Here is a 62722-nt window from a genome sequence, read left to right as displayed (position 1 = left end):
CCAAAGCTGGGCTAGATTTCAGTACATCAACCGCATAAACCAAAAATCCTTCTGAACCTCTCTGTAGCAAACGAGTCATAGATAACACTGAAATCAAAGAAATTCTAGATCGAGAACCCTTACCAAAGAATTTCCACACATCTGCCATTTCAGGTCTGAACCTGACAACTTTCAGAAAACAATCGAATGTTGCCCTGTACTTGGTTAAAGCATCTATACTGATAATACAATCAAAATCTGACAGTCCAAGTACAATACAGTCGAATTATAACAAATTTCCTTCAAAACACAGTTTACAGTTCCTGACTAATCTGACAGAAACAATTCCTCCACCCAAAGGTGAAGTAACAGCTACTACTGTAGGCAACAACTCAGTAGGAAAAGCATGCAATAACACAAATTTCTCAGAGATAAAGGAATGGGAAGCACCTGTATCTATCAAAACATGAGCAGAATGACCAAAAATCGAACAGTTACATGCTATAACATCATCAGGTGCCGCCTGAGCCTGATCCTCTGTCAAGGCGAAAACTCGTGCCTGCTGTCTCGGGGGCTGGTTTGCAGTAGTGTTACCTCCCTGTCTGTTCTGCTGCTGGGGCTGGAAAGAGTGAACTGCAGAAGACTGCCTCTCAGGCTGAGCTGCAGGTCTAGATGAACTCCCACTCTGAGCTCTATCTCTGTTACGCTGAGGGCACACCTTAGAGAAGTGTCCCGGTTGCTGACAGGTGTTACAATTACGAAAGACTCCCACACACTGATCCGATGAGTGTCTTCCCCCACACTTGCTGCAGTACATGGATGATGACCCAGAACTCGGTCCTGAACCAAATTGCTTCGAACCACTAGAACTAGAAGAACTGTTCCCCTGCCTCTTAAACTGTTTACCTCTTGCTTTGTACTGGTCCTTTTTGTTTCCTCCACTGTTTCCACCTTCATACCTCTGCTGCTGGTATTGATGCTGAGGTGGCTGGTTCTGATACTAAAATGGTTGGTTCTGATACTGCCTCTGCTGCTGAGGTGCCACCTGATTACCTCTCTGCCTCCACAAGCCTGCTTCTACTCCCTTTGCGTGATTCATGGCATCCGCAAAGTTGTTAGGCCTGTTGGTGTTTACCAACATGAAGACGTCGGGGTTCAAACCATTGATGAACTGATCTGCCTTAGCTTCTTCATCTCCGGCAATTAGTGGTGCAAAACGCAACAGACTATCAAACATAGCCACGTACTCTTCAATGTTAAGATTTCCTTGCCTCAGATTGGCAAACTCTGCTCCCTTATCTTTGCGATACGAGATAGGGAAAAACCGCTTATAAAACTCAGATTTAAAAATAGTCCAAGTAACTTCCGTACCTCTACTCTCAAATGCTTTCTTTGTCATGATCCACCAGCTCTTAGCAACCCCACGTAGCTGATGAATGACTAACCTGATTCTGCGGTCATCTGTGTAATCAATGGAATCGAATAGCTGATCAATATCATCCAACCAACTCTCACAGCCAACTGGATTTTCTGAACCCATCAACAACGGCGGATTGAACGACTGAAACCTCTTCAGCAAGGTTTCCATAGGTGTCGCTGTAGCATCCATCTCAACCGTTTCAGTACTAGCTTGCTCAGTTGTAGGGATAACTGGCGGTGCGTTTCTGTTTATCACTCGACGAGGACCCATCTGATAATCAAAGGTTAGGACACGAGATATCTCAATTGCTACAATCAGTGCCCTTACAACCGCTTGGAATACCGGATACCAGTCGATAACAGAAACAATTATATCTCAAGTAGATCATGCCTTATAAATTAAATCACACAACCATGTAATTCAATAACTCTCAATAATAAAGCATGCTCGCATGGAATTAAGTACACAGTTAAATAATTCAAACACATGCGAGGAGCCAATACACGCAGACTCGATCTACCCCGCTTACTCTAGTTCAACCAAGAATCTTAACTCTCTGATACCACTTAATGTGAGACCTCGGTTCCAAACAACTAATCTCGGGATTAAACAATAATAAGGCATACAATAACCAAAGGTTAAAAGCAATAAAGATTTTTTTTTTTTGAAATAGTGTCTCGCTCGATCGGTAAGATCTTACCGATCGAGCGAGCCAAAAACTTAAAAGGTTCTACCCGAGAAAACCACCCCTCGCTCGATCCGCAAGATCTTGCGGATCGAGAGAGCCACAAAATTTCAAAATAGAAACTGCATCAAAATGCCCTCGCTCGATCCGCAACATATTGTCGATCGAGCGGCGACAGAAACAGAGCCAAAAACAGCAGAATTTCATGTTAGAAACTTGAGTCTGATATCAACAAAATATAATCATGCATTACAATCCCAAACTCTCCAATTAATGCATGAAGTACTGGATTTATACAACCGCTCCAAATATAGAATATGTGATGATAACATGTCGACAAGGCTCGCATAATCAATACAACATAAAAACGAAGTTCGATAACTAAACATGTTCTAACATATACTAGGTAGACATGCTGACACGACTTCTAAACCGAGTCTCACTACTAGCTCCCCCTCTTGATGTTAACCAGGCCTTCGCTGACTTGGTCCTGCCCCACCTGTTGCCAAGTACACATACAAAACAAAGCAACAGCCGGATAACCGGTGAGAATGATAATCCCAGTAAAAGCAACATAACAAGTAATACAACAATAAACATGCTTTCAAGACAACGACGAAATCAATAACAACGTAATGAGATGCATGTCTTTAAACCGGGATATCAAATCTGATAAACGAGGGATTGCTGCTGTGCTTTTGGGATCCCGAGGATGAGATCACGTAACGACTCACCGACTCTCCCAATCGAGGTGGTGCCACGTATCCCACTCCTCTAGACTTTGAGCAACTATAATGAGTATGCTAGCACCAGGCAAAACGACTATGACCTAGGCCACTCAATCATAGTTCCCAAACGTCTAAACAAAAAGGGGCGGTTCTGCCCGCTAGAAACAAGATTGGCTCAAGATGAATGCATATCAAAACATAAACATAAGCCACATAAACAACCAAAATACAAGTTCCACATGCTAGAACAAGTATTGATGCAATATGTGATTTGAAAGGGAAACTCGAGAACCAACAGTCCCGAGTATGCTATCCCGCTACGATGACTACTTTTATCTTTCAAGGCAAGTAGTTCCAATCTCTGGAAAGCTACAACAAAAGATTGTATCAACATCTATACAACCTAAACAACAAACGACGACTCAAGGAAAACTCTTTACCGATCTTCGTCCAACTCTTGACGAACAATGCTGCTAACACGGGGCTCAAAAAACTCCAACGAATCTGTATGAAGACAAGAGTTGATCAACAACTATGATCACTCACAATCCAAAGCTTCAATCAATACAAAAACGGTTCGAAATCTCCAAAACTCAAACCGACAGCATAACGGCTATAACTGAACAAACCGACAACGCAGACAGCAGTTCAATAGCGATAACAACTCATAACAATGCTAATACAACCTTAACAAGGAAATCCCAACAAATCCCAAAATCATTATTTTCGAAAATGGCTTCCAAAAATCACAACAAATCCGAACGTTGCTCTAATTCAAAACCGACAGATAATAAACGATCAGAACTCTGCCAAGAACAACATACTAGAATCTAGATCGATTCTAACAACCTCCGAAAAACAAAACATATCCGATCGGAGAAATACTTACGGTATAACGGAGCTCTCACTGCAGTGATCACTAATCTGCCTTCAGAAATAATTTCCAACGACTGGATCGAGCTCGGACTGAAATCTAGAAGCTTGGAAAAGGCTTTGGGGCGCCTTTAATGGTGGTACACGGTTGGGAGAGATGAAGGGAGGTGAAGAAGACTACTTCCAAGCCAATCAAGTTGTAGATAATATATTAAAATCAATAATTGCGTTTTAGTCCCTGAAATTTCCAAATTTTGCAAAAAGGACCCTGATCAAAATCAAATCGGCTCGAGAACTCTGTAATCTCCGATTAACTCAAATAAACTCATTTAAGATAAAAACGGGGCGTTACAGCATCCGAGTTTCGTCTCCCCTGCCCCCCTCATCCTCCTCAAAAACTCGTGATAATGAGTCCGCAGCTGAGTTTTCACGCCCCGGTTTGTACTCAATTGTGAAATGGTAACCAATCAATTTCTGTAGATAACGTTGCTATTCAGGAGTTTGAATGGTTTGGGATAGAAGTTCCTTCAAACTCTTGTGATCCGTCCTAATCACAAACGTCTAGCCGAGCAAGTACTGTCTCCATTTTGCCACAGCTTCGGTTACAGCATACAACTCTTGTACATACGTTGATGTGGATTGCATTTTTGGGTTCAAATTCTTGCTGAAATAATACAGAGGATGCCCTTCCTGCATCAGTACCCCGCCAACCCCCACTTTTGAGGCATCATTTTCTATGACAAAATGTTTAGAGAAATCCGGTAAATGCAAGACTGGAGCATTTGTCATCTTCTCTTTGAGTTGTGCGAAGGCCAGTGCCTCTTTATGAGACCAGTAGAAAGAGTTTTTCTTAAGTAAATCAGTGAGTGGGGCTGCAATTGTAGCATAATGCTGAATAAATCTGCGGTAATAGCCCGCAATACCAAGGAATCCTCGGAGTTGCTTGAGGTTCTTGGGTTGTGGCCATTGGACCATGGCCTCTATCTTCTTTGGGTCTGCCTTTACCACCTGATCAGTGACCACATGTCCCAGATAATCCACACTGGTTTGGAAGAATTGACATTTGCTAAGTTTAGCAAAGATCTGTTGTTGCCGTAAGCACCCAAGCACTATGCGCAAGTGACCCACATGCTCTTCTTGTGTTGGACTATAAACAAGGATATCATCAAAAAAACCTATTACAAAATTTCTCAAATAAGGCCGAAAAACCTGGTTCATTGCAGACTGAAAGGTTGATGGCGCATTTGAAAGGCCAAAGGTCATGACCATGAATTCATAATGCCCGTCATGCGTTCGAAATGCCGTCTTATGCACATCACGACGATCCATTTGAATTTGATGGTACCCATCCCTGAGATCCAGCTTAGAAAAAATTCGAGCACCTCCCAGCTCATCGAGCAGCTCGTCAATAGTTGGGATGGGGAAACGATCCTTAATGGTGATGGCATTGAGTGCACGATAATCCACACAAAAACTCCAAGACCCATCCTTCTTTTTTACTAACAACATCGGCGATGGATATGGATTGTTGCTTGGTTGGATATAACCGTAATCAAGTAATTCCTGCACAATTTTCTCCATGGCATCTTTCTGACATTAGGGGTATCGATAAGGTCGTATGTTAACTGGTGATGACCCAGAAATAATATGAATTTTTTTATCTATGGGCCGAACAGGAGGCAGCGTCTGTGGCTCCATAAACACTTCCTTGTATTCTTCAAGGAGATGCTTCCCCAACTCACAATCACCCTCGACTACAGCACTCAACTCGAGCCCCAGGAACTCATTTCTCACAAGCCCCCCCCCCCCCCCGTCCGAGTCTCGATGAGCGCATAAACTATACTTACAACACCTTTGTTGACCATAGCGCACAACCGGTTATAAGGCAAGGACATGGGCTTCCTTGGCTTATCACCTACCAAGCAAACTTGCTGCCCTTCCCAAGAAAATTCCATGGTGAGAGCTTCATGTTCATGCAAGCATGGTCCCAAAGTTCTTAACCACTGCATGCCCAACACTATATCTAACCCCCAAATAGGCAGAACATACATATCAATGGCGAATTCATGACCCTGCAGGATGATTGGCACTTGAGGACACATTCGATCACACCAGAGATACTGACCATTTCCCATGTACACCCGAAAACGTCTAGATGTTGTGCAAGTAATCCCTAGCCTCTCCGCCAATCACTCTTGTATGAAATTGTTGTGACTCCCTGTATCTATTAATACCTCAATATGAGCCTTCTGAAATGTTGCTGTAATTCGAAAGATCCGAGGGTTAGTAGCACTAGTAAGAGTGTGAAAACTAACCTCGAGCTCATCATGATGACACCCGAGCTTCCCCTCTGGCTCATAACATTCGTCCTCCTCATCGCCCAAAAGGATCATCACCCTATTTTTGCACAGATGATTGAAATGGTACTTTTCATCACAATTGAAACACATTCCTTTCTAACGCCTCTCCTTCATTTCGTTGATCGTTAATCTCCGTATCGATGGCTTTGGGGGGTGAACTGGGGCTCTCCCGGGAGGTACAGTTGCCAGAGTTTTGGCTGGCACAGCTGAAAGAGTGGATGCCCCGCTAGCCAACTTGTGGCTAAGGGCTTTGAGAGTCTCTTTTTGTAAACAATCTTTGTTTAATATAATATACGTTCTTTAAATGGCGTTCATTTTATCTTATTATTATATAATGATATACTATTGCTATTTTGATAAAGAACTTGAATATACTAAAGTAAGATGTGGTACCACATGGGGATGGCTATCATGAAACACATCTTATAGTCACTGTATATTCTAAACAGTTCCTAGTCAATTGAGCCGTCCACAAATAAGTATAAGGATCGCTCGAGATTGAGACTAGCAATTGCGATGCCGAGTAGATATAGTCCGCGGTTTTGGTTGTACACCATTAGTCCTTATTACTTGAAACATCATTGAGACTCTATATGCTAGTACTGTGCTTTGACTCGTTTACCGACTCTATTGGGGTCATCAGGTGTCGGGATTGGGTACAGTTACGACACATATAGGAGTCGATGCTTTGTTGTCAAGGATTCACCGCACACTTGCGAGTGTGGATATCCTATGCAATCTGAGGAGATATTAGTGTGACGAATCTCTGGCCAGAGTACATGATGTGTTTTAGGTTACTTGGTTTCCTAGTAGCACATGCGATGTCACTATTTGATCTTCAAGATGCATTGCATAGTTATCGAATCTCGAACGACTCTCGATTTACCAATGGTTGTTGATTCGATCGGGATATATTGATGAAGGGACCGTACTGTACGCTAACCAAAATCTATTGGTTCTTGCAGGCACTATCAGTGATACCTAGGGAATCATGGGGCGATGTTGCTAGGCGCTCTTACCATGATTCGTTGGGTAAGTCGGAAATTGTTGTTCCGAGTCACAAGGAGTTGTGAGCCCACGGCTAGCTGTATCCCTGAACCATTGAGGGTCACACAAGTAATGGATTTTTAATCCCCGTTGAGATAATTAAATTTAAAGAGTTAAATTTAGTGAATAAAGAAGTGGGACTTCTTATTTAAGAGTAGAGGGAGTAAGATTTCCTAAAATGACATAGTAATGGACATTTTTGGAAATCACTAAATTCGGATTCAGAAAATTTATCTTGACTTTAAAAGATGCAGAAATGGTTTCTGTACACATTGGTGAAATTGGTTTATCAATCTGAGTCACGATGAATTTTATATTAATTTCTGAACATGCGGGCTTTTCTTGTCAGGCTTGAACTTATGACTAATGGGCCCTAAGCTGTTAGCAGCCCACATTATAAATAAGTTATTGCAGTACAGAAATTACACACAACACAGGCATAATTTTCGAAAACCTAGAGCCTCCTCTCTTAGGGTTTTCGGCCGCCCCCCTCCCCTACTGTGTTCGAGAATTTCAGTCTGCAAATTTCGAATTTGCAGTCTGAATTAGCAGATCAAATCTGTTATTTCTCTTCGTAGAAACTTCTGATAGACTTTTTAGTGCAGTCTATCAGAGGGATTAAACTTCTGTTCGTGTACCTGATTGAAGAAACGTTCGTTCATCAGTTCCTGGGATATACAACAAGAGCAGTTTAATCTGTTGGTGTCCATAATCTCGCTTTGAGATTTTAAGGTAAAATTTACATTGTTTAAATTTTATGTTATCAATTTTAATCATAGGAATTTGATACCCATATGGAATCGTTCCATATAAAAAAAAATTTTAAAACTTCCACTGCACCGGGTATCACTTTCTTTATCGATCCGGAGAACGACCGTGTTCCAACAGTGGTATCAAAGCCAGGTTGTTCTCGAATTTTACGATTAAAATTTATTCGATTGTACCGGCCTCGTTTTTTTCAGAAAAATAAAACGAAAATTTTAAATTAAATTCCAAGGCAATTGGGCAGCGAGTGTCGCTGCTGCCCGGGGCAGCGATTTGATCGCTGCCCAGGGCAGCGATTGGCTGCCCACCTCCATGTGGGCAGCCCTGTCCCACGTGGAGGCCGGGCTGCCCGGGATTGTCCCGGGCAGTCCGAAAATTTTAAAATTAATTTTTTGATTTTTTTGAAATTTTTAAAATTTCAGTTTATGGTTCGATTGAAAATTGTTTTGATTGGTCCACGAGGCATCGGATCAAATTGTTTGAGTCCGAAATTTTAAAAATTGATTTTTGGATAAATTTGAATTTTTGGAAAATTTATAAATTTTATCCATTAAATTAGATTTTATAAAATTAATAATTTTGGTACAATTGATAATAAAATATGATTTTATGTATAAAATTGGATTTTATATGTAAAATATGATTTTATGGATAAACTAGATAAAATATGATTTTATATATAAAATAAGATTTTATGTATGAAATATGATTTTATCTATTTATATTTATTGCCATTGCATGATATCCAATAAATTAATTTTTAAATTAAATATTATTGGATAAGGATGATCGATTGCCATGACCAATATTATAGATGTATGTTAGGTTGTTTACATTTGGTTTTAATTATTGTTGTTGGATTTATTAATGGGCCTGATTTATGGCCCAATATGAATTGTCATATGTAATAAAAGTGGGTCTGGTTTATGGCCCGTTCCCACCCCTTAAATATGTATCCCCTGCTTGTCATCGAAATTTATTGTAAATTTTAGACTTAGTGGGAGATGAAGATTTAAAGACAAAGGTGGGCCCAGCAGACAATAAAGACCGAAAAAATGTAAATTGGAAGCTCAATGTAATATGATTGCATTGCATACTTGCATATTACCTAGGATTGGACTTAGACTCGTGATTGGCAACCACGGGTCGATTAGTAATGGAATCGATCATCCTAAAATAATATATGATATTATTGTTGTATGCATGTTTAGACTAAATTGTATGAATCCCGCAAGCATACAAATTTTAAATGATGAGACAAATTTTCAAAATTAAAATCTCTCATTTTAAATATGATTTAAAATTGATATCAAGATAAACAAAAGGGCATTTAAATATTGTTTAAATGTTCCTACCTTCCATCAACGATCAATGTATGAGATGCTACCCGCGGATACGGTCTGGCTCATATTATTGGGGGGCCCGTTCGTCGGAAAGCTGTACATTGGATCGACACATGTTTTAAGTTGGATGGAACTCCCATGGGATTGGCTCATATTATTGGGGATCCACATGGCGATCGTCCATCACAACTTAATATTGATAGGTCATCTTGACGTGTCACAATAAACGGCGTCATATTATTGGGCCCTTATTGGACATGAGGTAAAAACATGGAGGTTGCTTTGGAAGCAATTGGGCTCTACCATTTGAAAATTATGGTTGGCTGATATTATTCGGGACTATAGTTTGTCAATTGGACTCCATGTTCCCACTAAAGAAAATGTTTCTCGTTTTCACTAGAGGGTAGTGAAATCGTTAAAATAGTGGGAGTGAGATTCATAAAATAAATTTCGCCTTATTTTATGTCTTAGTAAATTAATTAAACAATCACTGATTATTGTCTGTTTCTTTTCAGTATTTCATTAAGATGAATTCGCGCAATCCACTATTCTCTATTCTCGAGCAAAACAAACTGACTGGCGCAAACTATACGGAATGGTTCCGTAAGTTGAAGATTGTCTTGACCTCGGAGAAGATGTTCTACGTGTTAGAAAAATCTCCTCCGAAGGAAGCACCAGCTGATATATGTCCGGAAGAATTGGCCAAACTTGATAAATGATGGGACCATGATATCAAGGCCAAATGCTATATGCAAGCTTCGATGTCTGATGAACTCCAGAGGCAATTTGAGGATACCGTGAATGCTGCTGACATTCACGTACAACTCAAGGAACTTTTTGGGGCTCAATCGAGAGCTGAAAGGTTCGCTACTGTAAAAGAGTTAATGATGTGTCGCATGCGTGAAGGGACTTCGGTCCGTGATCATGGGGTACGCGTGATTTGGCTCATTCAGAAGTTGGTAAAGCTTGAATTGGTATTGGAGCATGAACTCAATGTGGACTTATTACTTCTCTCTCTTCCTTCATCGTTTGACGGTTTTGTGGTGAATTTCAATATAAACAAGATAGAGGCCTCCCTTGAAGAGATGGTCAATATGCTTGTAACTTATGAAGCCACTTTAAAGAAGGATAAACCGGTTCTCTTGGTGGGTTCCTCTTCTTCTGCTAAGAAGGGGCCAAGTACAAAGGGTAAGAAACATTCTGCCCCATCCAAGAGAACCGGACCCGAGAAGAAAAACAAGACAAAGGCTTCAAACGTGGAAAAATCCAAGGATGTTTGCCATCACTGCAAGAAACCCGGTCATTAGAAACGTAACTGCAAGGAATATCTCGAGCAGTTGTGAACTGCGAAGGGTATGTTTTATATTGAAATAAATGTTTCACTTAATACTACTTCTTGGGTATTGGATACCGGATGTGGATCTCATATTTGCAATGATTTGCAGGTGATGACAAGAAGTCGCAAGTTTAGGATGGGTGAGACCCAGCTGAGGCTCGGAAATGGTTCTCGAGTTGAAGCCAAAGCTGTGGGAGACATTTGTTTAATTTTGCAGAATGATTTTAAGTTATTTTTGAGAGATGTTTTATATGTGCCAGATTTGGTTAAAAACATTATTTCTATTTCTATGCTTGATAGAGATGGTTTTTCTTGCAATTTTTTGAATGGAATTTGCAATATTTACAAGAATGAATGTTTAATTGGATGTGGACAACTTGAAAACGATCAGTATAACTTAAAATTAAAAGACGTTCCAATTAATTATGTTGATAAACCGGTAACAACAAATAAAAGGAAAATTGATAATCAAAACCCGGCAAACTTTTGGCATGCTAGGCTAGGTCATATTTCTTCAAGGAGGATGAACAAGCTAGTGGGAGAGGGCATGTTTGATATGTCTGATATTAACTCTCTACCTTGTGAGTCCTGCCTCAAAGGAAAAATGACTAAATCTCCTTTCAAAGGGAAGCAAGAGCGTAGTCAAAATCTATTGGATTTGATCCATACAGATGTTTGCGGACCATTTAGTATTGGTACAAAATTTGGTCACACCTACTTCATTACCTTTACTGATGATTATTCTAGGTATGGGTACTTATATTTGATGAAATATAAGTCTGAATCATTTGAAAAGTTCAAAGAATTCAAGGCTGAAGTAGAAAACAAACTAGGTAAGAGTATTAAAGCACTTCGATCAGATCGAGGTGGAGAATACTTAAGTATCGAGTTCTTGGATTATCTAAAAGAGAATGGGATTCTCTCTCAGTAGACTCCTCCTATGACACCTCAGCTGAATGGTGTTTCGGAGCGTCGCAATCGAACCTTGTTGGACATGGTTCGATCTATGATGAGCTTCACTGAGCTCCCACCTTCGTTTTGGGGCTATGCTCTTGAAACGGCGGTATTGTTGTTGAACAGCGTCCACACTAAAGCAGTGGACAAAACACCATACGAGTTATGGAATGGCAAAGCTCCTAAGTATTCGTACTTAAAGATTTTGGGATGTCCTGCTTACGTGAAGCAGACAGTGGGAGATAAGTTGGATAGTCGATCCACCTTATGTTATTTTGTAGGGTATCCGAAGAATTCAATCGGATATTATTTCTATCATCCTACTGAAACAAAAGTGTTTGTTTCAAGGAATGCCACCTTCTTGGAGAAGGAGTTCTTATTAGATAAGAAAGGCAAGATGATGGAACTCGAAGAAATTCGAGAAGAACCCGAGATACAAAATAACAATCCTATACCTCAAGAATCATCACAAGACACGCCTATTACTAGAAGATTCGAGAGGACTTCTAGGCCTCCTATTAGATATGGTCTTCTTCTTGAAGGGGATCAAAGTGAACCCGACATTGGATGTGATCCGAGAAACTTCAAGGAAGCAATTTCTGATGCTGATTCGAACTTATGGCTTGAAGCTATGCAGTCGGAAATAGACTCGATGCATGCAAACCAAGTTTGGTCTTTAGTAGATCCTCCCGATGGAATAGTTCCAATAGGGTGTAAATGGATCTACAAGAGAAAGCTTGGGCCTGATGGTAAGGTACTGACCTATAAGGCACGATTGGTTGCAAAAAGTTACACTCAAAGACAAGGTGTTGACTATGATGAAACTTTTTCACCAGTCGCAATGTTCAAGTCCATAAGAATCCTTATTGCCATTGCTGCATGGTATGACTATGAGATATGGCAAATGGATGTGAAGACTACATTCCTGAATGGAAACATTAAGGAAGAGATCTATATGATGCAGCCCGAGGGATTCACATCCATGGAAAGCGAGCATAAGGTATGTAAGCTTCAGAGATCGATCTATGGTCTCAAACAGGCATCAAGAAGTTGGAACCAGAAATTTGATGAAACAATAAAGGACTTTGATTTCATCAAGAACCCGGAGGAACCGTGCGTGTACAAGAAAGTAGTTAAGGATGCTGTGACATTCTTAGTACTTTATGTTGATGACATCTTACTCATTGGGAATGATGTAGGGATGTTGCAGTCAACAAAGATATGGTTTTCAGGTAGATTCTCGATGAAGGATTTGGGTGAGGCGTCCTATATTCTAGGGATACAGATCTATAGAGATAGATCTAAGAGAATGATAGAACTTACTCAAGCTACCTACATCGACACTATATTGAAAAGGTTTTCAATGGATGAGTGAGATGACATCTACCTATGTGTCATGGAGTCTCTCTATCCAAGTCTATGTGTCCCAAGACTGACGAAGAGATAGAGAAAATTACACACATACCATATGCGTCAGCCATAGGGAGTATCATGTATGGGATGATATCTACCTGACCGGATGTGGCATTTGCTCTGAGTGTCACGAGCAGATATCAAGCCAATCCCGCTCAAATGCATTGGAAAGCCGTGAAGGATATTCTTAAGTACTTGAGAAGAACTAAGAATGTATTCATGGTTTATGGAGGAAGAAATCTGAAATTGAAAGGCTATACCGACTCTAGCTTCCAAAGTGACGTGGATGACTCGAAGTCAACCTCTGGATTTGTGTTCATTCTCAATGGCGGTGCTGTCTCTTGGAAGAGTTCCAAGCAGGACACCACAGCGGATTCCACCACTGAGGCAGAATACATTGCGGCATCAGCTGCTGCTAAAGAGGCCGTTTGGATGAGGAATTTCGTCCAAGAGTTGGGCGTTATTCCTGAATCTGTTGGTCCAGTTCCGGTGTACTGTGACAACACGGGTGCCGTTTCTCAAGCAAAGGAACCAAGGTCTCATCAAAGATCCAAACACGTACTGAGGAAATACCACATCATCCGGGAGATCGTGGAAAGAGGAGACATCACTGTCGAGAGAGTGGCCTCTGCAGACAATATCGCTGATCCACTTACTAAGCCCTTTCCAGGACCATTATTTGACAAACATCGCGAAGCAATGGGACTGCGTAGTATGACTAATTGGCTTTAGGGCAAGTGGGAGATTGAAAGAGTTGATGCCCCGCTAGCCAACTTGTGGCTAAGGGCTTTGAGAGTCTCTTTTTGTAAACAATCTTTGTTTAATATAATATACGTTCTTTAAATGGCGTTCACTTTATCTTATTATTATATAATGATATACTATTGCTATTTTGATAAAGACCTTGAATATACTAAAGTAAGATGTAGTAGCACATGGGGATGGCTATCATGAAACACATCTTATAGTCACTGTATATTCTAAACAGTTCCTAGTCAATTGAGCCGTCCACAAATAAGGATAAGGATCGCTCGAGATTGAGACTAGCAATTGTGATGCCGAGTACCACGTTTCATTGGTATGGAACATAGAGATGTTTGAAGCATGCAAATGGATATTCATATGATGAATGATCGAACTACCCTATTCAGACTTTCCAAGTGGTTATCACTTATCGAGTGGATATAGTCCGCGGTTTTGGTTGTACACCATTAGTCCTTATTACTTGAAACATCATTGAGACTCTATATGCTAGTACTGTGCTTTGACTCGTTTACTGACTCTATTGGGGTCATCAGGTGTCGGGATTGGGTACAGTTATGACACATATAGGAGTCGATGCTTTGTTGTCAAGGATTCACCGCACACTTGCGAGTGTGGATATCCTATGCAATCTGAGGAGATATTAGTGTGACGAATCTCTGGCCAGAGTACATGATGTGTTTTAGGTTACTTGGTTTCCTAGTAGCACATGCGATGTCATTATTTGATCTTCAAGATGCATTGCATAGTTATCGAATCTCGAACGACTCTCGATTTACCAATGGTTGTTGATTCGATCGGGATATATGGATGAAGGGACCGTACTGTACGCTAACCAAAATCTATTGGTTCTTGCAGGCACTATCAGTGATACCTAGGAAATCATGGGGCGATGTTGCTAGGCGCTCTTACCATGATTCGTTGGGTAAGTCGGAAATTGTTGTTCCGAGTCACAAGGAGTTGTGAGCCCACGGCTAGCTGTATCCCTGAACCATTGAGGGTCACACAAGTAATGGATTTTTAATTCCCGTTGAGATAATTAAATTTAAAGAGTTAAATTTAGTGAATAAAAAAGTGGGACTTCTTATTTAAGAGTAGAGGGAGTAAGATTTCCTAAAATGACATAGTGATGGACATTTTTGGAAATCACTGAATTCGGATTCAGAAAATTTATCTTGACTTTAAAAGATGCAGAAATGGTTTCTGTACACATTGGTGAAATTGGTTTATCAATCTGAGTCACGATGAATTTTATATTAATTTCTGAACATGCGGGCTTTGCTTGTCAGGCTTGAACTTATGACTAATGGGCCCTAAGCTGTTAGCAGCCCACATTATAAATAAGTTATTGCAGTACAGAAATTACACACAACACAGGCATAATTTTTGAAAACCTAGAGCCTCCTCTCTTAGGGTTTTCGGCCGCCCCCCTCCCCTACTGTGTTCGAGAATTTCAGTCTGCAAATTTTGAATTTGCAGTCTGAATTAGCAGATCAAATTTGTTATTTTTCTTCGTAGAAACTTCTGATAGACTTTCTAGTGCAGTCTATCAGAGGGATTAAACTTCTGTTCGTGGACCTGATTGAAGAAATGTTCGTTCATCAGTTCCTGGGATATACAACAAGAACAGTTTAATCTGTTGGTGTCCATAATCTCGCTTCGAGATTTTAAGGTAAAATTTACGTTGTTTAAATTTTATGTTATCAATTTTAATCGTAGGAATTTGATACCCATATGGAATCGTTCCATATAAAAAAAAAATTTTAAAACTTCCGCTGCACCGGATATCACTTTCTTTATCGATCCGGAGAACGACCGTGTTCCAACAACAGCCATGGGGGACATGGATGTCACAAGAAGTGTCGCGGCAGCCATGGATGGGAACACCCCGCGGTGTATGATCCCACCTAAATCATCGTTCCGTTCTTCAAATAGTTGTGCCTTGATCATAGATTCCATGAGACTTTTAGGAGGGGTGATTAAGAGTTCCCGACGAATTTCTGGTTTTAACCCCCATATAAAAAAAAATTGAGGAACATTGACTCAGTAACTCCCGTGATTCTATTCATCAACCCTTCAAACTCTGCTCGATACACTGCAACCCGATCAATTTGCATTAATTTAGCTATCTTTCCCAATAGATCTTCATAAACAGAATATCCGAACCTTGCTTTTAGCTCATCCAAGAAACGCTCCCAATTTCTCAAGGCCCCGTTCTTGTCCATTCATTGATACCAAGACGTCGATTCCCCCTCCATGTGGAAGGCCACCATCTGTAGCCGAACTTCGGGTGGAACCGCATATAGAGTAAAATACTTCTCCACCTTGTAGATCCAGGTGTGCACATCCTCTCCTTTAAACTTCGGTAATTCGAACTTACATCCTTTGATATGCATATTCAGGTCACCAGTCGTTCCCCCAATCTTCGAGCTGCTCCCACCTTCTGAATTGAGTAATTTCACCGGCACTTCCCTGACTGTCGAGACCTCCTGGATTTTCTGATCCATTTGGCCAAAACGTAGGTCCATTGCAGTCACCTCCAGCAATTTGGTATAACTTGCCAATTGGGTCTCCGAGTGGAGCTTGAAATTCGTCTCCAGTTGCCGTATGCTTTCTGCTATGTCTTCATTCCTCAAGTTTTCTGAGATCCTGGAAAAGAAATCCTCTCAACGAGAGCACCAAAATGATATGAACACACTCACGCACACTTCGAGTCTGTGCCAAACTCCCTGAAAATATTTGTATTGATAAAATTTCTGATGATCCTTACAAATTCTTCTCCTTTCTTTTTTATACTACCACATGACGTCATAAAGCAAAACAGAATTCTTAACAAAAAATTGACAGTAAAAAGGGTGCACAAAATGTTTATTCCCCTCACATGACGTAATCCTTCATCCACACGGGTTTGTTCTTCCTTCTCGATCCTTTTGGTGCGGTGTCTTCCCTTGTTTCTTTCCCTTTTCTCTCGATAATCTTTGTGGGCTCTTTATCCTGTTGTCGTTGGGCCATATCTTCTCCTGTTATAAGACCTTTCAAAGCCCAATCTTTGAGTTGTTGGGTCATGGTCTCGGCACTTATGTTAATAGCTATTGGTCTAATAACAGTTGGACTATCACTTACCCCATACATTCATCATCGCGGTCGTTCCACTATGTACAGCTGCAATAGTGGTTGTAAAAATGATTAAATTTAAACATAATAAAGAAAATGTTGGAGGTATATTGACACATATAAATGAGTGAAATCATAATTGGAAAAAATGAAAGTGTTATCACAACAAAATGGAACAAGACAAACACAGCAATGCAACATTCCAAGATTAAGCCAAGGAAGCAAATAAAAATTGATGACTCAAAAAGGTCCAACAATTTAGAACCGCCAAATCTGTTGTAAACAGGAAATCAAACACCTTGAAATAAAAATAAATTGACATCTGAAGGCTTTGGAATTAGGGATGTAAATGAATCAAACTGTTCACGAGCTATTCGGAGTTCGGCTCGTGAAAAAGCTCGTTCGGGCATGTTCGGTAAGCTTATCGAGCCGAGCCCGAGCTTAATTTTGAGCTCAAAAATTTTCACGAACCGAGCTTGAGCTTAAGGATATTTGGCTCGTTAGCTCGCAAACATGTTCGTTAATAAGCTCGAGTGGCTCGTTAGCTCGGGCTTGGGATCAGCTTGTTTAGTGGCTCGTTTAGTGTCTCGCCAGCTCGGGCTCGGGCTCTAGTCTATGTACTTATCAAGAGGTTGGAGTATAAAGATTGATTGAGTTCGAGAGTCAAATGATTGTCATGATGTTATATTGTTATTGTGTATCGTAGTATTGGACTGTTGGTATTTGACATATATTTGATAATTAATTTTACATTTTATTTTAGTTGTGTTGCGACTACTCAGATTTTGGATAATATATTTTATGTTGATGTTATTTTATATGGTATTTGGAAGCTTGATATAATATTTTGGAGACTTTTTTTTTAATTATGTTTGTCATTTTTTTTATTTAAGAAAAATTTAATTTTAGTTTATAATTAATTTATAGAAATGTATATTTTGTATTTAGGCTTCACGAGCTCGAAAACGAGCATGAGCCCACTTAACGAGCCAGGATACAATCCTGCTAAACAAGCCTGAAAACGAGCTCGTTTAACGAGTCAAACTCGAGTCAGGTCGTTTAATACGATAAATGAGCTGAGTCCAAGCCGAGCCTAAGAATACATATGTAGTAAGCGAGTCGAGCCGAGCTTTATGATAAAAGCTCGGTTCGAGCTCGAGCTGAGCCCGAGCCTGATACTGTTCGGATCGGCTCGTTTACATCCCTATTTGGAATCGAGAAATATGCCACATCCAATATTAGAAGCCCTAAATTCAAGGTGTAACATTGCAAAAAGAAAGAGTTTATTTGGATAATATTTGCAACATATAAAAATAGGTTATTATAGATTTTTCTTAACAATCACTTATTTTTAGATAGTGTTTGGGAGAGTTTTTGGGAAGCACTTTCCAACTTTTATTTCACAAAAGTTTGAAATTTTTTGGAATTTTGTAAAAGAAAAACTGAAAAGTGCTTTCTATGTAACTTTACACTATATCAATTTCGATTTTAAAAAAAGGAAAAAGAAAAACTTGCATTCAAGAAATCTAGTAATTAATGAAATTATAATGAGGATGATGATGATGATTAAATTAAGATGAAAAACGTGGAAGCAAATTAGAGAATGCAAATGTCTTTCTAGTTTCTACCCTTCGATACGAAGGAAGAAATCAAAAAAAAAATAAAAAAATAAAAAAAGCAAGAAAAACGTGAGAGTGAAGAACAACATGAAAAAATTTTATTTAGAGGGTATTTGGTTAAACTTGTAAAAACAACTTATAAGTTCCTAGCGCTTAAAAACTGAGTTAGAAGTTTATGAGTTGTCAGGTCTTATTTTAAAACTAAGATGTTAAATGTTTGGATGAACTTTTTTTAACAACTTAAAGATGTTGATGTGTTTGGTATTATAAAATATTTTTATTGTCAAAATTATCAAAAAAAAAGTATAATATTATGAAATTAATATAAATAGTTATATATATGTAAATAGTTTTAGAATTTTATAATAAATTTTAAACATATATTAAAAAATAAAACTATTTTATATTTTAATTTTAACAAAAATTGATAAATTATGTAAAATGATGTGTATGAGGCATGGTGAGTATTTAATAAAATATATAAGGATAATATGGAAAAATAAAGTACTATAAAATCTTTTCTAAAAAGGTAGGGTTGATTTTATTTTTTTAAAAAAACAGAGCTGTCAAACAACATAATTTAACAGCTTATAATATGTTAGTTAAATTCTTACCAAACAGATTTAAAGAGCTTATAAGCTCTACAAAACAGTAGCATTTAAATTTTTGTTATTTTGGTCCTATTTTAACCAAAGTATCAAGTTTCAGTCGAAAAAACGTTTATCGTCCCGTTTTCTGAATTTGCTCTCTTTTTAAAGGAAAATTTTATAATTTCGTTTTATTTCATGGAAATTTAGATAGCATTTGACTGAAATTATTCCTCACCAAATTTAAAATCCTAAAAATCGTTGCCTCATCGTATTTACAGTTTAATCAATAATTTTCAGTTAAAATTAGAGACTACGACAATAAAAATAAATAAATAAGAAAAGAACAAAATAGCCAACAGGTCAAAATTAAAGGACACATACCCAAATTTGATTAGTTGCAGAATTAAAAGAGAAAACAGGTAAAGTCAGAGGACCCGTTTCTCATTAGCGTTTTTAAGTGATTTAAAAAATAATAATTAATGAATTGAATCCATATTTGATTTAAAAATATTAATTGACACGAACCTGAAGGTCAGAATTTCCAAGTTTACTTTTATATTTTTATGGTGTAATTTTAATTAAATAATGCAAGCAAAATGAAACGAATTTTAAACTAAAATAAATAAAATTAAAGGCTCATAGTATTTGATACCCTGAGAAATTATTCTAACCCGAACTCGTTCATTATGGGTTTATGAGGGTTGGCTCAATTATGAGATTATTATTATTAAAGTCCAGCCCAGTTTTCTACTTGTTAGGTCTTGTCATGACCTGAGCTGCTGTTAATGGGCTGACCCGAGCTGGGGCCCAATGGGTTGGGCATACATTTCTAGTTCAAGTAGGACTCGGATGCCTTGAAGATAAGCTTGATCATTTTACATATATTCATGAGATAGGGATAAACTCAAGATGGTCCAATGAATGAAAAGTTCTACTACAGGACATGTTATAGTCCGACTAGGTAACTTACTCTATTAATCCCTATAAATACAGGTACTGTTATCACTACAAAAAAATTGGCTATTTAGCCACGGTTTTTTTTAAACCGTAGTTAATTTACCCACGGTTTTATCAAAATCGTGGTTAAATAGCCACGGTATGAAAAAACTGTGGTTAATTAGCCACGATTTTTGAAAACCGTGGTTAAACAACCACGGTTTTTTTAAACCGTGGCTAATTTAACCACGATTTGAAAAAATCGTGGTTAGTTGTAGCCACAGTTTAAAACACCGTGGCTAAGTTTTGCCACGGTTTTTTAAAACCGTGGTTAGTTAACTACGATTTTTTTAAAAATCGTGGTTAAATATAAAAACCGTGGTTATATATTTAACCACTGTTTTTAAAAAACCGTGGTGATTTTATTTAACCACGGTTTTATAAAAAACCGTGGTTAAATTTAACAACGGTTTTAATAAAATCGTGGTTAATCAATTACGGTTTTAATAAAATCGTGGTTAAATTATCAACGATTTTTTAAAACCGTGGTTAAAAAACAAGTCGTTCAAAAAAAATACTGATCGAATATATTATTTTTTATTGAGTAATTATTTTATATAATTATTGCCAAAATTATTATTACAAACATTAAATTATTATTATTGTTATTCCAAATAATTAAATAATACTTTAAAACATGTATTTGTTATTTCTTTCCGTTATATATTAAAAAGTGATTTGATTAAAAATTTTATTTGTACATAATATTATTATATTAGATAGATTAAATAGATTATATATTTCAACGAGAAGGATTAGATAAATTATATTATATTAAGTCCTAAAAATATCTAAATAATTGTAAATAAATAAATTGATACGATAAAAAATAAATAAATATTTTTTAAGATAAAATTTTGATTTTTTTATATTTAGTTTTCTTGATAATATTTTGAAAAAAAATATTAAATAAATATTGAATGTTATAAAATATTTTTTCATTATTTTAATTTTAACTATGTAAAAATTTATTGAATATTATTTTGATAAAAATATTACTTAAGTTCTACTAATATTTAATTTGAAATTATTTTATTAGAAAAACTCATCAAAACACCCATTAAAATCCGCCATAACGAGATATTTGTTTTTTAATAAACAAATAAAAAATCGAAAGTTTAATTAGCCACAGTTTATTCAAAACCGTGGTTGAATAGCCATGATTTTTATTAACCGTGCCTAATTAACCACGGTTTTTTTAAACCGTGGTTAAACTAGCCACGATTTTTAAAAACCGTGATTGAATAACCACGATTTTATTTAACTGTGGCTAAAAATAAGACGGAAATTACAAAACTGTGGCTAAAAGTAACCATAGTTTTTCATTTTGTTCTAATTAACATGAATATTTTCCATATATTATACGTAAGAATTAATTAAATATTTATTCACATGTACTTCTCGTATCCTCCCCCATTTATTATTATGTTTTTGACATTTTTTGTTTCTTTTGTAATAAATTGGTCTACATAATTTTCCCTAATATAGGTTTATATACGATATTAAAATATTTATTTGATTTCTAGAGCACGTAGGAGTTGAAATGACTTAAATCAGGTCAAATTTTAACCACAAATAAATATTTTGAATACACACATTTAATTATAATAATATTATTATATTTATATTATGATAAAATATAAATATATATCTATATATCTTGTCTCTCCACAAAACCCATCACTTCCACCGCCTCACACGCTCGATCTCCCTTCCATCTTCTTTTTTTTCTTCTTCAAACATTTTCCGTCGATTTAAATCACCATATTTTCGCCGTCGGTTATCGATTTTCCAAAGGGATCATAGCGAGACACATGTTTTTTAATAAACAAATCAAAAATTGAAAGTGTATTTAAACATAATAATTTTATAAGAGAATATGACTAATAAAAAATTTAAAGTTGTTTTTGGTTTTTTAACGGACAAAAATGATGAAACTGGTTTTGAAACTAAAATAATATTATTGTTTTAATTAATTTGTATTATCAGAAGACCATTATATCATTTTCTTCATCATAATTTGATTAAAATCAAGTGGACATGTACCAATTAAACCATTAACAAAAGTTCATATATCAATTTGACATTTAACTAATAATTTAAATACCAAATTAATTTTTACTCATTAAAATAATTAAGCCAAATTATTAATTGATGTTTTAAAAATATATATTAAAAAAAATCGATATATAGATGTTATTAAAATATATATTTAATTTTTTTTATGACACATAAAAATTGAAATAATATTGATCTGATCAAATTTTAAACCTAAATATACAAAGATACACAAAATACACACACGTACATACAAAATCATTTTCTATTTCCTCCCCATCCATTTCACGTGACTTTCTTCTTCTCTCCTTCTCCCATTCATTTTCGTTTCTTCAATTACCCATAACTTCTATGTCGGTGATCGAAATTTAAATCCGAGAGTAGTTCCAGAATTGTTGCGACGAGAGCTAGCTAGTGATACCTGTTTTGTTTGGTTTCCACGCAGCCTGTTCGGACCCATTTCCGACAGTCGCGCCGCCGTTCGCCGCCCCTCGCTGTCTTCGATTGCCGCATACGCTAGGAAAAAGGTGATTTAGGTATTTTGAAGCTCTATTTCGTAGCTTTGAGCCATATTTCGAAAGTTAGGGTTTTTGAATTTGGGAATTTTTGGTTAATTCGAATTTCAATGATTGTATGTTGGTTGTAGGTGCTATATTTGAGCCGATTGGAGGTAACGATCGAATTTTATATTTTTCAGGAATTTATTTCGAATTTCAGATTATTTATATTAGGATTTTTTGAATTATTGCGTTGAATTATAGGATATTTGGGTCTTGGAATGCCTTAGAAATTGTTTATAAATTCTGGAAATTTTGAGCATTTATCGGAATTTTCAGAATTAAGATTTTAGTATTTTTCGACCCTAGGATTGAATATTTGAATCGTTTGGAAGTTGATATATATGTTATGATTGATGTGAATGATAATTGCCACATGTTTGGAATAATTAGGATTACACCGAGTTTGTAAAAATTATTGTGGTAATTATTTGACAATTAAGGTATGGATTGATGCCCTACACAATAAAGTCTTGCATGTGCCATTCAATAACATTGGAAACAACTCATCATTGGAATAATTGGAGGCATGTCAGAGCAAAAGAATCGGACATTTCATTCGCTAATCATTTAGCATTTTCCAATCTTCTACAACTCACTTTTCTTGAGGCATTTGGAAGACAAACCCACGGCCTAGCTTGGATCACCTCCATCACAACTTGGTTCCCTCTATTCTTAGCTCATTCAAGTGTACTCCATGGGTAGAGTGTTCGGCCATGACCTAGGTGAGCTTATTCCTTTTGTTGTTGTTTCTTGAACCAAGCATAGGTGGTAGAGGCTTGAGCTTGATTCTATTATAGCTTTGATTTGAAGGAAGTTAAATCTAGAAATATCGTGTCAAGCTATGCTTTACAAGGCTTGAAACCAAAGGAAAGCTTGAGCATAAGCTTGAAGTGGCTAGACTTTGATCAAAGTGGAAGTTCATCACTTGGAGTGAGATAAGAATGGCACGGCCACTACATCCTAAGCACTTGGTATGATGTCTTATCTCTATATATTCCGTTAAAAGAAATTAAAAATATATACGGGTCTTTCTTTAGTTAATTAGTAGCTAGCTAGTTTGTTAGAATTAAGTAGTATTATATACTATAATTGACTATCGGGTTTCTTTTAATTGAAAGTTTGTTCATGGATATGTAAGTAGTGGGTGCGCTCCAATTTTTGTGTGTTGGCCATTTTGCGTCATGTTAAGTTAGTAGAATCTATGGTGGGTGCGCTCTAGTGTTATAGATAATTTTGCTTTTCTTTTCTTTTGGTTTCAGGATATCTGCCAGAGTTCAGCTTCATCTTTCAAGGTTCTTGATTTTAATTCATTTGAAATGTAAATTATATTTTGATTTCTTATTAGTTGCAGGTATTATATTGAAGTCGATATATTGAAGGTATTTGATATTTTTTCAAAATTTGTTGGAGCGTAATTTTAAATTTAAAAAATATTTCAAATAATGGTCTTCAATTATTCATTTCTATTTTTTTATTCTTTAAAACCGTGGCGGTTCATCAACAATTTGTGCCACGGTTTTTTAAAAAACCTTGGCAATTTTAGCCACGGTTTTTTAAAAAACCGTGGCTAAAATTACCACGGTTTTGTATAAAACCGTGGCTAACATAGCCACGGTTTTTTAAAATTCGTGGCTAAAATAACCACGGTTTTGCATAAAACCGTGGCTATGTTAGCCACAGTTTTACATAAAACCGTGGTTAAATTTAGCTTAACCACGGTTTCAAAAACCGTGGCTAAAACCGTGGCTAAATTAATTTAACCACGGTTTTAACTACGGTTTTGGCCGCGGCAAAATAGCTTGTTTTTTTGTAGTGTATGGTTGTATTCATTCATCAACACTCACTCTCATTTTACATTCACGCACTCATATTCTCTTGTTTTCGCATTCATCATACTTTCTACCTTCAAGACGCTGACTTAGGCATCGGAGGAGTCACGCCGAAAACACCTTTGGTGCCCCCCTGACCTAGCTGTTGCTTGTGCAGAGTTCATTGATACCCGACCCGACCTGCTTCATAAAGGAGTTGGAGGATCCATTCTACCAGACCGAACCCGAGGTAAAAAATCGATATCATCACTATTGAGAGACGATCAATTTTTTTTAAGATTATATTTGTAATATATTAAAATTATTACAGTAAGATAAAATTTATGTCTATTGTATTAATTAATCGTTGAGATTTATTTTCTTTCGCAAATTTTAATATTCGTTCCTAATATTTTCAATTGTCAAATTTATTTGAAATGAATAATTAATATAAAATACTGCTGAAAAATAACTTTTTTGTCCAAAAACATACCTGATATTGTTGATTTTTCAAAATTTCAGATAAATGCGTTAATATTTTAAAAAACAGTCATCGCGTATATTTATTTAAAAGGGATGGACTCCTCCAAAAGTTGGTCATTAACGTTATCAAAAGATAAAAAAATTCATGTTTCGATCGTTCTAATTCTACATAGTAGTGATAATTGTTACAACCCAGCAATCTAAATTTCAATAATTGTACTATCGAAAAGCAGTGAAAATCAAACTCGTGACATAGTGATACAAATTGTAGGATTGAGCTTTTGTAGTTTTACCAAAAAATATAGTCAATGATAATAGTGCAAATAAAATCTTTTAAATTGTACGACTACTCAAGCATCACGTTTCAATTACTCTACATATCAGTGATAATTATTGCATTCAATACTTTTTTTGGAAAAAAAAAATTAATACTTAGAAAAATATATACTTTTCTAAGGGTATTTACTAAATTTTCCCATCTTGTTCAGGATCATGAATAATTCGTAATATGACATGATTATTTTATTCGTAAAAGGGTTGACTCTGAAGGAGACTCAATCACATATGAGTCAGAGGCTCATTGACATGCCATGATGGTTTTATTATTTAAATAAGTCTGAGTCTTTGTAAGATGGGCTCATAGATCAATATTCGTGAGACGGGTTGATCAAATCTATTTTTTTAATGAAATATAATATTTTTTGTATAAAAAATAATAATTTTTCATGAGTCGGATTGAGTCAGAGATTGTCCACTATTTGTTGAATTTGTCTTTTTCCCAATAATTTTCATAATTGATTTGAACACAAATGGGTCACACATATGGGATGAAAAGAGTGAAAAATATGACAAAAGCTCAAGGCTTGTATATTTTTTTAAAGTTCATTGCTTGTGTTGAATATTTTTCAATTGGGTTTTAATAATCAACTAGTATCATTCGTACGTCTTGCATGCATATATGTAAATTATTTTTGTTAATTAATTATCGTGTTATTTTTTAAATGTTACGATGAATTGAATATTTAAAATTTTAGATAAACATAAAAGAATATTTAATTTAAAAATTTATTAAATTGTTACTTTAAGAAGTTAGTGCATAAGATGCATAATCATTTGCAAAAAATATGTGAAATACGAGATCAAAATACCGGCGAAACAAATGTTGTTGGAATCGATCTGTGCTTTTACAAAATGAGTCATTTGGTCGAGAATATGTCCGAGAGAGAAAAGAGATGCATAAGCCGTCATAGTTCGTCACAATTGTGTCTATGCTACTTCCATTTGAAACATCTCGCTTGCATAAAAAAAATAAATTGTTGGATCTGACATATGGATACTAACCATATACCGGCTTCGACATACTCTTTGGTCACACATTGCTTGTGTTGAAACTTGAAACTATTCAATTGGGTTATTTAATATTCAACTAGCGTCATTTGTTGGTCATATATATAAATTTTGTATGTTAATTAATTATTATCATCTTATTTTCAAAATATTACATTGAATTAAATATTTAAAATTTTAGATACAAATAAAATAATATTTAATAATTTAACAAATTTTAAAAGTTATTTACAATATAATGTGATTATAGATAAATTATAAATACGTTATTACTCTAAAACCCGTAACATTTTTATAATATTATATATATTATATGTATAGATGATGACATAATTTTCATTTAAATTTTACTATTAGGTTACTTTAATACATAGTATAGATATTTACATTTGTTCATCATAAAATTTTAATAATGAAAGTTAAGCAATATCTTGTTGTTAATAAGAGTGAAATAATATCCAAGTGATAAAAAAAAATTATAATAATGAATTGATTCCATATTTGATATCAAAATATTAAGCGACACCAACCAGAAGGTCAGAATTTCCAAGGTTTTGTTGGTCCTCTTGTATCTTCGTTGCAGAAGAATTGAGTGATTCATTACATAGCACAACTGAAATTGATCGAAGTGTTGGTATTTCTACAATACCTTGTGGGATTTCCTTCAAATGATAAAGACATGCAAGAATAAGTTTCTCAAGGCGTGGGAAGTGAGAGCTGTCTGCTGTCCACTCCTCAACATCTGTATCATTGATTCTCAAGCACTTCAATTCAAGGAATTGTCCTTCCACGGGATTCCATTCACGCCCTTTGAATGCTCCATCCATCAAAGTGAGAACTTCAAGATGAGGCAGTGATCCGACCGCCGTCAGATCTTCCCAACACAATCCACCCCTTTGCAAAGTCAACTTCTTGAGCGATGGTGGAAAGCACACATTTTGCAGCACATTCTTCTCATTACCCTCTAAGAAAAGTGATTCCAGATTGCATAAACGGGCGAGATTGCAAACTTTGTAGTGATCCCATCCAAAGCAATTGCGGAATCGCCTGTTGTAAGTAATTCCCAGTTTTTTTAAGTTTGGGATTCTATCAACCACCTCATCCGTGCACCTGAAATTCCTTATGTTATGCAGTGTTTGCAGGTTTTTCAGAACAATAATGTCTCCCCTGCCATTTTTTATGTTGGTGCTCGGTGGATCAGGCAAATGAAAGACTCCTTCATCCCTTTTTATATGCCTGAGTTGTGGCATTTCCCATATTTCAGCCGGTAGATTTATTGTAGGCTGCTTAAGACTCCAAGCTCCTCCAGCAATGGTGATAGTCTGCAGATTCCATAGTAGGGATACAGATTCTAAGGTATTCAACAAATTCTTTAACATTGTAAGCCTGAAATCAATGTATCTAAAGTTAACTAATCGCACAATTTCTTCATCAGAGCAAACGTAACCCATTTTTAGTACTTCTCGCAATATATGCAGCTTTGCAAACGATGATTTTATTTTCTCTTCCTCGGAGCTTCGCTGAGTAATGAGCCTGCTGATTCTGCTACCCTTCATAGTTACACCGAGAAAATTCTCCTTCAGAGCTTCTCTGATTGATAGGTCTCTTAAGAGATCATGGATGGTGCAAGTCTTCATTTTGTTGCTAAACCCGTAATAATGAATCATGATGAGATTTCTATCTATCAGATCTTTTAAATTTTCCTCAGCAATTTCCTCCAAACTTCTTGATCTTATCGGTTTAAGAATCCCCTCCGCTACCCATAATTTAACGAGCCTTGTAATTCTGATCTTACTGTCTTCCGGAAACGTGGCCATATAAAGAAAACATGGTTTTAGATGAACTGGTAAGTGCTTGTAACTTAAATATAATATCTCAAAACAGAGCCCATCACCTCCCATATTCAATGCTTTATATGTATCATTTGCAACATACTCCCAATATTCAACCGTTCGATTACACTTTGCGAGAAGTCCACTGATAACAACGATGGCTAGAGGTAGTGCTCCACAATTTCTCACAATTGTCTTTCCTACTTCCTCTAACTCAGGAGGGCAACTTTCTGGTCCAAACACCTTGTCACAAAACAAAGCCCAACTTTGGTCCTCGTCTAGAAGACGTAGTTGATGAGGGGCACACGAGCGAAAATCATCGGCCACATTTGTTAGTCTCGTAGTTACCATGACTCGACTGCCATTGTTATTCTCCGGAAAAAACCTCTTTGTGGCATCCCAAACTTCGATACTCCACATGTCATCCATTACAATGAAATATCTTCTATCAAACAAACTTTTATGCAGACGTAATCCTAATTCATCTTGAGTGATTTCTTCACCTCCCCCTACAAGAACTCCAATATATTCTAATAGGCCTAAAAGAATTTCGTGGACACTGTATTGTTGAGATATGGTAACCCAAGCACGACGATCAAAGTGCTGCACAATTAATGGATTGTCGAAAACATTTTTGGCGAGGGTCGTCTTACCAATGCCACCCATCCCGACAATGGAAAGAATATGGAGATTTGATTCGTCTCCGGTGAGTGTCTCCATTATTTGAATCAAATCCTCATCAAATCCCACCATAGTATTCTTGCTATGGGAAGCACCTAGTATGAAAGAACCAGCAGTGGCAGCTTTTCTTGGCTGCTCCATGATTTTGATCCCTTCAGTTTCCTTGATCTTCATCACATCTTTCTTCAAAGAACTGATTTCTTCTATTACTTTCTGCAAATTTTGACTGAACGGAATGAAGCTCTTTAATTCATTAGAGAGGGTTCCTTTTTTCCCAAGAAGTTTGACAAAGTCCAAGCAACGAAATATCCCGACCCATCTCCTTTTGGCTTTAGAATTTTGAAGAATTTGAACCGCCACAAAACTTTCAATCACATCTTTTGCTGCATTCGCTGAGCTTACAATTTTTTCCTCCAATCCCTGAATCTCGTCCCTCCTCATCAGCGAAAAATCTTCAAGAAACTTTTGCAAGAAAGTGATATTTTCAAGGAGAGAATCGATCTGGGCTTTGTCAAGAACAGCCATTTGGCGCGGTATCAAGTGTTGCAACAAATGATCGATAATATGTCCGAGAGAGAGAAGAGATGCATAAGCCGCCATTGTTGATTTCTGATTTCTCAGTGCCCAAAAAACTCAAACAATCTGTGATTTCTTTCTTTGTATCAGCGTTGTTTCTACTTGGCTATCCACTTTGAGTGATCATTGTTAGCCCAATAAGGGTTACGCTACATGTACGCCAGAATATACGTTGGATTACTAATTCTTGTATTATTTCGATATTAAATATGTTCTAATATTTTAAATAATTACATATTAAATAAAGATATTTCATGGTCAAATTTTTTTACCACAGTTTGAACTCAATGAAGCTCTAGTTCGAGCGAAAATTTAATGCAGTAAAATTTAATGCTCGAAATAATCGAATTGAAGTTAAAGCTCAATTCGTAACATGTAATTATGGCATTATCTCAATTACTCGTGCTTCTTGCAACAACCAATTTTAACTTTGGATAATTTGGTTTTATTTGTCTGACTATTAATTGGTTTGTAAATTTGTTAGCTTTCTTTTAATATTCCCCTTTGGCTAATCTTTGAAATGTCGAATTGTATTTGAAAATTTAAAACATATATATGTGTTTCCTATTATTATAATACAATCTAATTTAGTGTGCTTATGTTTCGATATAAAATTCAATTAAAAAGCGTGACTATTACTTTTTATTTCTCTATAAACCTTTTAATGATAGGGATGATGCAAGAAAATTTGTTAATGTCTCAAATGGAAACTGATTACATTACTCACTCAAATGCGAGTAAAAAATTTAATTTAATGGAAGATATAAATATAAATGATAGAATATACAATTAGATGATGATCTATCAATAATTACATTACTCACTAATATGTCGCCAAGAGTTCCAAAAACAAGTCTACCGAATATATCTTTCCAACGCCAATTAGCTTCAACCTGTGTCCTATCCTATTTCCAATTTACCAACCGCACACCCTCCATCTCATACAGCATATAGATAGTGTGGCAACGATGAAATGGCGAAAAGGAATGAGCAGAATGTGCAACAGTTTGAACCATTTTGTCCATTTTGATAGCTCATCAACAACATAATCCCCCAGTGTTCTTGTGCCAAGATCCAACAAAAGCCACCTAGTTTCGAGTAACTTGGTAGAATAGACAACTGATTACTTGTGGAAAATTACCATGATATTTGTTGTTACTTGAAGAATATGTGCTACCCCATGCATCTTTGTGATCTTTAATGCATCCATCTTCCCATTTTCAAGGACATGATTTTCCTTCTCTTATTGTTCCGATGCTTGGCCGCGATTCTGAGTTTCCTCTTGGCATTTCGTTCTGGATTGACCACAGCCATGATCTTCTCGTCTTGTTTCCTCTTGTCCCTTTTTCCTTTGAGATTTTTCCTTACTAGGTTGTAAACATGAATGAAATGGTTCCCCGTGATTACTCTGATGCTTTCGCGAACCTCGTGTGCTAACTGTTTCAGATCATCTGGCATGATAAAAAGAAAAAGGTCAGCCAAGACATCAAAATGATGGAAAGTAACTAAACAAAGAGGGCACTGATCACTGGAACAACTCTGATAACAATATTGATACAACATAAATCGCTCTAAGCAGTCATCTAGCATCCAGAGTGTTTCTACTATCTATAGTCGAAGCATAAATTCGCCAGTATATTTAGAAACAAGCGGCATTTATCGGCTAATGAAAACTTTCTAGGTATTATTCACCTCACGCTACAATAATTTTATGATCAGAGGCTTCTTACTGGAAGCAAGGAAATTATTTGCATGCTCTGATATATACCGAAGCTTCCATCCAGATATAGCTATCCACGATTGTCCAAGTTAATAATTCCAAAACTCGTGTGTAACAAATCAAACTTTTTTTTTTAATAAGAAACGATAATATATTATATACGAGAAGAAAATTTTACAAAAGTCGGACAAGAGATCCGCTATTTCCAAAAGAAAATACTACACCCTAGTCATATCAATAGTAAACAAAAGACCAATCTCTTAATAAATCCGAAATTGCAACACTCTGTAAATCTCTAACGGATCTACTCCACATAGCAATCCTTATCTTAATCTTCTCCCAGCACTCTTCCACCGTATCTTCCATGTTCTCAAACTTGAGAAGACTGGGTATAAGTTTTTTAGAAAAAGCAAAATTGGAGAAACAACAGTTACCTGAAATAACTTTTCCGGTATACCCTTCACAAACTTTGTACAAAGGCAACAACATTTGATAGGCATAACTAGCAGAACCGTCATATACAATAAGTGAATCCTTGCCATAATGACCAAGAAGTTCTGGCGAAATTGATTTGAACAAGTTGAAGACAATTTTCATCTGCAACAAAGGTTTTTTCTATATGATCAGTTTAGCTAGTAACTGCTTATACAAATGTAGAAGAATAAAAAAACTTGTTTTACTTGGAACAAGAAATTTTAAAGTTAGATATACACTCCCAATAGAAATAAAAATGGAGTCCCATTGAATTTATTTGCATGATTTAAAATGTTAAATTTATTGTTGTGTTCTAGCAAGCATACCTGAGTAGCATCCATTTGAAATGATATTTTTCCCAATTTCTGAAGCAAATAGGAAATAAATGGATGCTCATTTTGATCATGCTGAACGCAGACATCAGAAGTAAAAGAAAAAAGCATCCTCCTTCCTTTTAAAGGATCAAGCACGGTAAAAGCTTTGTTAAACTGGTCCTGGGCCGAATTTTCAAGGCTGGACCAGAACCTAGAAGCATCCATGCAAGCATTCTTTCCCAAAATAGAGTGCAGATGACAAATTGAAAACACAAGGTTTTGCCAGATAATAGTGCAAGCTGCATCATCTGCCAATGGAGCCATCAGTTGGGAACAAAAAGATGCAGCTACCAGGAAAAGTCTACTTGGTTTCATCAAAAAGAACGTTTCCATTGGCACTTTATGATTTTCTGCATGTGCATCAATTAATGTGAAGTACAAAGACAAAATCCTGTTCGATATGTTGCGTAACCACAAATGAGGATGCAACAGGAACTGACAGATGATTTCCCACATATCCTGTCAGAAACCAGTAAATGAACAGCAGAATTAGATAAAGAGAGACTGTTATACTGCAAATAACTTCATTGTTATTTTGAAATGCCATTTCAGGAATATTTCATCCGTTCAGATCAGCACAAGCGTATAAATCTTCAAATGAGTGCAACAATTTTTCAAACAAAATACAAAAATGTCAACACGGTTATTCATATATTTTTTTTGATAAGAAACACATATTATTAATAAAATAAGGAGAGTAAATACAAGAGGTGGACCAGTGGTCCACAAAGTACTCTAAAATATGTCACACGGTTATTAAGTGAACGCGCAGCACATAGCCCTCCAAAATTATAGTCTAAACGCTAAAATAGAATGCATTAAAATTGCTTCGAGTATAAAAGATAACCTTCAACAACCCTATCCACGGACATGACTCAAATTTGGAGATTGATTGAAGGAACAACCAGTAACATATAATATGAAATGTACCTCAAGATCACTATCAAAGCACAAGTCATGGAATTGATGAAGGATCTTCTCAAATAAAACCAATGAATAATACGCCTCCTTCCAAAAGGGAGCAACTGGCTCGTCTGACATGTTAAGTTCTCCATGTGCAAGAGCACTGAGTGCAGACTGCAAAATGCTTCTCGTAACAGGAAGTACAATACCGATGTTTTCCTTGAAACCTCCTCCCATTACTTCCACTAGCAAACCCAGAACCTATTTTACAGATTGGGAAGTTGATCATCACAAGGAAACATAAAACACAGGGTAAAACACAAATACAAATTGTGACCTCAATGTTTCCAAGCTTCCTAGCTTCTTTCTGTTATAGAGAATTACAATCAATATAGAAGCTCATATTATCATCCCTAGTAATAAAAGAAAAAGGAACCATTCTGGACTTCTCAATGACCGGCTCAGGGTATTAAGCTGGCCAATAAAGCAAAAGCTGTAAGCAAAGCTTGGTTTAAAACAGTCATAATCAAGATGTCAATTTTTTTTATCAGAAAAAATGTTATATTATAATTTTTTTTTTAAATAAAAAAGATGATTACAAAAGGCGAACCAGAGTCCACGCATAAAAGTTCAAAACCGGAGTTAAATCAACCAAAAATTAAACTTCAATCCCTATACAAGTATGTGATTGCAAAAGACTGGATAACCATGATGTCAATTGAACCTCTAAAACATGAAAAGGGCCCGGATCGAGAAGAACTGACCCGATGAGGACAAGACCAATTCACTGGATTTGCTTTTCCTGGCGTTACAAAATATTCCCCGAAGGTCAGTCTGGATTACAGGGTTCCATTTAAAAACCTGAGCTCAAACATGATCAACCCGATTTTATTTGTTTCATTGTCAGTTCTCTTCTCTGGTGACTTTTTTGGCGATTTGATTAATTGTATGTCGTCTTTAAATGGTAAATGAAAACTATACATGTGAAATAGCTTTGCCAAAGTTTTCATTTATAAATGAATTCCGTATTAGTCTGTACAATGGAGGATTGATTTTGCCTAACAAAATGTTGACTGTCTTTTCTGAATTTTATTGATAGTTTTAGTCAAGAATGAAAAGGCATTGCTTCAATTCCAGGCAAAAAAAAAGAAGTATAACTTCCCCCGCTAACCGGGTGCTAAGCAGGGTTCTCCTGAGCTGGGTTGATTGATGCACAGATGGCTGGGGATTTACGAGCCCGGACCAATTTGACTCCTTTCCAATTCGTCATCCCATTCACTTAATCGGTAGCATGAGAGAAGACTGGTTTGAATACTACCGTAATGTGCCACAGTAGATGAACTTAATAAATTGCAGCAATATTTTAAAAAAGATAAATCTACAATCCAAAACCCACTTATTTGTCTTGTAGTGCAGAAACTTTTTAGTGAAGAAACTCTTGAGAGAAACCAACCGTAAGTCAAACAGCTCATAGAAACTTTTTAGTGAATAAACACTAACAGAAACCAATAAATTTACGGTTCCTTTTTGGATTTTGAAGACGAGTGAGTTCGTAGATATATCAGTATCAGATTTGTACAGGGATTGGAGTTTTATATCATGCTAGTTGACTCCGGGTTTTCTCTCTTTTTGTGTGGACCTCTGGACTACTTTTTGTAATTATTATTACCTTTTATCTAATGAATATATCTCATTTCCTATATTAAAAAAAACTATAATTTAAAGAGCTGGATATGATAACTTGAGCATTTCAATCCAGATTCTGAACAGATATAGTAAGCAGGCAATTGAAGAGCAAGAGAGGATAAGATGCTACGGGTATGAATGAAGATATATTTACATAAAACACACATTAAGCACGGAATGTTGAATCCTAATCCGATAATCAGCAGTTAAACAGGCATGAGTGGCATCCAACCAAAGAGACACGAATTTAAGAGAAGAGGAGAGATATACTTGTGCACAACAAAGTAACAAAGTAACACAGAATTGTCAGTTACCACGACCACAAATGACCATATTTAAGAAGACAACACCACCATCAAAATAAGAAGGGAATTATCAGGAGAATAACCAGTAAACACTGCTTTTTTACTCCTGACCGCATATAGTGGAAACACAAAATTAGTCATAAGGAGGCAATAGAAAGTGAGTGAAAATAATTATTTACATGGAAAGCAAATCAGAACAATAACCATTGCTTAATCTTACCTGCGCTGCTGCACCACACAGATTCTGTTCACGACCAAGGTACCAAGACTTGCTGAACTGAAGAATGGAGTCACGAGACTTTGGACTCACACGCCCAATAAGACATTTTATCGCAGCCGCAGTCATAGAACGAACTTTGCTATCTTTATCATTGGCCAATGAACAAACCAAATGAAATAAAATTGTATGAGATTGTTCATCTACTTTCTCAGGAACTTTTTTTATGATAACATGGAGCATCTCAAGGACAGCTTCTCTTCCACTAGGATGTTCATACCTGAAAAGAAATATATATTACCCAAAAGTTGAAGGAACAATAAACACACAAGCACACACAGAAAGTACCATGTAACTTCTTTTACCTCAGATTATCAATTAAGAAATCAAGATGCTGTAGCAATCGCTTTTTAGAAACTTCGTATCCACGCAAAAATTGAAGAAAAATCTGACCACACTTCTTACGAATATGTTCCTGTTGGCTTTGTACCATCAATTCTGCGACAATCTGGACAACATCATATATCTCAGGAACTACGAGTTTTCGGTGTACGATAGCCTTCAACAGTGAAAGGGCAAAAAATGTCGGATTCTTTGCAAGATCAACAAACAAGGGAAATTGGGTCAGCATATATAATTGACGAGCTGATAAAGTAACTCTAGTGCTTCGCAGAAGTGTTGTCAACAACTTAATACATGACTCGGACAGCGGACTGCTAGCATTTACGGAGCCTTGTACAATGACCATCAAGGAATTCTTTATTTTGTCTGCATGACATTGAAGGGATGGCAAAGGTAACCTCACTAGCGGAGACAAGCACCTAACTGCAGTAGTTGTGACATTTGCATGTTTAGAGCTCAAACACTGGCCCAATAAACTGATAAAAGGATCTAACAGAGACAGTAATTTTTCATCCTCTTTGTCAAGCTTCAGGTTCTTCATGTAATTCTGCAGCAACCCAAGTGCGAATACCGCTATCAAATGAGACTGGCGTCGATCAATATTTACTAATAGTTCAGAATGATATGCTCGGACACCATCATTATCTTTGTCTACTTTATTATTTTCATGTTCATCACCTTCATCCTTGATACAGTCTTCAATGAGGCCATATGTAAATACAAAAAATTCAGTCTGATCCACAGATGGATTGCATTCAATACCAGCAGCTATATTGCTTAATATGTTCTCCAACTTTGATTTAACTTTCTGGGTGAGCTGCTTATGAAGATGAATTGTAAAAGGTGAAAGAAGCTTCAATGCATGAGTTTTGAAGGTGATACTTTGGGCAATCAATTTGAGAGTCTCATAAGACTTTTGCTTTCTCGTCTCTTTCATTCTGGAAGCAATCTTTTCAACCTCCTTCTCCTCAGAAACATCCCCAAGTATATCATTTTCTATGACAGAAAGAAGATCTTCTAAACAATAGTCCAACTTTCCGCAAATTGGATTCATGAGAAATTTGGACAACATGAAATTGAGAGTATATCCAAGAACATGCAATTCATATCCTCTCTTCAATGTGCCTTTCAAGACTTGGATAATAAATTGTAAGTATTCCAAACCTAGCTCCTTTAAACAAGCAGCCAATGCAGATCTAGCTTCATCACGTACACTTTCCAAACGATTTTTCAGAAAGTTGGCAATGCGATGAATAATACTTGGAAGTTGCAACTCCATGGTTTCTACAGGAAGCAATTTTAGGAGTTTTAGTGCAACTAGGTTAATGGTCACATTGACTTTATCAGAGTCAGAGGTTAAAAATTTTTGAATCTTGGGGAATAAATTCTTGTGCAAGGACATCTGTATAACTGGAAGTTGGGTAGAGCGTGAACATTTTCTCAACGATGAAGAAGTCATGCTAGCAGCATATGGATCAAGAATATCACAAGTGGCAACTTTAGATTCATGGGCCCAAGGCATATCTGAGAAATGGAAGTGATCAAGTATAGAGCTGACCAGACGCAACAAAGGACTTTTCTTGTCTGGTTTTAGCTGTATATATCGGAAGCATCTGATTAGCAACGCATAATATTGCTTCCACTTCATGGAACTGGAAACTGACGCAAGCGCATCCAAACAGGCATGTCTGACATGCTCATCCTTTCCATCTTGCAAATTTAACAACATGCCAAAGAATAGCGGAACCAACACTTTATTTGTGATCACCTGGAAAAATCATAACAGCATTGCAGAAGATGAGTGAAGCAGAGAAATATTTTTGTGATTCCAGAAAGACTAAAGAGATTACCTCTGAAAGCTTTTCTGATGTGAAAATGTTTCTAAAACGAGACAAAGCCTTAGCTCTCCTGTGTTTCTGCATGAAACATAAAATTTCCAAGAATCAAACATCTGCTCTTTAGTTTAATTTATTCAATCTGAACATCCAAAGGCCAGCTAGAAGAGGGTTTACCTGTAAGTGAACTATGTTGTTGAAGAAATCTTGTTCTGCATCATCACTGCACAAAGCCCTATAGGAATCAAGGCTTGCAACCTTGGGAAGTTTCAACACCATTTCTCGAAGTAAATCAATCCATACCTAAGAACAACCGTGCCAATAAATGACAAGTGTGAAACCTTGTATCGATAATTACAAGTTTACAACATCTTACCTCCAGTGGCAGTGGAACATTCAGAGGTCACAAAATCATAATGTTGAAACTTCGAGAGGGGGGGAAAGAAGCAAGCAAAAGTAGAAAAACAAGCACAGTAATACCCCACAGAAGTCCCAATTTCGAATATATCTTCAACTAATAAACATGATCACCCATTCTATATACTTTCAGACTCAGATATAGAAGGGACACCCAAGTGGAAGTGAATACCCGTCTGACACATAATCCAAACTCTCGAATACAAGAGTAATGGTACCACCTCCACAATATCTAAGTTGAGAAAGATATTTCTAAAAAAAAAAAATTGAGACATGCCACAGATATGTCACATGTAATATGGGTCCACGTACAAGTAATAATTATAACCACCAAAAATATGAACCAGTATCATATCTCAAGGGGTGGATTTCTTTTATGAAATGTGTCCATTTTATCTATCTGTAGATGCATAGCAGCATAGGATTATGCACCCATTTAATACTAAAAGCAGTTATAGAAATCCTTGGAAGTACGTATCTTGAACTTGCCCGGCTTTTCACCAATTAGTGAGCACAGTGGCCAGAGGGGGTACAAGGGTTAGGTACAAGGGTTAGGTTTGGTTTTGGGATGATAGGTGGTGGGGGGTTTCGTCATTTCAGAATTTATTTCCTTCCTTGAATCAGATTTCAACTGGTCATGATATGCCGATTTCTCACTTCGCTCAATTAGTTGTTTTGTTCGCTTCATCTTTATCATGGAATTTGTATTTACGCAGGCCAACAAGGGATGTAGAAGTGGATGAGTTGAGTGTTTTCTTGGGGGTTTTAGAGAGGGTCAGGTTGAGTGAAGGACGGGATGATGTCAGAGTGTGGAGTGGGGATTCGTCTAGTATATTCTCAGTTAAATCTTTTTACGAATCTTTCTTTCCGATTGGTAGGTTTCCTTTGTTTCCGCTTTTCCATTCTATTTGGAAAGTCCGGATTCCACCAAAGATTCAAGTATTCTCCTTGGGTAAGTTACTGACTTGCAATTCCGTGCAAAAGAGGTGGTCTTCTTGTGCTCTCTCCCCGCACTGGTGTGTACTTTGCCGGAAAGAGATGGAAACTCAGAATCAAGTGTTTCTTTTTTTGCCCTTATATGACTTCTTTTTGGGCCAAAGCTCTGGGGAAAATGGGATTAGTGTGGGTAGTACCAAGATCCACGAAAGATCTCGCTTCGGATCTTGGTCGTCTTGTGGGAAAGAGGGTGAGAATTCTGTGGACAGTAGCAGTGCATTGTATTTGTTGGACATTGTGGTTGGAACGTAATAGGAGAATCATCGAAGACATAGAAGAGTCGGTCAATGAGTGTTGAGACAAGATCAAGATTCGTTGTTCTACTTGGATAGGGAAGAGCTTAGAGTTTAGAAACTTTTCGATCTTGGATATGTTGAGGGATTGGAGGTTTATTTGTTGTTGATGTGATAGGGTTTTTGTTCATCCTTTTGTCTACGGCGGACTTCTTGCCCGCTTTTTGTAACTACTAGTTCTCAATATTAATATATCACCGTTTCTAATTTAAGAAAAGAAAGAAAATAGAAAATGATAGCTGACACATTTAATACCTTTTGAGCAGGACCCTCCTTGCCCATTGCGTTCCCCATGTGCTTCAAGATGAACTTGTTTGCTAAGTGCTGAATACCAGCTACAGACCATACTTCATCAGAATTTAGCGACCCATTAAGGATCTTGCCACAAAATTCGATAAAGTTGAGCAATAATCTGAAAGCACTTTGCCTTAAGATCAATTCTTCAGACGACATGTCTTGTATAGAGTGTGCCAAGATTACCAATGCATGCTCCTCTTGAATGGTGTAAAAAAATTCCACCGTAATCTTATCATAAGCACAGATTACTTTGTCATAATCAAGACCACCGATCTCCATTTCAGAGGATGCATTCAGTTCACGGAGAATTCTTGCCTGAAGATAAAATATAGGTATAAGAAATCATATTTCCTAACAGCTCGAGCTCATGAACCAACCAATACTTTCATATTTTAATACCACCGGTATGTTTAAGACGAGAATAAGCCTGGAATTAACGTCCACATATATGTGCAAATTGGTTGGGGTACTAGCAAAAGTCACGTAAAATCAATTTAATGAATGTAGGGGTTTTCCGTGCATCAGAGATTATAATGGTTTGACACCTAATTTTAACATCATGTTGAATCCAAACTTTCCAAAAGCTCACTCTCATTAGAGGTGGCCCATACCCAAAATATTAGCACTTAAAATTAAACCAGTAGACTTTGTATTTATGGAAAAACTTCAAACAGTTCACATTACCAGAGTAAGCACTGAAGAATCTTTCACAGCAATAGCATCAAGAACATCACATATAGCAGTCCGGACAACCAGCCCAGCTGTCATAAGCAGGGAGGTGATTGAAGGTAGAATTTTTTTACTAGTTCCACTCTCCAGCACTTTTACCACTTGTTGAACAATTTGCAATACTTGAATACAAGTATCTACAAAAAGAACAGTTCTTTCTTGTGAAAACTGAATAAAACTATTGAATATTACTTAAAAAATTTATCAGGAGGGTCTAACCAAAATCCTGTTGTCTCATTGTCAGAAGAGGGAGCAATATATCCAGGAATGTTTCAGCAACTGACGGTTCCTTTACATATTTTGATATCAAACTAAAAACAGTAAATTCCCTCTTGCCCAGGAACTGGACCAACTTCCTGTAGAAATACATGGAATATCAATAAGGGATATAAGTGAGTTTCCTGGAAACCTAAATGCCAGGCAACCGAGAAAGAAGATATCTCATTTTTATTGAACAAATGATGGCATCACCGGAAGAACCCTAACTAGGGATAAGAGTTAAGAACCAAGCAAAAGCACAGAGATTAGTAAGGTGAACAGTTTGTCCGAATACTACGAAAAAATTGACACAAAAAAAGTTGAAACACAGGAAATAAAAGAATAAAGAAGATTACAGTAGGTAAAGCAAGAAAAAAAGTAACTTCGGAATAAATAATCGATGATCGTCACTTATTCTCGCATTCTCGTCCATCGCAGACACATGGAAGGAATCAACTGGAGTATGAATATACTATCAATTTCTCTTCTCAGTTTTGAATGTGGCCCCGGATACATTCTGTGACCCGAGTGGGATAGACTTGTCGACAAAGTGATATATTAAACAAAGAATTTCAAATGATATGAGCATTTCCAAGTCTTTGTTCATAAAATTCAACTCAAGTGGTCACCATAACATTAATAAATACTTAATACATCTTAGATAGCAACCAAGTGCTTACGGATCCAAACAGTTCAGCAATAACACATAAGAAACACCTTTTCCAACATTGCAAACTAATCCACACAAGCCGAAGCATTTTTACTATGGAAATAAATAAATCTTAATTAGTGGATATTGCCAGTGTGTAAAAGAAACAAAAAGAAAAGTGCTACCTCTTAGTAATATTTTCATTTGTGAAAAAGCTCCGCAAGCTTTGTATAAGAAGATCAAGGTGAGGAAGCAATATTTTCTTGACAATATTTTCTTCACTGTTCAGTTCACTATCAAGCTCCAATAAGTTCATAGTAAATTCGAAAACACAAGACAAAATTTCTTCAGAAGCCGAAGGGAGAGTAAGCATGGAAATAATATCTGGTACAAGATTCCCATTCTTCTGTAGCAGGGGCACGAGTTTGTTGCTTTTACTCATAGCAAGAAAGCAATAAAATAGTGAACTCGGTTCCTTGCTACTGGCGCCTTCTTGCGCAAAATTGGCAATTAATGGTTTAACTGATGTCATGAACAGGTCCCAAAAGGAACTCTCGAAATCATGATCCTCGTATTTGCTAAGAAACTTGTGAACAATTTTTAGGCACAAGGATCTCAAGTCCTTCAAATGCTTCACAGCTGCCCTCGCCTGAACATGAATAAAACTACAGATCAGAATGATCTAAACACACTTGTGCCAAACAGATAGCAAAACTATTAGGTCTCCATGAAACAGTAAAGGTTGTGAGGATAAAATGTAGTTCAAATACATCAAAACAAACATGACTTCATCCGGATGAATACAGAATTCTAAGGGATTTGAGGAAGTTACAAAAACGTAGAACTAATTATCTTAAAGCCGAAAAATATTAAAATGACAGCTAGAATGCAAACAATACCATATATGTTCTCGCATATGACTAAAAAACTGCTGTCTGGTTCATGTTAATCATATCATAAGCAATAAAATTTTGAATCTTACTTTAAGATCCACTCATATTCACATGCTCAAAAGATTATAGACCCATCAAAAAAAACTATACCAGTATAACAATTAAGTACCAACTAAATAACGAGCATTTATTTACTATCAACCAACTCCAAGAGAAGATTGTTCTTTCTACAGCCGCTCAAATAAACTGTGCAAGAACCCTTCAAATGATTTTACAAAACAGTTATGCAAGTACGAGTGTTTGAAAATGATGGACACTTGTAGATGGAGATCTTTTGCATGAGCAACAGCATGGTATAGTAAACATTTCGTTGGAATGGGATAGTGGGTTACGATAGAAGCATGCAAAACCTGGTAAGGTGCCACATTTATTAGTTTGTAGCACAGCATAGCATTTATTATTTGTCCACTAAATTAGATTGCATAAAGATATTTCCATGCAGACTAATAAGTTGAGTTCATATCGACAAAGAATAACGAGAAATTCTGAGGGCCCCTGAACATCATATAGAAGCAGGGTTTAAATCAATCGAGCAAGAAAAACAATTTCAGAAAAATCTCCATGTTACCATGATTCTACCCTCCACTTCATTGTTCTCAGCTGTGTCCGCATCAAAGCTACAACTGTTATGTACAGAAAAAGATCCACTACTTTTTGAAGGACCGAGAGTTGATGTGCAGCCGGCTAATATCTGGACAACACAGTACGCAAGTAGATCGAGAAAACGGTTAAGGTGTGGCACATCAAAAACTTTCAAGATTTCTTCAACTACATGCAGAAAACCGAATTTTTTCTTCCAAGACAGGCTACTTATAGAGTCCGTTGTGAAATGCTTCATGACATTTGATATATAAAACTCATCCCTGGGACTTCCAGACAAACTCCAGAAACTTTTACTCATTTCATGTTCACCTTGATGCATAGAAAGTAGGGGCTTGATTAACAGCCAGAAGAAAAGAGGAAGTTCATCAACATCAAGCTGAGCTAAGAATCCAAGAACAGCCCTTCGATGACTTACACCACTCTGAAAAGGTACAGGAATCTCATCAATTTCTGAACAGACATTAGAACAAAATAGAACTTGCAGCACCAAGAGTGTCTACGAAAATAAGTGACAAGTTAAATAAAGAGTACCTTCTGGCAAGCAAGCATTTTCAGGCTTCTAACTTTTGGTATTAGTATTCTAATGACAATAGGTACTGTATAAGTTCTGTGCAGCACATTAATGCCACCAATCGATTGGCTAGATAAGCTCCACCTTGTAAGCTCTTCCCTTAGATCTTTTGCATTGATCAGATTTTTCAGATTCTGACTGTAGGGAAGTAAGAAATCATCTTTCCAGGTGAGCAGACAATCAAGAACTTTCATCTGAATGTCAGCATCATTTTCTTCAAGAAGCCTGTATTCCACCACCCAAAATATTATTAACTAAAAAATGATGAAGGAAAAAAAAATAGAAGTGAGGAATGAGCAAACTCAAATGTTCAACTTTACATCAAGATTGAAAAAGTTTGGAGATGAAACTATAAAATATCAACGAATTTTAAATTTTTAACATGGTAAAGCACCATTTTCACTAACCTATATTGAAGAACATCTTTTAAAAAAATACTTTGATATAAAGCTTTCGGATTTCGTAGCAGTCCGAACAAGCTTAACCACTCTCGAAGAACCGACTTCCATTCTTTCCCTTTCAGATCCAGCACATAATATTCAACCCTGCTTATCCAAAGCATGCATGTCAAATAAAAGAATACATCAATACTCCTTGATAACTTTTCACAATTAGGAATATTGAATTTTATTCAAACGCAACACTAGAGATGATCACCTTGTGAGCTCATCAATATTGTAGCCCAAAAACTTCAGAAACAAGTTTACTATTAGCCTACTCTCTGAATCTACAGCAGACGGAACTTTATGTAAAGATTGAATCAAGAGGGACAAAACGGTAGCAGGTGGAGTACTATCAAACAAGGGAGAGATGTTAGATCTGAACCGTCCAACTAAACCTGCAAAATCGACACAAGGCCGTGAAACATATTTCAAAAATTGAAATTCATAAACATTATTAATAAAAATAAAAAATAAATAAACAATTTAAAAAAATGGTAGGCAGATTACATCTTGGGGCGAATGAAGCTATTAAATATTTCATGTGACAGGAAAGATATTAGTGGAGAATATAAAGAAACATGTGTTCCATAAGAAAATAGAAAAATAGCAGGACTATCGGAAAATAAGATCAATAAGATCAATAGTCGAAAAGAGACATACTGTCATCTTTGTTGCAATCATCGCCTTGACCACATAGATCCCGAGATGTTAAAAAAGCAGACTGGCAATGATCAAGATGCTTAACATATTTGTCCCACAGCGTCCTAAAATATTGGCCAATGAGGACGGCAAGACATTCTGATGCTGGATTCCATACATAGCTAAATCGGTTATAAAATATTCCAACAATTCCACTTAATATGGCAGGCAAATATTGCTCAGGAACACTCCGAGCACTCAGACCCAACTGTATTTTAGATAACAATAAAATGACTTGACGGCTGGTAGCAACTGAGAGGGGTGTCTTTTCAATTGATCTGAGAAGGTTGAGAACCTAGGGTTCAGAATAAACAAAACGATGAGCTTCAACGAATTAACATGTGAAACTAAGTAAAAGACAGAATAAATATCCCACTTACATCAATATGTGGATCCTTTGCATGACAAGCCACAGAATCATCTCTTCTCCTTTTCTTGACAGGAAACTCTTTCGCAGAAAGGTCATCGTGAAAAGGTTCAAAATGGCACAATATTCGCAGGGTAGAAAGGCGAACCTTTTTATCAGCATGGCAGAGATTTTCAGCAAATAGGTTCAATGTGTCTAACCCGTTTCCAGATATACATTCTGGAAGATAAAATTCGGATTTTCCATCGTCTCGATTTTCGGACCTTCATAACATATTTTTTAAGATTAAGGGAATAATAATGCATTTGCAAAAGAGGGACTCAATAAAAAAATTTTATGAAAAAATGTTGAAACAAGTTACCCCAAGACCGAATCAAAAGTATCAGCTACTACGGCTAAAATTTGTGGTGATGACTTGTATCTTTTCGCAAGATCCAAGAATCTGGTCAGTGAAGCCTTGTCATGAGCAATGTTCCTACTACATGCAAACTTATGATAGGCACCCAATGCAGCACCAATTAGGGTTTGCCAAGTGGCTTCCTGAATGACTGTAAAGTCTTGAAAACAGCATAAATAAAGAATTAATTAATTAATTAATTAAATAAGGAGTATAATGGAACTAATATAACCTAATTAGAGAGCAGATATAAGCTTTAGCAATTAATAAAGTAAACCTATGCACCATCAGCTATTCAATATATCCAATTCAATAAAAAAAATTATTATTCTAAGCCACACACGTATAAGCGAGATTAACAAGAAGTCTTTACAATGGACGCAATCGAGATTTTTTGGCAAATACAGTCTAAATAACAGGAAGTCCTTTTGAGTATCAGAATGTCTTACTATGTTCACCCATCAAAAGTTCATCCACTGAATCTATCAAATCCATCAATATTGACGAACTTGCTTGTGCATCTGCAAAATAACTGTAGCAGCCAATAACACCCCACAGAACTGCCAACCTGCTTTGTTGAACTGAAATGGAAATTGAATTCCCTTTTACAGCTTCGTTGATGTTTCCAATCCAATACTTGAGAGTTTCTTCAAGAAAACCGTGTATTCTTGATAGATTTTCCATGGAGTTTCTGTGCAACAAGTTAGAGCTCTCCTCCCCGACTTTATCACAGAAAATTACCATTAAATAAACAGCTTCTTCCTCGAATATTTGTATCAAATTATTCAATGAGCTGAAATCAATCCAGGAATTAATTTAAAAACTGAAGGAAAAATAGTGAGGAATTTCAGACATCGAAGACAGAAATTATTACAAATAGCAAGTTACCTTAAAATATTTGTTCCAAATACATGAAAAGTGGAAGGGTCATTGAGGAGATTATCGAGAAAATTCAGTAAACTGCAACACCAAACAAAAAATGTGAGACCGGCAAAGACAAGGTGAGGAGACTCAAAAAGAATGAATCAAGAAATTCAACAGAAAGGAACACCTTCGGCTCCTTGATTTAAATATTGGTTCCCATTGTGAAGCAACATCAGACAACGCTGAAATGTTTTTAGATTTGGAGAGACCATTAAGCACACAGAGCATTAGATTCAGAACTTGATCAAGGACATCGGACTTCTGCTCGACGGTATCCGTGGTATGAAAAGGCATGACAACTTTGTGTAAAAGCAGATTAACCAGTCGAAGTATAGAACTATAATCTGCATAATGAGGTCAGTGTGAGTAAAGAAAATAAGATTTTAACCAGAAAAAATCATTTTTCACCCACCAGAAATTTTTCCAACATTATCACTTTGCACCATAGAAATAAGAATGGACAATAGGCAGCTGAGGTAAGGCGAGCTTTCCGTTGCACAATCAGTTATTTTACTGACTAAGAATTCCCACACAATAATCAATTCCGGTGGATCCAACTCCGCACATAATCTTTGAAAGGCCAGACAAAGAACTTCAACAGCAATGCTCAAGCCTGGACGTGTGGAAATATATCAAGGAACATACAAAAAATAAGAGAATGAGAACACATACCTAAATGAAATCAAGAAGAAATTATAACGATAAGCAAGTTGAACAAATAATCTATAAAACCAATAACTAAATCAGTCATACACCATTACTTTAAAGATTATGCTATGTTTATCCCAACAGTATTTTAGAGATTTACAATGTTAAGCTCATAATTTCTTCCTTTACTTCAGAACGTCAACAGGTTCGGAGAAGCAAGAAACAAATTTCTGAACTAAGAAACGATTCTATTGCTGTAATGCAACTATTTCTATTTTCCATTCAAAAAAAATCTATTAAGTCTTGAAAGTCTGCAAACCCAGGATAAATTCCTTTTTCTTATTATAAGAAAATAAAATATAATATATTAAATGCATAAAAGCTATTAAGGTAGTGCTTAAGAGAGCATCTAGAAAGCATTTATCAGTTTTTCCTTAACAAAATTTTGAGACTCTCCCAAACACTACCTAATTACAAGAGACAGAAAAGTGATACGCATACAACAAAAGAAAGGACCAAATCCCTAATCATATCACCAGTTAACAAAAGTCCAGTCTCTTAATAAATTAACCAACCACACCGACCAAAAATACCATGAAACCACCGCCATCCAAAACAATTCCCCTCTTACCAAGAAAATGTTCAAGATCTGTAGCGAATAAATCATGCGTTGATCTTGGGAGTCACCCAAACAAATCTCGTCTCCATCAAAGCTCTAGCCCACAATGCGCTCATGAAAGGACAAAGTATTAACATGTGATCCTGGGTCTCCCTCTCTTATTGACACAACACACACCAATTTGGGTTCAGAGCACAAAAAGGCCATAGCTTTTGCATCATCCGAAGTCGGCAACTTACCCAACACCACAGTCCACAAAAAATACTTAAATCTTTGTTGGGATCGGAACTTTTCAAATAACATGGAAAAAAGAGAACTCACGAAATCTATTGTTGGAAAGAATGATTCAAAGAAAGATTTGACTCAGACCTAAGGAATCCCCACCCCACGCTCTGATATCATCAACCCCAGCAATCAATCTAAACCTAATTAACTCTCCCAACAAGGAGCTCAACTCCACGATTTCCTCATCCCTAGAATCCCTCCGAAAATGCAAATCTCAAGAAAAAGGCAAGGTAGGGGGTCAAATTCTCACCTACCACGAAGTAAGACATGGGCATATTATGCACCGAAGAGATCTGAAAAAAGTTGGAAAAAAATCCTGAAACAAAGAATCCCCAACCATCTATCTACCCAAAACCTAATTTTGGTACCCTTCAACCACTGTCCTCACTAGATGAAAAGCTGGGTAAGATCCAGATATAAACTTCGACGGCTCCTGAAGGTAACATTATTTGCTAATCCAACATCTCAAACACTATCTCGTAACCCATACTTACTCACGATGACCGTCTTCCACACGCTCATTTTCAACGTAGAACTTCACCACCATTTCCCGAGTAAAGTCCTATTCCTCAAACAAATATTCTCAATTCTAAGCCCCCTTCAGCCTTGGGCTTGCACACCAACTCCCATGCAACCAGATGACAATATGAATCCCCATCGACTCCATCCCAAAGAAAATCCCTCATAGTCTTCTTCATTACGTCCGTTATGCCCCTCGAAACCCTAAACGACATGAAGTATATCGGCATAGAATTCAAAACTAGGGGTGGCATACCGTACCGTACCAAAAATTATGGTATAAGAAAATTTTATACCGATACCGTACCGAAAATTTCGGTACATACAACTAGGATAACGATTATACCGAAATTTTACGGTATACCGATTTCGGTACGTTATTGGTATATACCATTACAAAAAAACCTTATAATATATATTTTTAAAAAAAAATTATATAATATTTCGGTATACCGGTATATACCGAAATTTTCAAATACCGTACCGAAAAATTTGGTATCGTAACCGTACCGAAATCTTTGGAATACCGCAAATTCGGTAAATTTGGTACGGTAACCTCGGTATACCAAAAATTCGGTATTTTCCTCTCTTGACAAAAATGTTTTCTTCCAACTTTGCCAAGGATAAATTCATCTTCAACAAAAGCCAATTATAAAACAATCACGGGTAAGAATTCTCAAGTATAGATCTAATTATTAGTTTTCGAAATAGCCCATCATTCAAAGATGATAAGAAAACATCATTTCCATGTCTTATTCAGCATCCACTTGATATGAAGGAGATTGAATTTTCATGAGAGTTCTGATTCAAATTGAATAAATTAGTGTATTCCCAGTGCAAAAAAAGAAAGATAGAAGAATCAAGGTAGAAATCACATGAATGAGGAATAACAAAAGGATGGTGAGCAACAACAAAATAACTCAAGCAAGAGATCGATGAGCATACCTTTGTCCTTCGGATTACCGATTTGAATAAATAAGTCATCCACCAGCAGTGGCAATAATATTTTAGCCCTTGAGTGCAATCTCGATGAGGTGATTCTCATAGCATGAGACAGTAATGCACCAACACCAGATTTTCGTGTTTCTGATGGTTCCTCGATAATTTCAGCCATGACTTTACAAATATCTGCCCATAGTTAGAAGCCAAATATTGTTTTCTCAGGTCAAATGTCTAACCAACCAAGCTTAAAAAGATAAAATTGACCCATTCCTGAAACTTGGGGGAAAAAAAAAGAGAACTGTTCCTAATGATAACATGCAGATGAACACACATTAGCTTAGTATATTCACGTTTACAGTGACATTTCTTGAAAAGTTATTGGCGGGAACCAACTACCAAGAATCAATATAATTTGCATCCATGTTGCGTGGGACAAAAAAATTACACGAACCATGAATAGGGACATCTGGAAGAGAAATTATGTACCTCTATAAACGTAAATAAATAAAATGATTCCTTAAAACATGTATAGATAAAATGAGGGACCACTAACCTCCATAAGAAGAACAATATCATTAAAATTGCAATCTTTACAATTTACATGCATATTTGGGTGTACTGACTAGAAATAACAATATGCTAAAGTTTCCAAGAAAAAAACAATGAGATGTTCTGGGTCACTCTTGGGTGAATCATGTTAACTGCCCCACCATATCCAGTGGATGAGTGTGGACAGTGCATACCCAAATCTACTGCGAGTATGTGCCTAGCAGAAGGTGATGACAGACTGAAACAAGAAATCTCATTTACCTTGGGAAAATCATATGCTCACATTATTGCCATAAAAGGCCTCAAACAGAGGAAATACAGAGCAGTTGACATTGAAAGTTTCATTTCCCTAATTTGAAGATAACATCTTATACTGTGCTGATGATACTGATATAAGCTTCACATGCTAACAAATTGTAGCAATTGTTTTATCCATCATGTGGACTTTCCTGTACAAATTTAATTTAAGAGTAAAAACTAAAAAGGGAGCAAAGCCACATCATGCCTATGGAATGCCAAGCAATTGCTTAGATTTTCTGCTAATATTAGTGGCAAAAATCAAAATCACATCCAACTACATGCAACAGACCTAAAAACAATACGCGAGCGAATTTATAATAGAAACAACACCTGTTTTTAGCATCGGAATTGGTGTTTTCCTTAACAAAAATGATACTGATTCGGCCATTAACTCTCGAACATAGTCTTTGGGGTAGTATCTCAATTTCGCAGTAATTCTGTGCATCAGGAGACATTTCCACGTTAATATTTCAAACACATGCACATCCCATACTATAACATTCTTTTTTGAGTTTCAATCATTGAATATGAGTGACACCTTCCACCTTAAACAATAACATCAACCATTTCAACATCCAAAGAAATAAAATTTATTAATGAATACATTGTAAATGCATTGAGGTATTAGAGTAGCATAATTATATTAAAGATGATTTCTCTCCAAATTTTAAGACACTTCATAAAACTGAAAACTAGTTGCTCCATAAGCATTACATCTTCAGGCACCAGATTACAACCAGTCTTACAACTCAAAGTAATGAGAATGTCACACTTAGTCTTAGCATCACAGATTGAAACCTCAATTAATCGTAGGAGCCAGGAGGCATGTAGGCAAATTTTAGTTTTTTCTAACACCATTAAATATAGAAAAATGAACTACCTCAGAACATGGCCAGCATTATCCGCAAGATATTTCTGCAAGTACATCATAATACACGACCAAGATCTGAATATCTGCAAACAACCAAACTTAAAGCTTGTGCATTTCAAAATATCACATGAAACAAACGGAGAAATTATGCCGACAGTGTAATTCAAGACCTGCTCGATTATCTCTGGATCCTTATCAGCACCGCTTTCAAGAAGAGATTCAATAGAATTAGCAATTCTTTGGAGAAAGCTGAAACATATGCACATACAAGAAACCATGAATTTGATATACTTGACAATATACAAAACGACGTAATCCTACTAACAAATTAAATACTACAGCATAATGAAGATAAAACTTCGTCGTGGATGATTTCTCTCTCTATTTATTACCACGTGAATGTCCCAACCGCCCACTTCATCTAATTCATTTATAGCTGGACAGCCTGGACTTTCGGCACGAATATGAGAACTATATTGTTATATACCTTACTCAACAGAAACTTCCATAGATTCTGAAGATAATCACCGTGACAGCCTGATCCACTTTCCATGATATTACAAACTCAAACGCCTCATCTCTCTAACTAATTTCACGGTTTCTAATTATTCAGAAAGCATTACGCTGGCTTTAATAAGTCTCCTTAATATTAATGCATAATAACATTTTTTGCACAAGTTTGTGCACAAACCAAGTCTACCTCTCAGGTTCATGACATGAGACGGAAGCTAGCTAGGTATCAAATCAAAGACGAGGTCAAGCTCGGAAAAAGAAGGCACTAAGTTTGCAATCTTTTCAGCTTCGTTATTATTGCAATAATAACATTAACCAATATTAAATAAATTTTTCATTGGTCAACTTTAAGGATGATGGCAAAAACAACAAAATTCATCCTAAGATCAACCCTGAAATTATGATTTCAACCAGTAATCCAGATGAATTGAGCTTTTAGCCCTCAAACCCATGTGCACACAATCACTCTCCATTCCAGAAAACTCCATAAGCATTCATATCAATTACGCATGTTTTCTGATGCCACAAACAGGACATGACAGAAGTATAGATACAAAAAGAGGGTTATTTTTTGTCAAATAAAAGAAAGGAATCGCTCATCCCTTTGAAGATTCGGAAACGCTTGCTTTAAGATATTTCACAGACATTAACCCACGGTTTTCAATAAACATATAGATGTACATCTAACGCGTTCCATTCTAACTTCAACCTGAGTCTGATACACCTATGGTGTTGCAAAACTAGAAATAAAGCCACAGATCCTACTTTCAGGAATCGGGAGGGAAATTTCCAGAAGACACTCCATGAATTCTGACCATCTATACATATATTGGAGCTCATCTTAAATTATAGCAACAATATATGCCTTTGGTTAGTATTTCGGCATTTCCTTGCTCTGCGGAAGTATCAGTTCAGTTTTTTCCTCGCGTACCATGGGCAGATGCTTATTGGGTTGTACATAACAGAATAGAATTTAAGAAACCCGAAAAAATATTTGAAAATACAGTTTTTAAAAAAAAAAAGAAAGAAACAAGAGAAAAGATAACACCAAAAACAAAATTTCCAAGGTTAAGCAAACAGTTCAGTTTCGATGGAAAAGTTAACCAAATGTCAAAAAGACATAACATCTGAGGCTGGCATGACCCCCAAACGAAACTAAGTACAGGCATGTCACTGTATCATGCAAAAGTGCAAATGGAAAGATAAATGAGCCAAAGAAATATATATATAAGAACATAAAAGAATTCAAAAAGAATCTAGAGCTCACGGTATGAAATCCTCCAGCAGATCTCTGGATAGAGCAACAATCAACCTAAAATAATAAAATGACCTCTGTCAATAACATATTTCAAAAGTAACTCGGTGATTAAAGAATTAGAACATCAAATATTGCATAAACATAATCGAGATACAATTTATATGCCAGCACAAGCTGTTGTTAGAAGCAACCTAATAAAGCAAAGGAATGTCAACACAAAGACAACTATGCAGCTTTAGATTGAGAATAAGGCCGAGATCATATATGCATTACAATTCGAAAAAAGCAAGGTGCAAAGCAATTTAATGCAAAAACAGTTATAGTTTATAACTAGTTAAAAACTTAAAGTTAAGCTATCCATTATCCAAATTTTGGGTTATCTAGCAAAATCACAACTTACAATTATGACAATGTGCACATGTACAGCCAACCAGAGATTGCTGGTGAATTGGTCCTCTTAAATGAAATCTTAAACTGTTCAATGAAATTGAAGTACTCAACAAGAGAACCAGAAATTTGCATTGTGGTTCACTGGTCCAGATGCAGGACATATAAGGTTCATCGCATGATGGAAACAATGGCGGAGCCAGGATCCAAAATCTACCCGGGCTAAAAAATTTTAACAAGAAACAAAAAATTATGCATAAGAATTAAAACGATGAAGAAGATACTTGTTCGTTATAGTCTTAACAAGTTTTTCGTTAATAAGATCTTCAATATATTTTTCGGAACTCTTAAGATTTTAAAATCTTTGACTAATATCCCAAACCAAATTTGTTTTCAATATGACATCATATCAGCATCATAAGATCAGCGCGGTGTAAAATCTAATATAAATAGAAACTTGAACGGAACAAACAATTAAACTTTTTTATGAAATCGAGAATTGCAATTCTAAAAAAATCATCTCATTGCAATGTCGTCACTTTTAAAATAAGTATTATCACAAAGCAGAAAAAATACAAACGGCAAGAAGAAATCTACTCGTAGAAGTGGAAATATTATTAAAAAGACGAAAATTGATAGAGTTGAAAGTTAAATTGAATCAATCTAACCAAGAGACCAGGGTGGAAATGCCCAGTTTTGGGATATGTGAGCTACTTAATTTTTTTAGTTGGGCTACATGTGGGTTACATAATTTTTTTAATTGGACCCGAGCTAATATAGCATTGGTTCGAAAATAACACATAAAATTATTTCTAAAAATATATATAACACATAAAAAATTTAATTGGGCCAAGGTGCCTCCGCCCTTGAATGGAAAGGTCAAAAGCAGGTACAAATATGCAGTTACAGTAATCATGTAAAGGATGAGCTACATAAGCATCCTCATGTCATCCAGCAATAGAAACAATATAAATTGGCTACACAAGAATATAAATTGGCTAGACAAGAAAATACCGTAATACTGGTTCAAGCGACAGCCTTCCTTTCAGTTGCAATCTAGAAAGAAGACTTGTGATTATCAGTTCCTTGTGCAAGATAATTTGTGGTAGCGTTTGTACCAAGGGCAACATTTCCTCATAAAATGAAATAAAATCTTCGGCAGTGTTTAGTTCCTGCATTATATACAGAAGTCCCGCACATGAAAAAACCAGTGAGCTCAAAGTGAAGATACTTACGCATGCAGCTGAGTCGATATAACTCACCAATAAATGGGCATTAAATTACAGATCATTCACAGGTACTATGATACATGGGAGAAACGATTATTCAATTTGTGGGTTCAACAATTAGTCATCGCATTCAGGTTAACCCGAATCTAAAGATCCAAATGCACGTATATATATATTTACAAGAATAATATTTTGATTACTCATCCATCAAACCAATTGGGAGTTGGATTGAGATGAGACCCTCAGTTGGTTTAAGTACAACTTAAAACATGGGCTGAACCACATAACCATTATCAGAAACAGCTCAACAATAATACGGAAGCAGAAGAGGAGCATCCAGAAATTTCTACCAGAGACGGGAAGAAATTTCGAAACCCACTCCCACAAAAACATTCGCAACAAATAAGCAGAATTACATACCCGGTACTCCACAAGGCAGTCAAGGAAAAACGATGAACCTGCAGATGGTTCCTCTTTTAACGGCTCTAGACTTCTGTAAACATCTATATCGATTTCTTCTATTCTTTGCCAAAAAGTCTTGAACTGCAACCCACAAACAATTAAAAAAAAGTGTTCAATATTCCAGCACAGAGTTGCGAACGTTCGCCAAACAAGCGAGAGTAACAAAATTCCAATCTCTCTAAAAATCACCACTTGTGCACGAAAACAAACACGAATATGCGAATACGTGCTTACAACAAATCGGCGGCGACCACTGGAATTGTTGAGAGATTTTACGGCCGATGCATGTGAAGGTGTCGCCATCTTAGTGTCGTCTGGGAGGCGCCGGAAGAGCCTGGGCTTTAATGGTTTACAAACTTCGATAGAATTCGGGGAAAAAAGTGTTAAACAAACCGATTCTCGGCGGCGCTGCTATCGTTTGGTTTGTGTCGGAAAATTGCTTCACTCGGCAGCGCGGCTTCGAGGTTTTAGGGAGGGGGCGGGGGGTTTTGGTTGGTTGGTTGGGTGTTTTTGGTCTTAAATAAATTTAATTTAATTAACTAATTAATTAGCATATGTAATTACGTATATGTATATGCGTCCAGGAAAAAAGAAAAAAGAACCCTCAAACATACAGGCCCATGAAAAGCCCAACATTAGGCCTTATTTATTAATTGTAGAATTAAGGCCTGATTATTAATTACCCGTGAAATTTTGTACTGAAGGCCTGTCATATAATCAAATCGTTAGTTTTTTTTCGACTTCTGTTGAACAAATACTTATAAAATATTTTCATAAAAAAATAAAATTTAAAAAAATTATAAAATGTTTCTCATTTGTTTTTTAAAAACTATTTTTCAAAAATATTTTACAAAAAAACTCTCGTTCAAACACATATTTTAAGTTTTTTGTATTTATAAAATGCTAAGAATATTTTTAAATTACATGTCTAAATGAATCCTAATATTCTCAGAAGAAGAAGAAAAACCAAAATTCCAAAACTGGCTGGTAGTGTTTGCAACCTCTAAAAATAAGTGATTATGGATTTTTTTTAACAACTTTGTGAATAAAAAATACATAACTTATTTTTAGAGATTGCAAACACTACCTAAACTTTTAATTTCGCATTTTCTAAAGACCCTAATTATGTTAAGCATTGATTACATTTTTTATTTATAATTCGCATAAATTCGATATTTTAGAATTTTCGAGTTCTCTTTATGAATTTTTTATTTGACGTGATATTCATCTTAATACTCGTGATGAGGAGTCCGTTTGGGAACAGTAGACATTTTGGAAAAAGCACTTATTTTTTAAAAAAAGTGTTTTTCCTAAAAAGTTACGTGTTTGGTTACAATAGACGTTTTAAAAAAAGCACTTATTTAAGCCCAAATAAGTGCTTTTTTAAAAGCCAGAAAAATTTTGGCTTTTTGGCTTCTGCTTATGTTTTAAATTTAAAAAGTAATTTTTTAACATTTATCCAAACACTAAAACTACTTCTGTTTTTTTAAATAAAAGCGCTTTAAAAAGCTGAACTTATTTAAGTGCTTTTTTAAGCCAATAACTTTTGTTTTCAAACGGGATCGAGATCGTGTTTATAGTCCAACTGGCCTAACTTATTTGTCAATTGACGTACCTTGAGTCCGAGTCCTCCACTCTCCCTGTGACCCTATGTATTAAAAAATACATTGAGTCTGTGTCCTTCACTCTTCCTGTAACCCTATCTATGTATTAAAAAAAATATTCATCCGCGTGAATTCGGAATCACGCAAACATTTTCCAAACATTTTCTCATTTCCCTCACATTAAAACTTCAATTAATTAAATAAATAGTCAATAAAAAAATTGGTCATGTAAGTAGCTGATTGGTTCAAACGCTGGGAAAATTAATCAATTAATCATGTTAACCAACACAAAAAAATTAAAATAGTGTTTGCAACATCTAAAAAAATTTGCTAAAAATATTTCATAAGCAATTGTTTTCAAATATTCCTACATTACCTAAAGAAACTACATTGACAAATAAATTGATCTCACATATATTTTTATCGTCTACCACCTGCTCTAATCCTCTAATCCTCGAAAAATATTAGGGCTGATAATATTTCTTGAAATCCCGACCTTTTTCGAACCACATCTCATTTTTGTTCCAAAAAAATCTCGACCCGAATTTCGGTATTTTTTTCATCCCGATTAACATCGGGATAAGAATCGAGAATAAATTTTTTTCCTGACGTGACACATGACTCGTCTTGAAATAATATTATAATATATTTGAGTTATTTGCACCAAATACCTCAATAAAATATTGAAAATGCACATTTCTTTCTTTTAAATTTTAATAGACATCTTCAATTCTGACATTTTATAAAATTAGCACACTCGCCCCTTCAGATGAGTAGTTGTTGCGCGCGCCCCCTCATGCGACTGGGCAAACATTTTGATATTTTTTTCACCAAATACCTCTGTGAAATATTAAAAATACATATTTGACCTCTTGAGAATATAATTTTTAAATCTATTCAACCCATAATACACAATTTTTATTAAAATCCAATTATAAAATATTTAGCAAATACTTTTTGTTTTATTAATTTTTATTTTTTATTTTAAATTTATTATGATTAATTATTTTAAAAAAATATTATTACTTTATCTTGCTGTCATTATTTTATTAAACTCACTTCGTGTTTTCAACTTCTTCATTAAACATGCATTCATAAACGAGATTTAAATAACTAAAAGTACCAAATATTAAACCAAAATAATAAGTTCATGCATGTTACTTTTCAATTTAGGACTATATTTTTTGAACCAAAATCTAAATTTTTTAAAATGCATTGCAGAATTTGCATTAAATAATAATACACAATATTTATTAAGATCCAATTATAAAATATTTTCCAAACATTTTTTATTTTATTAAATTTTATTTTAAATTTATAATTTTTAATTAATTTTTTTCTAAAAAAATATATTATCTCTTTATCTCGTTATCATTATTTTATCAAATTACTTCGTGTTTTCAACTTTTTCATTACACATAATTTATAAATAAGGATTTAAATATCTAAAAGTACCAAAATATTGAACCAAAATGATAAGTTCATAAATATTACATTTTTTATTTGGAATTATATAACCATGTTATTTTTTATTATTTATTACAAATTGTGCAATGAATCTTCTCGAAAAATTTAAATTTTGGTTCAATAATATATAGTCCTAAATCGAAAAGGCAATATGTTTGAACTTATCGATTTAGTTCAATATTTTGGTACTTGAAATTATTTAAATTTGTGTTTATAAATATATGTTTAATGGAGAAGTTGGAAATAAGAAGTAAGTTTAATAAAATGATGATAGAAAAATAAAGTAATATTTTTTTAGAAAATAATTAATTAATGATAAAACATTTAAAATAAAATAAATAAAAATAAATAAAACAAAAAATTTTTGCTAAATATTTATAATTGGATCTTAATAAAAATTTTGTATTATGAGTTGAATAGATTTAAAAATTATATTCTAAAGGGGTCAATATGTATTTTTAATATTTACACTTGTATTTGGTGCAAAAATATATATCAAAATGTTTGCATAGTCGCATGAGAGACGCGTGTGCAACAATCACTCATCTGAAGGGGCTAGTGTGTTAATTTTATAAAAAAGTCAGGGTAAAATATGTCTATTAAAATTTCACAGAGTGCATTTTCAATATTTCACAAAGGTGTTTTTTGCAAATAACTCTAATATATTTGATCAATACTTTTATTAATATATCGTGCTAAATGTTGTTGGGCTTCAGCCTATACAACAATTAATCGTATAATTAATTGCATAATTATTTATTGTTAGAATGATCAAATACTAAAATCACGAAATGACATTTTATTATTGTGTATTTTAAAAAAAATTATTTCATAATTTGATTAATTCATATTTATAATTCTTTGATTAGAACAAATATGATAGGATCGAGTTTGGGGATTCTTTCTCTCAACCGAATGTACTTTAGCAATTTTCTGCAGAATTTGCTCAATTGGGTTCAGTTAAGATTGGTCAATTGAATCCTTTCCTTCTCGCGAGCCGATGTTAATTTGCAAACAAATTATTTGTGCAGAATGATACAAACTAACAGATTGAACTTGAGCTCGATGGACTGATTAAGACAGTGAGTGCGTGAAAGTGATAAGCTGAAAGTAAAACGACACAGAGATTGTGTATGGATGTTCGGAGATTTCAAATACTTATACGTCACCCCTTCTTCCACGAAATGACATTTTATTGTTGTTTATTTTAAAAAATAATAATTCATGATTTGATTAATTCATATTTATAATTATTTGATTAGAACAAATATGATATGATCGTGTTTGGGGGTTCTTTTTGTCAACTGAAGGTATTGTAGCAGTTTTCTGTCGAATTTTCTCAATTGGTTCAGTTAAAATTGGTCAACTGAATCCTTTTCTTCTCGTGACTCGATGTTAATTTGCAAAAAAAAATTAATTGTGCGAAATGATGCAAACTAACAGATTGAACTTGGGCTCGACGGACTGATTGATATAGTGTGTGTGAGAGTGATAAACTAAAAGTAAGACGACACAAAGATTGTTTATGGATGTTCGGAGATTTCAAATACTTCTACGTCACCTCTTCTTCTACCATGGAAGGATTCACTCTAGAAGAATTTGAATTTTACAACAACTTAAAAAACTCCACTTCGAAACTAGAACTTACACACTATTGCCTATCCCAGAACTCATAAAAACACTCAAAAACTCAGTTCACAATTGATTATTGTTATAATGAGGTTTGTAGCACCTCAACTGATATATCACTGATTCAACACTTGTTATTACTCAACACTTAGCACTAATTGATCTTCACTGATGTGTTATGCTTGAATGCTCGTGCATGTGTTCTTTGACTCTCGATGCTTTCTGCTTGTATTCTTGAACGAGTGAGTCAACTGAAGTGATTTAGTTTACCTTTGATAACGTGAATGTATATGCAATAATTCTTACTGAGTCGAATGTAATTTCCGACGTCCTTGATGAAAATTTATACTTGGCGGGCAACAACTCTTTCAAATTCAAATCAATGGCCGTTAGCTTATCTTTTCCACAAACATTCTCTGGCATCATTGTACACTGAAATGTTCTATAACTGTGGCTTTGGGAATTGTGCGGAAAAGTCTATCCAAATGAGTTTGTTGATTCAGTATTGCTTGCTCAGTCTCTTGGTTAGTTGTGTAGTGACCCGTATCCAAAATTAACGTTTAATGAGTAATTGATTGTAGGATCATGTTAAGATTAAGTAAAACATGATTAAGAAGATTCCAAATGGATTAACAGAGTCAAAAAATAGATCCAGGACACTCAAAAATGGTGGGTATGGTTCGGGAGGTTCGGACGCTCCGAACTTGAGTTTTGAGGACCCGAACGTGATCGGAGCCAAGGATCGGAGACCCGAGGAGTTCGGACGATCCGAAGACCGATCGGACGGCCCGAACAGTAGCCAGTCAGCTGTCCTGAGATATTACGTCATTGGTGACATCACTTATGGGACTTCGGAGGGTTCGAAGTCAGGATCGGACGCTCCGATTGTGTTCGGAGGCTCCGAACAGGGTTCGGACGGCCCGAACTTCGCCTATAAATAGATGGTCCGAGAGCTCATTTCCTCGCACCTCCATCCTCTCTTCTCTCTCGATTCCTAGGCCTTCTAACTCAGATCTAGGGAGATCTAGGCGTCCTATGAGGAATTCGGAAGTGACATAGCGATCCAGGCATCGTAGCGAAGCTGTGGCCTAGTTTTGAGGCTATCGACAGCAAATGGCTGACGACGGACGCATGTATAACTTTGGCTTCCTAAAAATATTTAGGAGTATGCAATAGCTTAATTAAGGCTTTTTGAGCTTAATTGATGATGCATGGGTAATTGCATTGTAGTAGCAGTAGACTGGACTGGTAAGCTTGGAGTCTAGACCAGCGGAGCTAGGTTTTGATCAGCAGTATTAGAGGTACGTAAGTACTGACCGAGATAGCCAGCATGATATATTTGCATGTATGTTGCATGAGTATGTGCTATATGTTTTATAATGTTTCAGCATGTTTTATCGCCTTATCACATGTATGATTTTACGTGTGACTGCATCATGAGAGATGTGAGTCATTGACGGTTTCCATAAGGAACAGTGATTTTATGTTGGACTCGAGTCAGGTATGACAGTTTTCATATGGGACTTGTATCCTGTTTTGGATTCGGGTCAGGATGGGGTTGACTCAGCCCTGATATAGAATATACGAGTATCCCCAGAGTCGCTCTCTAGCCGGTACTATATATTCCTGACGCCATGAGCAAGTGTTTTACCTGGGATTTTAAATCATCTGCGTGCGCATATTTGTACATATATCATTGCTTATGTATTGAGCGTAGTTGCTCACGCCCCTGTATTTGGGTATTGTGGTGTAATTTATGGCGGGGCAGGTTTGAGGTTGGACGGTCCTGGCGGCTCTCAGCAGGATTGAGGATCCGAGAGTATGAGGTTTTAGAGGGTAGGGATTGTGTACCCTGAACATTCGATATGGTTGTATAAGAATATTAATACATATTACTATCGTCGATTGTATTCTGCCGATTGGATTTGTTGTACTTTGATTATCCGCACTTTACGCTTTTAATATTTTATTGCATGCGCTAATTAACTTTGATTAGGTAGTGGATCCGGGTAGGGTCACTACAAGTTGAATCGGGCATTAGCTCAGTTTCGTAAACTGAACGCATCTTACTTCAAATCTTCAGTTGAACTTTGATGCAATTAGGCTTTACATAATTCATTAAGTTTAGTTCTTGGTCAAATTCAACTCAGTTGATGTATTACGATTTAGCTCCGAGACTTGACCATTTTTCTTCTTTGATTTTGCTTGTTGAGTGAGTACACTTCATCATCTAATTGTTTGATCATTTTCGCAAATATCAAAACTATGTAAAGTACCAACAAAATATGTAGAACTTAAGTTGCAATTTGTTCGTATATTTAACAAATTTTATATCCGAAATATTTTATTAATAATTATTTGATGCACGACATGATGTTTTTCTTTTGAAAAAAACATCGGAGAATTATCTATAATATATTAATATTATATGTTTTATAAATATAAGTTTCTAATCAGTATTTTTTTTAAAAAAAAACGGGGTTTTTAACAAAACCTTCGATAAGGGAAAAAAATTATCAGGATATCATCTTTCTACTCGACGGGATCTCGAAGATTCGAGATCATGAATATTCAGGTCCCGAAATGTGCCGGGTACGGGATCGAGAGAAAACAAAATCTCTCGATTTTTTTGGGAAGGACATTGGATAAGAAGATTACGAGACGGATTTCGATCCCACCCTTAGCAAATAGTGCAAAACTCAATGAATGGTTGAAATATAAACTTTGAGATTGTTTTTATACCATCCATATAGTATAAATCTAAAATAAGAATAAAACAAAACAAAGGTCGGATCAGTTATCAAAATGACTTACTCAAAAATATAAATAAAGTAAGATTGCACTTGGATAAAATAATTTCAAATCCATAAATTTCAATTATAGTTATAGTCAATAATGAAATAATAGACAAATCTTAAATTAATGCAATACTTATTTATATGTTACTTATATAAATATCATTGATTTCAAATGTTGTTTGGTAAAGTTTAAATTTCTTAATCAACTTGAAATATCGTATAAATATAAAATATGCGGATTTGAAGTTTATGATGTTACTTATGATCTAAACAACAAAAATATTTTTTTGAAATTCATGAATTTGAAATATTTTTTGCTCAAACATAACCTAAAATAATTAGAAAATCAACATCCAGAGTTACATGGAATCATTATTTCTTCGAGGCAGGGCAATCACGAAACGAACATTCCATCTCACTGGCTGTTGCAATTATGTCAAGATTTATCCGACGTTGGTATAGATTCTAATTTCTATAACTTTCTTCCCGAGTATTTATTTCATATTTTCATTTACTTATGAAAACCTTGTTCAAGTACTACTGTGTGACATGAAATATATCATACCGATTGTGTTTTAGGACCATGAATTATCGACATTTAGAAAGAAAAAAATTCGTAATTGTTAACTTTCGTGCTTTCAAATATTTAGCACATATATATCCGAAAACTTTAGTATATGTACCATTGTCCGCAAATGTTTTGAGAGATTGTACTATCAAGATTTGAAAAACACAAAGAGTTAATAAAACATTTTTTTCGTTCGATGTTTTTATGTGTTTCGAGATTCCACAAATAACATG

At 35.7% G+C, this 62722-nt stretch overlaps 2 protein-coding genes and 1 long non-coding RNA gene across 6 annotated transcripts; 1 reads left to right on the top strand and 2 right to left on the bottom strand.

Annotated features, from left to right (window-relative positions):
* The first annotated feature begins 22311 nt into the window (after nucleotides 1-22311).
* On the top strand, nucleotides 22312-24776 carry LOC140866844 (uncharacterized). Of its 3 annotated transcripts, none has more exons than XR_012144981.1 (6): nucleotides 22312-22569; nucleotides 22689-22712; nucleotides 23043-23324; nucleotides 23413-23573; nucleotides 23862-23894; nucleotides 24589-24776. It is a non-coding gene; the product is annotated as an uncharacterized lncRNA (long non-coding RNA). The 3 variants fall into 3 exon arrangements; XR_012144983.1 differs by having other exon boundaries at nucleotides 23400-23573; XR_012144982.1 differs by having other exon boundaries at nucleotides 22312-22578; nucleotides 22689-23324.
* Nucleotides 24777-26755: 1979 nt separating this feature from the next.
* On the bottom strand, nucleotides 26756-29353 carry LOC140862104 (putative late blight resistance protein homolog R1C-3). Its single transcript, XM_073265108.1, has one exon. It carries the CDS (start codon nucleotides 29351-29353, stop codon nucleotides 26756-26758), a length of 2598 nt encoding a protein of 865 aa, XP_073121209.1.
* A 738-nt stretch (nucleotides 29354-30091) lies between these two features.
* LOC140864335 (uncharacterized) lies at nucleotides 30092-54916 on the bottom strand. Of its 2 annotated transcripts, XM_073268462.1 has the most exons (31): nucleotides 54658-54916; nucleotides 54382-54504; nucleotides 53747-53904; nucleotides 52355-52399; nucleotides 50745-50823; nucleotides 50584-50657; nucleotides 50034-50140; nucleotides 48858-49040; nucleotides 46254-46454; nucleotides 45969-46185; nucleotides 45806-45877; nucleotides 45367-45710; nucleotides 44882-45077; nucleotides 44534-44783; nucleotides 44115-44448; nucleotides 43669-43849; nucleotides 43419-43556; nucleotides 42972-43236; nucleotides 42406-42861; nucleotides 41070-41533; nucleotides 40197-40333; nucleotides 39933-40114; nucleotides 39207-39563; nucleotides 37423-37548; nucleotides 37261-37326; nucleotides 35374-37178; nucleotides 35012-35288; nucleotides 32828-33061; nucleotides 31850-32356; nucleotides 31484-31646; nucleotides 30092-30780 (listed from the first exon to the last, which is right to left on the bottom strand). In XM_073268462.1, exons 1-31 carry the CDS (start codon nucleotides 54724-54726, stop codon nucleotides 30527-30529), a joined length of 8064 nt encoding a protein of 2687 aa, XP_073124563.1. In that variant the 5' UTR covers nucleotides 54727-54916; the 3' UTR covers nucleotides 30092-30526. The 2 variants fall into 2 exon arrangements, with proteins under 2 accessions (XP_073124563.1, XP_073124564.1); XM_073268463.1 differs by lacking the exons at nucleotides 54382-54504; nucleotides 54658-54916 and adding an exon at nucleotides 52746-52954 and having other exon boundaries at nucleotides 53747-53884.
* Nucleotides 54917-62722: the final 7806 nt, after the last annotated feature.

This window comes from Henckelia pumila, chromosome 4 (assembly GCF_033568475.1).
Source record: "Henckelia pumila isolate YLH828 chromosome 4, ASM3356847v2, whole genome shotgun sequence".
NCBI classification, from domain to species: Eukaryota; Viridiplantae; Streptophyta; class Magnoliopsida; order Lamiales; family Gesneriaceae; genus Henckelia; species Henckelia pumila.
This window is presented reverse-complemented; position numbering and strand designations above follow the sequence as displayed.

Coding starts and splice junctions, on each gene's coding strand:
- LOC140862104 (XM_073265108.1), bottom strand. CDS start 29,353: ATGGCGGCTTATGCATCTCTTCTCTCTCTCGGACATATTATCGATCAT.
- LOC140864335 (XM_073268462.1), bottom strand. CDS start 54,726: ATGGCGACACCTTCACATGCATCGGCCGTAAAATCTCTCAACAATTCC. Junction 50,141..50,583: donor AATGCTGGCCATGTTCTGAG/GTAGTTCATTTT, acceptor CCTGATGCACAG/AATTACTGCGAAATTGAGAT. Junction 44,449..44,533: donor CAAAGGATCCACATATTGAT/GTAAGTGGGATA, acceptor TCTGAACCCTAG/GTTCTCAACCTTCTCAGATC.